General features: G+C 31.3%; 5 protein-coding genes and 2 non-coding genes across 15 annotated transcripts; 3 read left to right on the top strand and 4 right to left on the bottom strand.

Moving 5' to 3' along the window:
• The first annotated feature begins 13,095 nt into the window (after window positions 1–13,095).
• On the top strand, window positions 13,096–13,797 carry LOC137817982 (uncharacterized). The gene has a single exon (XR_016516158.1). It is a non-coding gene; the product is annotated as an uncharacterized LOC137817982 (transcript).
• A 12,674-nt stretch (window positions 13,798–26,471) lies between these two features.
• NDHS (NAD(P)H-quinone oxidoreductase subunit S) lies at window positions 26,472–27,558 on the bottom strand. The gene has a single exon (XM_068622272.2). It carries the CDS (start codon window positions 27,291–27,293, stop codon window positions 26,574–26,576), a length of 720 nt encoding a protein of 239 aa, XP_068478373.1. The 5' UTR covers window positions 27,294–27,558; the 3' UTR covers window positions 26,472–26,573.
• LOC137818703 (NAD(P)-binding Rossmann-fold superfamily protein) lies at window positions 26,472–30,945 on the bottom strand. 2 transcript variants are annotated; one of them, XM_068622271.1, is made up of 6 exons: window positions 30,631–30,945; window positions 30,007–30,166; window positions 29,497–29,684; window positions 29,014–29,137; window positions 28,561–28,691; window positions 26,472–28,294 (listed from the first exon to the last, which is right to left on the bottom strand). In XM_068622271.1, the coding sequence occupies exons 1-6, from the start codon at window positions 30,871–30,873 to the stop codon at window positions 28,163–28,165; spliced, it is 978 nt and encodes a 325-aa protein (XP_068478372.1). In that variant the 5' UTR covers window positions 30,874–30,945; the 3' UTR covers window positions 26,472–28,162. The 2 variants fall into 2 exon arrangements, 1 of the variants encoding a protein (XP_068478372.1); XR_011082125.2 differs by having other exon boundaries at window positions 27,610–28,294; window positions 29,412–29,684; window positions 30,631–30,913.
• Window positions 30,946–35,104: 4,159 nt separating this feature from the next.
• On the bottom strand, window positions 35,105–37,546 carry LOC137818151 (16 kDa phloem protein 2). Of its 2 annotated transcripts, none has more exons than XM_068621403.2 (5): window positions 37,215–37,546; window positions 36,537–36,602; window positions 36,317–36,443; window positions 35,604–35,718; window positions 35,105–35,333 (listed from the first exon to the last, which is right to left on the bottom strand). In XM_068621403.2, the coding sequence occupies exons 1-5, from the start codon at window positions 37,279–37,281 to the stop codon at window positions 35,265–35,267; spliced, it is 444 nt and encodes a 147-aa protein (XP_068477504.1). In that variant the 5' UTR covers window positions 37,282–37,546; the 3' UTR covers window positions 35,105–35,264. The 2 variants fall into 2 exon arrangements, with proteins under 2 accessions (XP_068477504.1, XP_090152398.1); XM_090296272.1 differs by having other exon boundaries at window positions 37,393–37,521.
• Window positions 37,547–41,875: 4,329 nt separating this feature from the next.
• LOC137818946 (uncharacterized) lies at window positions 41,876–44,944 on the top strand. The gene is made up of 3 exons (XM_068622611.1): window positions 41,876–42,380; window positions 43,459–43,605; window positions 44,560–44,944. Exons 1-3 carry the CDS (start codon window positions 42,138–42,140, stop codon window positions 44,701–44,703), a joined length of 534 nt encoding a protein of 177 aa, XP_068478712.1. The 5' UTR covers window positions 41,876–42,137; the 3' UTR covers window positions 44,704–44,944.
• Window positions 44,945–48,340: 3,396 nt separating this feature from the next.
• Window positions 48,341–56,681, bottom strand: CPFTSY (signal recognition particle receptor protein, chloroplast (FTSY)). Of its 7 annotated transcripts, none has more exons than XR_011082041.1 (13): window positions 56,229–56,681; window positions 55,485–55,589; window positions 54,856–54,929; window positions 54,707–54,765; window positions 54,292–54,329; window positions 52,882–53,002; window positions 52,686–52,754; window positions 52,519–52,601; window positions 51,728–51,796; window positions 50,808–50,870; window positions 50,590–50,721; window positions 50,432–50,522; window positions 48,341–48,727 (listed from the first exon to the last, which is right to left on the bottom strand). XR_011082041.1 is itself a non-coding variant. In XM_068621402.2 (12 exons), the coding sequence occupies exons 1-11, from the start codon at window positions 56,547–56,549 to the stop codon at window positions 50,608–50,610; spliced, it is 1,116 nt and encodes a 371-aa protein (XP_068477503.1). In that variant the 5' UTR covers window positions 56,550–56,653; the 3' UTR covers window positions 50,131–50,522; window positions 50,590–50,607. The 7 variants fall into 7 exon arrangements, 2 of the variants coding, with proteins under 2 accessions (XP_068477503.1, XP_090152397.1); XR_011082040.2 differs by having other exon boundaries at window positions 48,341–49,003; window positions 56,229–56,653; XR_016516203.1 differs by lacking the exon at window positions 54,292–54,329 and having other exon boundaries at window positions 56,229–56,613.
• A 1,546-nt stretch (window positions 56,682–58,227) lies between these two features.
• On the top strand, window positions 58,228–58,298 carry TRNAG-GCC (transfer RNA glycine (anticodon GCC)). Its single transcript has one exon. It is a non-coding gene; the product is annotated as a tRNA-Gly (tRNA).
• The last annotated feature ends 13,791 nt before the right edge of the window (window positions 58,299–72,089 follow it).

Raw genomic sequence — 72,089 nt, 5'->3', positions numbered from 1 at the left:
AATGTATTTTTTTAAATTTAATTTTTTTATTTCTCAAATAAGTAACAGTCAAGTTTTTGATACTTTAATATTATATATAAAAGATATAAGTAAAAAAAATGCAATGTACACCAAAATAAAATAAAATATATTAATAAAGATAAAATTAGTAAATATATATATATATTATTTTTAAAAAAATATTATCATAATAATATATTTGAAAAATGTATTTTTTTTAAAATTTAAATTTTTTGTTTCTCAAATAAGTAACGGTCAAGTTTTTGATATTTTAATATTATATATAAAAGATATAAGTGAAAAAGAATGCAATGTACACCAAAATAAAATAAAATATATTAATAAAGATAAAATTAGTAAAAACACACACACACACATATATATATATATATATATATATATATATATATATATATATGCCAAATAACAGTTACAAAATAGTTATGAGGACTTATTATATATTGTTATAAAAATATTATCATAATAGTATATCCTAAAAATATAGTATTTTTTTAAATTCAAATTTTTGGTTTCTCAAATAAGTAACTGTTAATTTTTTGATATTTTAATATTATATAAAAGATAAAAGTAGAAAAAATAATATGTACACCAAAATAAAACAAAATAATAATAAAATAAAATATAAGAATAAGAATAAAATTGGTAAAATAATGTATATACCAAAATAACACTTAGAAAACATTTATGAAAAGAATCTTAATTGTATATTAGTTATAACGACTCATTATATATTGGTATAAAAGTAATATCATAATAATATATATAAAAAAATATAATATTTTTAAAATTCAATTTTTTTGGTTTCTTTATAGTTTTTTATATTTTAATATTATATATAAAAAATAAATGTAGAAAAAAAGGTGTACACAAAATACGTACACCAAAATAAAAAAATAAAATAGTAATAATAATAATAATAATAAAATAAAATATACTAATAAGAGTGTAAAATTGGTAAAAAAATATGCATACTAAAATAACACTTACAAAACTATTATGAAGAGAATCTTCATTATACGGAAACACAAACCTCTATATGTCCACTTGTTAAAAATTCTCCACATTATAAAAATTGTTTCACATTAACAAAATTAAACAAACATTTAAAATAAAATAATAAAATAAATATTAGTATTAAGATCAAGTAGAAAATAAAATGTGAATTGTTCTTGTCGGTCGACTTTCTCGTTGGTTAACTTGAGTGGAAAGCTCCGCTCCTAACCTGTCTCCTCCTCTTTGGCCTTCGTCTTGGGCTTGTTCCTCCTGGCCGCATATGGTGCGTACTTTGAATCCGTTCTTTTTCTAGCTGAGGTCTCGTTAAACCTCAGAGGTTGGGATCAACTACCCTCCTTAGGCTTGGTCTACCTTGAATACGAGTTGTTGTGCTTCATGGACACAACATCCTCCGTGTTGATATGGGCAAACACCCGTCGTCGTATTTCGGCGAATGTCTTTGCCGGATTTCTAATCAATGAGTCGCTAAATGGTCCTGCCATGATTCCTTGTTTGAAGGCGTTGACCATTGCGACCTCATCATGGGTTTGGAGCTTCATTGTAAGTGTCCAGAATCTATTTAAGTAGTTTTTCAGAGATTCCCCTTTCCTCTGTCTCACACTGAAGAGGTCATATAAAATCAGAGGTTTGACCTGGTTGATAAAGAACTGTTCCCTGAATAGCTCGGAAAACTGGTTGAAAGAGGTGATGTGGCCATTAGGAAGCCCACTAAACCACTGCAGGGCTGTACCTGTGAATGTACCCAAGAACATCTTGCAATAGATAGCATCTGTCCCCCCAAAAATAATCATATGGGTATTGAACACCCTGAGATGATTTTCAGGGTCTTCTACTCCCGTGAAAACGATATTGGGCATGATATAGTGTGGTGGCACAAGCTCGTCCATGATCACCCGCGAGAATGGTATGGGACGAGTTCTCAGGGGCGCATTCAAACCTCGCTCCCTTGTGGAGCGTTGATCACGTTGTTGTAGACTCTTACGCAAGTCTTCGTTGGTCTTGCGCAATTCCTCACTAATTGCTCGCGAAGCATCTATCTCCGCCATCAGTTGATCTTGCATAAGCACTTTCTCAGCTTGAGCTTCTGCAATGAGCTTCTCCAGCTCGACTTTAGCTTTTGCCATTAGCTTTTGCTGCTCAGCTTTAGCTTTTTCCATTAGCTTCAACTGCTCGACTTTAGCTTTTTGTTGGATCTTTTCCTGCTCTCGCCTGTACTGCGAGTTAGCTTCCTGTAGAGCTCTTACAGTGTCCATGAGTTGTTGTAAGGTGGGGACCTCACTTCCTTCAGATCCCACAGGTCCTTGCCTAGTGTTCCTCATGTCGTTGGAAAACTTTGAACACAAACGTGGGTGGGATCAGATTTTATCGGGCCCCACGGTGGGGCCAAATGTTCTCGCCGGTTGACCCTGGTAAAAAGCTCCACTTCTGGTCTGTCTCCTCTGGAACCTGTTCAAGTCAGTGAGAGCTTACAAAAATTAAATAAGCATTTAGTCTCAGTCTTACCTTTACCGAGGGACTTAAGCCCCTTTTATAACTACTGTTGTAACAATTTTCTCTCATGAGAATCTTATCTCTACTGAAAGCATAAAATGCTAACAGAAAAACCACTTACTAACGGGGCACCACTTCAGGTGCTAACAATAGGAAAATATTCTGTTTTACATGGGCACCCTTACTTATGGTGCTTCTTTTATTTAACAACTTTATATTTTTCAACCAACAATTGTATGCATGTATTTACGTATCTTAACAACCACACACACTTATCTGTTAAGTTAAAAAAACATATTATGCTAATAACCTTATTTTAATATATATCAAAAATATTATTTTAATTAGTCTCTAACAAGCTTACCAACATAACTGGCCAAACTCGTGACCTACCCTTTGAGCCCAACAATCGAGTTGACCTACTCTCTCAAGTACATGAAAAAAAAATACTTATAAAAATGAATGCGATATATATATATGATATTATATATATATATATTACTTTTTACTTTATCTGATTTTATTTATTATAAAAATATAAGATAATTATATTTATTATGTACTTTTTTTCTAATTATATTTTGTATACTTATTTTTATTATTTTTATTTTATAAATATAAGCATAAACACGATATACGATATGTTATGTTTATATATTCACATTTTCATTATAATATAATATTTTTTTATATAGTTATTGTACAAGAATTGAATCTCTCAAAAGACAACCTTTTGTACTAAGAGGAGTTGCTTCAAAACTCTTTTTAGCCTTTAAGTTATGGTGGTGTTATCTAATAACCTGTTTGAAAATAAATTTTACTTATGTTTATGAATGTAAATAAATTTGAAATTGGTATAAACAAGTTAATTGAAAATTGATTTAGGATTTAGTTGATATGTTTGTAAAAAATATATTAACAGATTTTTGTGATAATATATGTTAATAAGGATTTAGTTAGTGCATTTTTTAAGTTTTGTTGCAATGTCTACTTAAAATGTTTAATGCTGGTGAAACGCAATAAAAGTTATTATGCTTGTGAGAAAGGAAGAATGTGATGTTGTTAATTTTTTTGATAATTTTGGAATGATTGAATAATATGATATTATAGTAAAAAATTATTTATATTTTATTTTATAGGTGTATTTTTTATGTTTTGCAAATATATTTAGTTGTAAGAGTTGCATCTTTAAGTTAGAAGAAAAAGTGAGGATGAAATTATTGAAGAAAATTCATTTTTGTATTTTAGGTCATCATTATAAGTGATAAAGTGAGTCAATTTATATGATTTTAACATTGATAATAATGTTTTTGGATGTTTGTTTAGGTTTTTGGTTCACTTTTTTCACACAAAACTTGATTCATTTTGTTTATCAATCATGTAAAATATTGTATCGAATAATGATTGTGCAGTTTGCTTATGATAATAATGCTTTGGGTCCGGTAGTCTTTGTGACACTAAGAAAAAATATATCGAATTAGTTATGTATCATCCCATGTAATGTATGGTACAAAATTCAACTATGAAAATATCAGTTAATATTAGTTCATCTAGATTGTTTCAGCATGTTTAATAACTCAGTTCTCTTTAGTTTTCCCTCATGTCAATTTTATGAAAGTGAACAATAAATCATGTAATTTATATAAATAAAAGGAAAAATATGATATTGAAAAATAAAAAAAAGGAACAATGCTATTTGGGTGAAAGAAATCACTCTTTTATTCTTCTTAATAAGTTATAGCTTTCTATCAAGGTTATATATGACTAAATATAAATATATATGGTTAAGAATGCAGTTGTGTTTATATTCATTGTTCTAAATGTATTAGAGTTTATTAAAAAAATCACTATTTTTTTTATAGAAAAATAGCCGAAATACAAGCATTACTGTGTTTATGTATTTGTATTTTTTAAATACTATCATAATAATATACACTATAAGTTTATAATAATTAATTTTTTTTAATTAATATATAGTAAATTTACAAATATTTATTGTATTACTTTGTTATATATTATACATTATAACTTTACATAATTATAACAATAATATTTTGTATTTATATGAATTACTTTTTTTCATTTTATATTTATCATTTACACATTTATTTTATTAGATAAGATTCCTAAAAAAATAAACATATATAATATTTATATTAATATTTTATACAATACACTCGTAGAACTGTTACTTGTAGAACTGTCAATTTATTATTTTTGGTTAGAGACGAGGAATAGCTAATTTGTTATAATTTTTCAATAAAATAATTTATTTTTAATAAATAATTACGTTGAAAAGTTAAAATTCCAAAAATAATAATTAAATTAACTAATTTTAGGATAATATTTTACGATATCATTAGCATCAATCATAAGAAAGAGAGAATAATAAACATTTATATTAATATTTTATACATGAAATGTAAAATCGATAATTTAAAAAAAGAAGTTAGAAATAGGAAGGAATTAAACATTTGGATTTAAAAATATTAAATAGTATAATGATGGTTTGACAATATATATCTTAATTAGAAAAAGTGTTTAAATAAATATTTACTATGAGAGAAACTATGTAAGAATAATTATTTACGTCATAAAAATATTATCTAACTATTAAATCGTCCATATTTTATTTTCTATAGTAATTTTTCAGAAACATGACAAGAGATATAACTTTTCAGTAATATTTTAGATTTAAGGTAAATAGATATTTTAGTAAAGAATGATAATAGTTTGAGGCTATATTTTTTCAATTTTTTATAACTAATAATATTATTATTTTATTTAAAATTTTGTTTATATTTATTTTTATTAGTAATATTATTTTTTCTTAAAAGGAGTTATAAAGTAAAATATCTTTATCTTAAAATAAACTAATATTAGTATTTACTATTTTAGATTCAATACAAATCAATGGAATGTTATTTCAAATTAATTTAATTCCTTAAAAGTTTAATTTTTTCAAATTTTAAAATGATTTGTATTCCACATTTTAATCCTACAGCTTAATTAGTATTATATTTAAATACAAAGTCTTAAAAAGCATTACATATTTTTAATTTATTAGGTCGCTAACTATAAAGAAATTATTAAATAATAATTAAATTTAGAGATAAAAATAATTAGTCACTGTATTAACTAAATTAGATACTAATTTAGAGACTAGAAAATTATTGATATGTATTTTGATTTTTATTATTAATAAAATATTATAAAATAATTTACAATATTTTAGATTCTAAATTAGTATCTAAAAGACTAACAAAAACTAATCTAGAACATAAGTATTTAGTAGTTAAAACCTTTGTAGCAGTTAGATACCAAATTAAAAATTACTTTATAAATTTTTATCAATAATAGAAACTATTTTAAATATAAATATGTTTTTTTAGTTTATAAAATAGTTTCTAATTTAGTAAATATAATGACTAATTATTTTAGTGTCTAAAATTAGTTTTTATTTAATGATTTTATTGTTGTGTACACTAATTTTTTTCTTTACTTTTATCTTAAATTTTGTTTCTCCAAAAAGATAAAATAACAGTAAATAAAGAATTTAATAAAAAATATTTAAATAGATATATATTTATTATAACTTTAATTTTCTTACATTTTATTTAATTTATACATTCTATTTATTTAATAAATTCAAAAGAAAAGAAAATATTTTGAAAATACTTATTTTAGAAGTATTTTCTGTTGAATAATAACTGAATTCTATTATGGGAATCCCTTAGAAAGTGATTTAAATAGATTACACATTCAGATTTAAAATATTAACTATTTAAAGATTTGGTTTGATAATATTATGTATCATAATTAGGGAAATTGTTGACATAAGTATTTAATGTGAAATTTTATAAGAACAATTAATAAATACAGAAAAAAGAAAATCTTTTGGAAATATTTATTCAATAATTATTCTCTAAATAATTTAGAGATTTATTTATTTTAATTTTTTTAAATATAAACATTAAATAATTTAGATTTTGTATTTATTTAAGATTTTAAATAATTTAAGAATACTATTTATTTTTTATTTTATTTAAAATAATATTAAATAATGAAATTGAATTTTGTAAATACCATTTTTCAACCATTTATTCTCAGCATATTGAGTATATTACTTTTAATTAAAAATTTAAAAAAGAACAATTTGAAAATCACCTTGATTTCCATGTCTTAAAAAATTACATAAAAAGGTAATAGAGAAGTCTTGCAAACCTGATGATAACTACTAAATACAATTGGATTATTACAGTAATTATATATATGTGTATGCTGATAATATATATATATATATATATATATATATATATATATATATGTAAGATTATCCACTTGTAGAAAATAGGTTTTAGATCTCATATTCAAATTTTGTAATATAAAAAAAAGTAAAGAAAGAGGTAACTTGAATTAATCAAGGTTTAAAGTGATTTTTAAATATTCAAAAGCTTTAAGCAATTTTTGTTTCTCTTTTTACATAATAAAACATTAATTATTTTTACTTTTACATAAAAGACATAATTAATCAATTAATATGGTGTCCCCGTGAAAAACAAAATTATGACAAGTTTGGCAGAAAGCTAATCTATGACAAGTTTAATAGAGAGCTAATATATGACAAGTTTATGGTTTGGTAGAACTCCTATTATTGTGCGTGAAACTCTTTCTCTGATTATTGTTGTCTTTTTTAAATGTGAAATACATTATCTTATTCGAAAAATCTAAGTTTTTTTTTATCTATATGGTTGAGACCAACCATATTAATGATAATACCTTTTAAGTCAATGACTTGACAGTGAATGAATTATATTTGAATAAATTCAACACAATATTTTTTAACATAATGTTGATTATGGTGATGCACATGTTTGTCTTGTTGCTAAAGACTTAGATATGAAAATTGCAGTTTGTAAAAAATTTATACAATTTATAAGAGTAACCCCTTATAAATGTGTTAAGGATAATTTTTGTTTTACACTTTTAATTTGTGATTAAAAATATATTAAACCATTAATAACATAATTCATTCATTAATAACATAATTCATTCTTATTGATGTAATAAATTTTAAATATTTTAAGTAGAGCATTAGGTCTGACCATCACTTAAACAAATTAAATTTATGGATATTTGTAGAATACATTTTAAATTTCTATCAATAATAATTAAAATTAACTAATTAAATTATCTTTATTAATTAAATATGTGTTTCTTATATATATATATAAAATTAAATGTAAAAATTTGCAAACATTTTATTCAATAAATAATATTTAACTAACAAATTTTGAGTATAAATATTGAGCATTTAAATTTTTTTTTATAATATATATATATATATATATATATATATATATATATATATTCTCAAATCATGATTAATCAAGTGAATATTTTATATATTTGAACTAGTTAATTAGATAATGTTTATGGTGAAATGAATGGAAAATTGTTTATTTTTTTTTATATTAAGTACTAAATATTACCATTATTAATGGACAAAAACTAGTATTAAGGGCGTTACGACGATATATTAGGAATGGAGAAAAACTCGCGATTGGTGTAGTGAGGAAGATTTTTTATTATATAGTTTAAAAAAGAGTTTATAATATTCTATGATTTTAATTAAAATTAAAAGATTTTATTATTTAAAAATCTTATTATATATTTTTATAGTTTATAACAAAATATGAAAATTAAAGTTATTAAATTTTAATTTTTATAAAATAATATTAATATTTTATACATATAATATTAAATAAAAAATATATAATGAATTGTATCATTTCACTTGTAACCTAGACTAAACAAGTTAGATAAACTAATAAACCTCATATGAAATGAGTTAGATAAACTAATAAAGTAAATATATTATTTCACCCTCACTAATTTGATGTCATCTTATACATGCATAAGATAACTACCTCTTGATTAACTTTGCGAACAAAATAACACTTAATATAAGTAAATATTCTTTATACACTACAGAAAAGAAAAAAGAAATTCACCATTATTTTAAAAGTAGCAATAAAAATCACTTTATGATTCTTTATGACAAGTTTGATAGAGACCTAATGTGTTTTTGTGGGAAACAAAATTATGACAATTGTGATAGATACCTCATTATAGTTTGGTAGAAACCTAAATTTTGTGTAATCTATGATTGAGACGATGTTAATGTTAATTTGTGCTTGCCGAAATGTCTTTTTTTTTACTTTTCAAAACTCACCCTAAACCGTGCTGATGTGGCAAGTGAGGCTGATATGGCAAAGGCTACTTTGGTAAATGTCATGAGAAATTTGAAAATTTGAGAAAGTGATATTTGAATGGGTGTTGGAGGAAAGTTGGGATTGCAGTGTGGAAGATTCAAAGATATAAAAAGACGCTATGTCATAATTTTATATTTCTGAATCTTACTGTATAATTTAAAGTAAATAGAAAAATAAAATGTATATATGAAATAAAAAAATTTACATTAATATATTATAATAATATTTAAAAGTGTGAATATAGAGACGAAATAATACTTGTGTTTCTGTTAATACTAATAGATATAATATAATTATCTTAAATAATAATTATACTAAATAAAATCTAAAACAATATATTTTTATTTAAATAGGATATTAAATAATTTAAGATTTGTATTTATTTAAAATTTTGAATAATTTAGAAATGTTTTTTATTTCAAATATTTGTAAATACGGAATTAAGTAATTTAAATTTATTTAAAATTTTAAATAATTTAATAATTTAAATTATTTCAAATTTTGATTTAAATAAAAAATTAAAAAATTTAAGATTTTGAACAATTTAATTTTTTTTATTTATTTTATATTTTCTTAAAATAAGAAATTATATATTAGACTTTTATCTATAACTATATATAAAGAAGATTATCTTCTTAACTGTCATTTTGGTGTCCACAATTTTATTTCAAATTTATCCTTATCCTTATATTTTATTATTTTTGAAATATATTAGAGGAGAGGTTTTCTCAATTTGTGATTACAAGAGCGGTTGTGAGAAGTGAAACATTTGTAAGTGTGGTGAGTGTACTGGTCGAACGTGCTCGGATCCTCAACCCAAACACTTAAGTGTAGTAACTCGGTTAGACATGTCATGTGAGAAATACCTAGCTCGGTCTGGGACAGATATGAGCCCAATGACATCATTGAAAAAGCTTTTTTTATTTTTTCAAGAGTTGTTGTAGTAACCATCATTGGGAGAGTTTTTGAAAGCATTTTTCTTTGCAAGTTGGGATTCAACCTTCATTGCAAGATGAACCAAAGATCCCAAAGATGAATACTCTTGAAGTTCAACAACATCTTGAATATCCCTTCTTAGACCACTCACAAACCTAGCTATCTTAGCTTCCTCACTATCCTCCATGTCTACTTTAAGCAAAAGCGTTTCTAACTCCTTAAAGTAAGCATCCATACTTAGTGTGCCTTGTTGAAGCCGTTGGAGCTTCAAGAATAGGTCTTTCCTAAAGTGTGGTGGCACGAATCTAAGGCGCATACACTCTTTCAAATCGTTCCAAGAGACCACGAGAGGTCTCTTGTTGTATATAATGTCCATTACAATGCTATGCCACTATTTCATGGCATAATCTAAGAATTCTAAAGAGGCTATTTTCACCTTTTGGTCATCATTGACCTCATAGGCTTGAAAAATTTGTTCACATTTAGCCTCCCAATCTAAATACACATTAGGATCACTATCACCACTAAAGCCAGGTACTTTTACAAAAGGAAATTGAGGCTTGGCTTCATGGTGATGTCTTTGTTCATGGTGATAGCTATCTCCATGAGAATGATGGTGATGTCGCCTTCTTCTACGATATTCTCCATGGTCGTGAGCATTGGAAGAACCTTTGGAAGAATGTCTAGGAGAATGGTGTCTTCCATGGATGGAATGGGAGGACTTTTCTTGCTTCAATTCAACTTTTTCTAATCTTTCTTCCAACTTTTTCATAGCTTCATCTTTTAGAGCAAGGACGCGTTTTGCCTCTTTTAATTCATTAAGAACATAAGCTCTATGAGTAGAATGTGGTTTGGAAGATTCAGCACTTGAATATGTATCCATCTAAAAAAGAAAACAGCAAACACAAAAAACAAACAATTTCAAGAAAAACAAGGTCAGAAAATGGAACAAATATAGTGCTGGAATGAAAATGAAAAGACACTCAAATCACTCCAAGAAAGAATACTTCCCTCAACCAATCTGCTCAAGAGGTCTTGGTAACTCTCAAATGAAATATGTCAAAGCAAACCACTCTTTCTTAAAGCCAATACACCACAAAACTCAAAGAACAATAAAAGACAATCAAGAAAAGGTGTAAACAAGAAAGGCTATAGCAAAAGGAAGACAAGATATATGAAAAACACAAAGAATATTGAAGAAAAGAAGAGCTAGAAAAATAAGGTACTCAATTGAAGGATGACACACAAAAGAAACCTAAAGAAAAGCACTAGAACAGATGAAGAAAAGAAAAACAGAACTACTGGAATTTTTTTTTTCAAATTGTGAGTGACTTTACAGATTTATCTGGAACTGTATAATGCAAACTGGATTATGAAATTTAAACCACAGAAAGTTCAAGATGTTATCTCAACAATGGCATTGGAATTACACAAAAATATTGCGCCAATTAATTGGGATAAATTTTGCAAAATCACTGCCAGTTTATTGTATTTTTTGTGCCAGAATTACACACTGGACATATTTTATTTATCATTTTTTTTGTACTAGGAATTTTGATGTACTTCTTTTTTTCTAATCCAGAATTTTAGAAATTTCCAGTAAGCACAAAAATTGCAATAAATCGAAACAGTCAGCACGTTTTCAAGAAAATAGAGGAAACCTAACTGGAATGAAAAACATAATTAAGAACTTCAAAAGACATAATAGAAATGATGTTTAAAGAACTTGTATAGTTCTAAAATACAAGTAAGAACTCAAATCTAAAATGAAAAAGCACCAAGGGATGAAGAAAACAAACACATAAAACTGTACTCAAAACAAAATCAAGAAACAAAAATTATCAACAAAAGGACTACATAGAATTGATAACATTTTTTGGAGAAACATGACTTTGACAAAACTTATAAGGATTCAAAAATCAAAATGACACAAACACAATGTAATAAGAACAAGAAAACAACAAGAAATACTAAAAAATAAACCTAAAATAGAAAGGTAACAACAAGAATGTAAAGTTCTTGAATTAAAAGTGCCAAAACAACTCAAACACACACAATAACAAACCTAAGACTCATGATACCACATGATATGATTCCAATACATGATAGAGATATGATATGGACATGTTATGGATTCAACAAGAGTTGGAATATGATTAGGCACTTTTTAAGAATTGGATTAATGTTCTTATCATTCAAGAACTCACCAAAACACAAGTAACCAAGCCAAACTCATATAGAAACCCATTTTTGGACATATGAACCGATTAAAACAAGAAACAACACAAATGAACCGATTAAAACTCAAGGAAACTCAATTAAAATCACAAGAACAGCAAAATAAATGAAATTACCGAATATAAACACAAGACAAACAAGTTCTACCGATTGAAATGACAAGAAACAACAAAGACATGTTTTAGAGTTTGTTTTGGAATGGAAATGGAAGAAGGAGATGAAAAGAATAAGGAAACTTATGTGGTTGGAGCTCTTGGAGATGTGCACGCCACTTGAAGGATGATTGACTTCAAGATAAGTGTAGTTGCCGCCACTTGAGAGACCAAGAATGCACTCAAGATAAGACTAGAAGAGAAGAAGACACAAGTCTCTCTCAATTCACTCACCAATTTGGGAGAGGTTCTTTACTCACAAAATCAATCTTATTATTTCAAATACCTAAGCCTTCCTTTTCTAGGGAGGAGGACCGGTCACTATTTACAAAGGAAGCTTACAAGAGAAGCTTTGCAAGGTAGTCTTCTAACTCTTCCTATTCTAGCGCCTAAATGGAGAGTGAAGAGGCACCTTCTAGATTTTTCCTAAAACTAACGCCTATAGATGCTATACAAAGGAGGTGTCTTAGGTTTCCCTCTTTAGCACCTTCCTAAACACTACTCTATGTGTTTTTAAATTTTATACAAAAGAAACTATAAAAAGAGAAAACATTTGAAGGCTACTACCTAACTCTTTAGCTTTTCTCCTTGTAATCCTTTGAGGTAAAAAGGATGATGAGCTAATATGTCTTTGAGCATCTTTAACTTCAACCTCATTCTCTTCTTCTTCTTGATCTCCATCAGATATGATCACACTTTATCCCATTTGGCATACAATCAAAACCATGTTATAATAATTTAGATGTTTTCTATCCATAACCGATTGTAACTTATCAGTAAAGAAAGAATAATATAAGTTTTATAGCTCTGATAATCAGTCCCTCATATGTACCGACATAGTACCAGTTCGCAGATACTTTTATGAAGACACTAGATAAGAAACATTTTTGGTCGCTGCGACACAAGTTGGGGGTTCGTTATCTTTACCTACAAACTTGAGTGAAGTATTACGGAAATAATAATTATCAATGGAGGAAAACTTGACAATGGAGGAAAACTTGACAGCTACAATTGAGAAAAACTTGACAACTATAATGGAGGAAAACTTGACAGCTATAATGGAGGAAAACTTGACAACTACAATGGAGGAAAACTTGACAGTTACAATGGGGAAAAACTTGACAAAAGAGAAGAAGTGGTGGAAAAAAAGGTATAGAAAAAATGGTAAATTGGATGACAATCAAGAACAAGGATGAATGGGTGACTCACATGAGAGGGAATATGAGTTTGGCTGCTACCATAATCACAACCATCACCTTTCAAAATTCTATCAATCCACTAGGTGGTGTTAGACCAGCAGTAGAGAGTAGATATGTGAAATGTCCAAAAAAATTAAATGGTAATTCATGCCCTGGTCAATCTGTCTTAGCTATAATTTACCCAAATGAATATTTCATATTCCTTATATCAAACACTATATGCTTAGTTTCATCCTTAACTGTATGTCTCTTACTTGTTAGTGACTTCCCTATGAATAATAGATTTTTCACATGGCTTTTGTCACTAGTCATGTGCATCACATTAACCACTCTCACTTCGACCTACATGATTGATATAAGTATGATCACACCTTATCCCATTTGGCATACAACCAAAACCATGTTTAACAATGTCATTTACATTTGGTTTTGTTTGCATTCCTAGGACTCGTGATACTTGGTTTTTCTTAGCATTTATGGATTTGGATTGTCACTAAATTATTTGAGAAACATAGACCTCCAACAATGTAAGTATTTTTAGGGGTGCCTTTTGTAGGTTGGTTTTCTTTCATAATAATTTGAACCCACCCTCTTATTTACGGTTTCTTTTACTTTTTATTTATATCTGTTTATGGGTTGAATTTATGTGTAATGGTATTTTTAAACTATAGACAGAGACGTTATTCGAGGTGCGTGAATGAGCTACAACCCATATCGAGGTTGAAGAGGTCATGCTCAGGAAAAATGGCAGCTCACAGTCAAAACAACTCAAGCACAAGGAAAATAACCAAGATCGTTTTGCCAGGAGCAATGAAGCACCCACCGAGAAGAGAACGAATATGAGGTATGTCCCGTATGTTGCCAAGAAGCACGAGCCTAAGAGAAAGGCTAGGGAGGAGACGACGATCAAGCCTAAATTCCGAGTACCCTGTAAAGAACTCATAGGCATGGAAGGGGTAACAGATAGTCCAAAGTTTCCAAAAAGGATAGATCGGTTCTTGGGATCGTGAAGAAATACCTGGTGCGACTTTCACAAGGCCTATAGGCATGTCATCAACTGGCTAATTTAGTCAAAGAGGTTTCTTGAAGGAATATCTCGAGGTCAACCAGGAGGAGCCAAAAAGGAGAAGCCAGGAGGTCCATGGAGCAAACACATGAAACTCCGATCCATGAGGAGTTTACAAATTTACGAATATCTCCTGATCAGTTAAGGCCTTATGATGGCTGTTTGGCCGGCTTCGTAGACGACCAGGTGGAAGTACAAGGATACGTCAAGCTGAGGACAACCTTCTCTAATAAAAGTGCAGTTAGGATGATTATTGTCAAGTACATCGTCGTCAATGCATCTTCCGCACACAACCTACTTTTAGGGCACCAAGTTGTCAGAAGTAATAATTGTCCCTAAGAACGGATATCGATCCCACAAGGAATAGTTAAATTATCAAGTACAATGTTTGCTGAATATAAACAGAACAATAAAAAGTGTGTTGAAAGTGATTGTGTTGGTAATGATCAATAAGAAAACAAACAAATAATTGGTTGCTTGAAGTTGGAAAAATAGGGATTAGGTTTCATCTTTCTCACTCTTATGTATTTTGATTAGCATGTTAATATTAAGTTCTTTGATTAAAATTGATGCCCGTAGAAAATTCATTTATATCAATGTCTCGCATATAAAATTCTTAAGAATGTTTCCTATATATCGATCTCTCGCATACTTATAAAAATAACTTAGAATCACACTCAAACATTAATGACAATTAACATTTCAAGTTTATCTTTAACACTCAAATATGTTAAGTATTGTTGTTTAGGTTAGAACCCTAAAAATACCTCTCAGTCATATTTAAGATTCAAAAAAATGTCAACTATTTAGAAGCAAAACAACAATACCAATAATCAATTAAGAACATAATATTAAATATTTAAATATCACCTCAATACATAAGAGTTCGAACAAATTACTCCCAATCTCAAAGGGTAAAATTGGCCATGCATACTTCTAGCACCTTCCATTCTCCCAATTTGTTACAATTCACTCAATGGTGTTTTCCTCTTAATCTCGCACCCTAGGGTTGAGTCTCTAGCCCCCTATTTAACCTAATTTACTAGGGTTAGGTGGCTTCCTGTGTCGTGTTGATGGGCAAAGTGACTAAACATAAAAAAGACCCAATTTGTCTGACTTGAGCGAGAAAGGCGTCAATTTTAGAAAATTGTCCTGGAGCATTCTCGCTTAAGCGAAAATATCTCGCTTAAGTGAGAATCCCTATTGCAAAATTGGCTTTTTTCGATGCTTTTATGCATTCTGAGACCGTCTAGCTTTCTCTTTTTAGCTCAAATCATTCCTCTTTAATTCAAATCTCCAATCTTCCCTAGAAACCTACAATTAACACCAAATTTAGGAATAAAAAGCTCTTTTTTCAAATAAATCTCATAAAAAAATATAAAAGTGTATAAATTCATAAATTAAGGATTATTTTATATGTAAAAGAGAAATATATCCTCACAAGTACCTATATTTTAATAAGAAATATTACTGAAATTAGACACTTATCAATAAGCATGATAAAAGCTTACCAGAACATGGCACGAAAGTGATACGAGAGTAGTTTGAAAAATCACAAGGGAACCTACGCAGTTACTATCCAACTAGGGGAGTCAGGATAGATGGCAGAGGTTGACATCAGCGATGAGAGACGACCTGGGCCTGTTGAAGAAGTTCAGGAGAGGGAGATAAATGGAAAGAAATTCAAGCTTGGCGCCTCGCTTTGCAAAGAATTAGAGGATAAAATAGTCGACGTCATCTCGGAAAATACTAATGCTTTTGCATGATCGTCAACGGATATGCCTAAAATAGATCCAGATTTTTTATGCCACCGGCTTACCATGGACAAGAAGGTTAAACCCGTGGTCCAGAGACGAAGGAAATTCAATGAAGAAAAACGCCTCGCCATTCAAAAAGAAACTCATAAACTTTTTGCTACTCGCCACATAAGGGAAATCCAATACCCTGAGTGGTTGGCGAATGTCTTAATGGTGAAAAAGGCAAATGGGAAGTGGAGGATGTGTGTTGACTTCACCGATTTAAATAAGGCTTGTCCCAAGGACTCTTATCCTTTACCGAGCATAGACTCCTTGGTAGACAACACCTCAGGGTGTCATTTGTTGAGTTTTCTAGATGCATTTTCATTGTACAATCAGATTCGTATGCACCCAAAGGATGAGAGTAAGACGAATTTTATGGTTGAGGTTGTCGGTTATTGTTACAAGGCCATGCCTTTCAGCCTGAAAAACGCTGGGACGACCTATAAAAGACTCATGGATCAGATCTTTTCAAGCATATGTGGATGACATGCTCGTCATCTCAGAGAAGGAAGACCAGCCTGTTACTAACTTGGAGGAGCTATTCTCCACGATAGCAAGGTGCAATCTCAAGCTAAACCCTGATAAATGTGTGTTTGAAGTTGAAGCAGGGAAATTCCTAGGTTTCCTGTTAACCGAGAGGGGTATAGAGACGAAAACGGATAAATGTACAACGATTATAGAAATGAGAAGTTCGGCTAATATGAAGGAAATGCAAAAATCAACCGGGCACATGGTTGCCCTATCTCATTTCTTATTAACCAGTGGAGAAAAAGGGTTTCCTTATTTCTAATGCCTTAAGAATAATAACTGTTTCACATGAACTGATGAATGTGAAAAGGCTTTTGTCAAACTATAGGAATACTTTGCTAGTCCCCCCCCCCAGTTCTCGGTAAACCGACTCCAGGTATTCCTATTCGTATGTATTTTTCAATAACATATCGAGCCATCAACTCAATTTTCCTGCAAGAACAAGAGAAGGTGCAGAAGCCAGTCTATTTCATAAGCAAGGTGCTACAAGGACTAGAGGTTCGGTACTAAGCTATCGAGAAGGCTGCTCTAGTTGTGGTGTTCACAGCTCGGCGACTTCGTCATTACTTCCAAAGTTTCACTGTAACTGTAATGACCGACCTACCTATACGTAAGGTTCTGCAAAAGCCTGACATTGCAGGTCAGATGGTTCGTAGGGCGGTTGGGTTGTTTGAATTCGACATACAATACGAACCACGATGGCCAATTAAAGGTCAGGTATACACAGACTTCATGGTAGAGCTTTCATCCAAGGACTCCCAGCCTAACCCTAATGATTTCCAATTGGTCCTCTAACCTACAAGGGAGCGAAGCTGGAGTCATTCTAGAAGGACCAAACGGGCTCTTAATCGACAACTCCTTAAGTTTGCATTCAAGGCGAGCAACAACCAAGATGAGTACGGGGCCTAGATAGCAGAAATGTTGTTGGCAAAGGAATTGGGAGCTCAACGTTTGTTGGTGAAAAGTGACTCACTGCTCGTAACCGGGCAAGTCACAGGCGAGTATCAGGCTAAGGACCTGCAACTGGCCTCGTACCTCAGGTATGTGAAGATCTTAAGAGCAACTTTTTCCGCATTCGATCTTGTTCATGTCCCAAGAGAACAAAAATCTTGAGCAGACTTGTTGTCTAAGTTGGCTAGCTCGAGAAAAAGAGGTCGACAAAGGTCGGTAATCCAGGAGACCTTGAAATCGCCTAAGACAACCGTAGAAGGACTTTCCGAGGTTGACCACCTAGAGGTCTGGCAAATCAGCCCAGAGGAGGGGAGAAAGCATTGATCGATGGTCCAAGAAACCCTGAAAGTCCCAAGAATAACTATCCATGAGCTGCCCGAAGATGAACCTTTTGAGGTTATGCAGATCAGTACCATAGATACTTGGTTAACGCCTTACAAGCGGTATCTTGCCGATGGATTACTTCCCTCTGAGCCCGCAAAAGCCAAGATTTTCCAAAGGAACGCAGGTCAATATACCCTGATAGATGGGAACCAATTTTGTTACGGTTATACTCATCCACTCCTCACCTGTGTAAGTGGATACCAATGCACCCGGATAATGCCCGAGCTTCACGAGGGCATTTGTGGCAGCCACATTGGTGAGCGAGCTCTCTCGTTGGAAATCATTCGAGCAGGGTAATATTGGACGACGATGAAGGAAGATTGTAGGAAATATGTCCAGCGATGTGAACAATGTCAGAAGCATGCCAATTGGTGTCATGCCCCAGCCGAGGAGTCACGATCGATTTACAACCCATGGTCTTTCCATATGCGGGGAATAGAAATTTTGGGCCCTTTCCCTTTGGCCATACGCCATATGAAATGCCTCATTGTCGTCATTGAGTACTTTACTAAGTAGCTTGAAGTTGAACCGGTAATACAAATAATCGCTCACAAAGTCCAACATTTCGTGTGGAAGAACATTGTCTGCCGTTTTGGGATTCCGAGACACTAGCTGGTTTTCAGTTTTACTCCATTAAGGGTAAGACCAAGCACCGACTCTAGTTGGAGTTAAGCGATTTGCTCACTCGCCAATGAGATTTCTGGGTTGAATGTGGATGCTATCATAGGGGTGCGAGTTCACTGAAGAGGTGGGTGGGCTTTGGAAGAGTATTACATTTGCATGAGAAGGCTAGGGATGTGTTTGAAGAGGGTATGTCTACTATTATCACTGTCAGGGATTTCAGTGTTATATATATTTGATTCATACTCGCAGTTTGAAAAGAGCATGGTCGCTTACAAAATGGAGTTGAGTGATGAAAAAGATGATGAGGGTGAAGATTTTACATGGGTTTTGGTTGAATGACAAGAATGAAGTACACTTGTGGTTGGCTCGGTTTGATTACCTTATGGAGAGGAGGGTAGAGTTGGCTAACAGTGTGGTTTTGCGTCAAAATCCTCATAATGTGGAACAATGCTTTTGCTAAGCTGTATAAGCTTCACAATGTTGAATTTGAGGTTCAACATGGGAATGAAGATACTTTAAATGCCTTGTGTTAAGCCAAGTGTAACTGCAATCAAAGGATAGTAAAAGACAACATATAGAAAACTTGAATAAATGGAAATGAAAAAAAATAACTACGATTAATCATGAGGAAAATTACTAAATTATTTAAAAATGAGACTTAATTTTTTTGTATTGATCTATTTCAGGTCCACATGCTAACATGCCATTATTTTATCTACTTGAAAATTAAAAAAAATACAATATATCCATAAAAAAATATGCTATATAATTATTAAAGGTAGAAAATTTAATTAATAATTAAGATAAGTATGTATAAATTTATAAAAGTAGACAAGACTTTTATATCACTATGAAATTCACATACATTATTCCTAAGTTGATCACCGTTTATTCTTTTTCATATATTTTATAAGGATTAGATGCTTACACAAAAGCTTAAGAAAAGACAAAAAAAAGAAACCTCTAGGATACTAAGTGGCACATAGATACAACACAAAATAGTTTTTGGTTCAAAATATAATATAAACTATTCTAATTAATAAATTGGTAATTGAACATCAAAATAAAACGACAACCTAATCTTGTTAAATAAAGTGGGATAAAAGTATTGTCAAACAATAGAGGAGTCTTGAAAGTAATATTAACAAAAAAAATAAAACACAACAGGTGTGGATGTAGTTCATCAAATAGTAAACATTGTTGACTAATAACACAACACTACACAAAGATTATGAATGTGATTAGTTTATCCTCACTTAATTCACAACAAATAATCATAATGACTTTCAACGTTAATATGTCACAGATACCATTGTGGAACATCTGAAATTGAGGTTGCAAATATTTCTATGCAATTAAACAATGTATAAGCCACACATATATAAAAGCAAAATAACTTTTAGCTTCACCTAAAATTTATGACAAGTTTGGTAAATAATTTAAAATTTATACTTATTTAGAAATTTTGTTTATGCAAAATATGTGTCAAGTTGTAAACATGTTCCAGATAGATACAACACAAAACTTTTGGTTCAAACGATAATATAAACTATTCTAACTGATAGATTGGTCATTGAACATCAAAATAAAATAACAACCTAGTCTTGTTAAATGAAGTGGGATAAAATTAAGATTTTTGACCATGATGGGGTTATTTTTTTTTACCAAAATGGGGTCTGTTTAAAAAAAATTACAAATTTAGGCAAGTCGTGCCAATTTGGCACGACTTCATATGCACAAATCGTTCCAATTTGACACGACTCTGTCATGTCATACTAAAGTCGTGCCAACTTGGCACGACTTCTGCCTTGTCATACTGAAGTCATGCCATGTCATATTTTTTTAAAAAAAAAATATTATTTATATATTGGGTAGTAAGTTATGTAATGTTAAAAATTAATTTGATACATAATTTTCTAAGAGTGTTAGTTTTAAGGAACCAAAAATTGGATATATAATTATTTTTAAATTATTTAATTATTTCAAAATAATTACAAATTATTTATATTATTTGACTTATTTAAAATTTATATAATTATTTTTAAATTATTTAATTATTTCAAAATAATTACAGTACTTATACCTTTTTATATTTTAATATAAATGACATTAAAAAAATAAACAGGTTTAAAAAATGTATTATTTGAATTGTGATAAAAAAAAATTATTACTTCAGAAAAACAATAAAATTGTGATACACGATTATCCAATTTATTTTCCTTAAAACTAACACTCTTAGAAAATTATGTATCAAATTAATTTTTAACATTACATAACTTACTACCCAATATATAAACAATAAAATTTTAAAAAAAAGTTATGACGTGGCAGAAGTCGTGCCAAGTTGGCACGACTTCAGTATGACATGGCAGAGTCGTGTCAAATTATATGAAGTCGTGTCAAATTGGCACTACTTGCCTAAATTTGTAATTTTTTTAAATAGACCCCATTTTAGTAAAAACAAAAAAAAACCCCATAATAGTCAAAAACCCATAAAATTATTGTCAAACAACAGAGGAGTCTCAAAAGTAATATTAACAAAACTAATAAAACACAATGGATGTAAATATAGTTCACCAAACAGTGAACATTGTTGACTAACAACACAACACAAAGATTATGAATATGATTAGTTTATACACATTTAATTCACAACAAATAATCAGATTGACTTTCAAAGTTAATTTATCACAAACATCATTGTGGAACATCTGAAGTTGAGGTTGCAAAAATTTGAATGCAATTAAACAGTGTATAAGCCACATATATAAAAAAAGCAAAATAACTTTTAGCTTCACCCCAAAATTATGACAAGTTTGGTATAGACCTAATGTATGACATGTTTGGTAGGATATTAAATAATTTAAAATTTATATTTATATAGAGTTTATACTTATTTAGAAATTTTGTTTATGCAAAATATGTGTCAAAATTTGTAAATAAGTTCCCGATAGATACAACACAAAACAACTTTTGGTTCAAAAGATAATATAAACTATTCTAACTGATAGATTGGTCATTGAACATCAAAATGAAATGACAACCTAGTGTTGTTAAATCAAATGGGATAAAAGTATTGTCAAACAATAAAGGAGTCTCGAAAGTAATATTAACAAAACTAATAAAACATAACGGGTGTAAATGTAGTTCACCAAACAGTGAACATTGTTGACTAATAGCCCAAACAGATATTAAGAATGTGATTAGTTTATCTTCACTTAATTCACAACAAATAATCATATTGACTTTCAAAGTTAATATATCACAGGCATCGTTGTGGAACCTCTTAAATTGAGGTTGCAAAAATTTCAATGCAATTAAACAGTGTATAAGCCACATATATATAAAAGAAAAATAACATTTAGCTTCTAGAAATGTGTTCACTGACATTTTACCTTCGTATCCAAGGGTATGAAGCATTTTGACACAACTGCAAGGTATATCGAGTTTCTATCTAGCACCAAAACATTCAAATCTAGTATAGAACAATAGTATTTCCTTGAATCAACTTATTGGAATTTGTCTTTGTCCATTTTACAAAGAGAGTGTGCAAATGGAAATTGCACAAGATTTGTATCCCTCAGAAGACGACCTTTTGTACGAAGATTAGTGGCTTCGAAACCCTTTTAGCCTTAAGTTATGGTTGTGTTACCTAATCGCGTGTTTGGAAATTTTACTTATGTTTATGAATGTATATAAAATTGGAATTGGTATAAACAAGTGAATTGAAAATTGGTTTAGCATATGTAGGATTTAGTTTATATGTTTGTAAAAAATATGTTAACAAGGATTTAGTTAGTGTATTTTTTTAAGTTTTGTTGCAATGGATGTGTACTTAAAATGTTTAATGTTGGTGAAACACAATAAAAGTTATTATGCTTGTGAGAAAGCAGAAATGTGATGTTGTTAATTTTTTTGACACATTTTGGAATGATTGAATGATATGATATTATGGTAAAAAAATTATTTATATTGTGTTTTATACGGTATTTTTACATTTTGCAAACTTATTTAGGTTGTAAGAGTTGCACCCTTGGGTTAGAACAAAAGTGAGGATAAAAATTATTGAAGAAAAATTATTTTTATATTTTATATTATCGTTAGGAGTGACAAAGTGAGTCAATTGATATGATTTTAACATTGATAATAATGTTGTTTGAATGTTTGTTTAGGTTTTTGACCCACTTTTTTCACACAAAACTTGATTCATTTTGTTTTGACAAAATTGTCATTGTATTCATTGTCATGAAAATCATGTAAAATATAGTATGGATGACGGTTGTAAAGTTTGCTTATGTTAATAATGTTTTGGGTGCAGTAGCCTTTGTGACACACTAAGAAAAAATATATCGAATTAGTTATGTACCATTCCATGTAGTGTGTGGTACAAGATTAAACTTTTTCTTTTTTTTATGTGCTCTTGCATATCTTTTTCTTTTTTATTTCCTTTTTCAATGATTTATTTATATGAATAGTCTAAACTGAACTACATCCTCAAGTTTGTTCTACAACCTATTTCTAGAAAATAATTCAAATTTTTTTAATCTTCCAAGACTGTCTAATAGGGTATTAAACCGTCTATAGATTATTAGACCATCTAGTATCTTAATAATTCTTTTTTATGATGACAAAAATTATAAATTCTAATAACAATACAAAAACATTAATAAGAGTATTGGAGATTATGCACAAAAAGAAGAAGAAACAAAGAAACATGTTGTATTATATGTTCATGTGTTTGTGTACATAAACAAAATCAACTAAGCACAATAAATATAACACAGAAAGAGTTCATAAAGGAACTAAAAAACAAGAACAACTAGAACAAACAAGAAGAACACAACCATTTTCTGTCAAAAGGGTTCAAGGAAGAGATAATCATGGATGTGGGTTGAAGGGTTATTGTGGTGCAAACTGTGCTCTTCATTGATTGAGGATTTTTGTAAAAGAATTTTGTATTTGAGTAGTAAAGGATGCAACAATATGTTTTGTTTGTCTTTGCATTCTCTCTTCCATCTCTATTACACGTTGTTGGATAACGTCTCGTTCAGATTTCATATCTTATTGGATCATCAACTGAATTGAGTTGAGCATAGCATTGGGAACATCTTGAACCAATCTACCAGGAAAAAAAGGTTTAGGTGAAAGCACAAACTCCAAGTGTTGAGATATCTCTTTAGGTTTTGTAGACTCTTGATCAAGAACTTGAAGATCATCTACAGATGGATGCTCTTGAACAAAAATTGGCTCAGGGGGCTCAATGGAAGCATTCCGATGTGTACCAAGAACTTCCTCTGCTCCCAATTGATAGATGTTGTTGTGTTGTCAAATTAAAATGATTTCAGCGTAGATTGTCTAACCAATGATAAACCGTCTAACGTTAGAAAGATGATAGTATAGTTGTTGTTAGATAATCCCAAATTGTTTTCCAACGAATACAATAGTGAAATCAGTAAAACATTGTTTAGAATCTATTTGCCAACAGGAAAAGTTAAAAAACAGTTTTTTAATTTGTTTACTAGTAAACATAAAATAAATTATTAAAACAATAAATAAAAAACATTCGATCCCCAAGTTCTTCCACCATTGAACTCTTTACAGGTTCTCTAAAGGCCAGTTCTTTCTCAATCTTCAAACAAAGCTAAACCAAATTCAACTTGAAGCTCACCAATAAAGTATGCATCTACTGGTTTAATCAGTACCCACTTTGTTCCATGCATATATTTCATGGGAATGCTTATCTCCTCTCTCTTGAATCATACATCAAAGAAATTAATCAAAATAATGTGAACTAAGAAACCAAAGTTTAAGACAAGGAAGACTCTAAATAATGTGTTTAAGTACAATCTCTCATAAAAACCAGTTTTCTAGGTATTAGATGGTATAGCACAACTGTAATAGAGAATTTCAAAATAAAAATTTCATTTCTCAAAAACCTCATAATTCAATAAGGAATTACAAAGGGAATAACACAAAGAAGTTTAGTCTTCCATGCGGAGACAAAACAAAAGAATCACAAAGAAAACTAAGAAAATCTTATGAAGCTTGATTCTTTCTCGTTGAGGCTTGTGTGTTTTTATAGGAAAATATTATGGTTTAGATTTTGTTAAAAGATTCTTAGTTTCCAACTTTCTAGAATTCTTGGATTATGTTTCCTTGTACTTTACAAAAGATTTGATTCCAATTTTGTTTCTGCGATTTTGCAAAAGATTTTATTTTGTTATTCTTTTCCTCAATTTTTTTTCCTGTTTTGATTCAATTAAGTAACTTAGACTTTTGCATATTTTGCTCATTCATAAAAGTAGATACTTTCTTAGACTATCTATTCTAAAATACAAAATTAACACAACTAATAGTTAAGACCCAAATAAATACAATTATATTAAAACAATGAATTTATTCATTATTACAGTCCAATAATATATGATTAAAGCTATTAATTGTAAATAAAATTAAGTTTATTACTAGTTTCACTGCGTCTAACTCAACTTTTCTTTGAGGAAAAAACTCTATAGCAACTAAATGCCATCCCAGAACAGAACTAGAGTGAACCTTTGGCACATCCTCCTCTAAACTACGTTGAACAACAACAACTTCTACATCTCTCTTCGGTAGAGACTTGATTTCTTCAAGAGAAAACGTGTATAGATCAAAATGACCTGTGACTCCATGTGGTAAATGTTGAATGAACCATTTTCCAGAAAAGGAAAAAAAAAAAACAGGTTCCTAGATAAACATCGTGGTAAATTCATCCGGTGAGTAGGTTTGTGCTGGTCGAACAAATGGTAGTTGATTTACAACAGTACTACCACATTGATCATGAGAATCTTCACTATTGTAATCATGAGATGAGGAAGCACTTAGTGAGTGCTTCATCAAGATGTAAAAACTGTGGATAATTTTCAACTTTAAATTTAATTTATGTATGATAAGAAAATCATAAACATCAAAAGAAATTAAACAAAGAAATCTTTTGAATGTGGTGCTTCTACAAGTCCCATCACATCTTTTCCCTGAAAAACACAAACCACGAAAAATAATAAACAATTTCATAGGGAAAATAATCTATATATTTTTTAGTTTCATGTTGAAAATCTAAATATCATCATAGCCATGCAACCAAGATTCTCATTTTTTTTCTGTTTATTCCAGTTTTACAAACAGAAACAATATTTAAAAAAAAAGAATTTTAAAATAAATCTTAAAAAACTACAAGCATTTTATTTTAGAAAACAAAAATTATTTAGGTGAAATTTTTTTCGTTCTTGTTCATCGTTACACATATAAGAAACATTTAATAATAATTGAGTTAAATATCATTCATTTGTTTTCCTAGTACTCATTAACTGTAATATGAAAACATAACATTTTGAATTTTTTTACAAATTTTTGGTATGATGGATATTATCAACATTTCTCTTGGTTCTCTTGGTATGTGTAGAATCTGTTTCTAATAAAACTGAGTTCTTAGTCATACAAACTCTTTCATGTGACTACTTCAAAGTTCAGTCCAATTTGCTTTTTAATTTTAAGTGTTACTTAAGAACAATATACATTGGTTTTAGCTGTCATTTGCCAATCATGTGTTAGCTAGCACTCAATAAAAAGTCATGATTAATCTTTTTCCAGATATAACAATTCTGCAGTTGATTCTTGAGTTAGGCTACACACAGAGAACACTAAAACTCACTGAAGTATACAACCTTTTTTTTTTACAGAAGTTTACACAAATATACATGTTCAGCATAAGGAAGTTCTTTCTTCTTACCATTTCAACAAAAAAAAAGAACATCTAAGAGCAATCATCAGCTGTGCTTTATTTGTCAGAAAGGCAGATACATACATATATGACACAGAAGTGAACATCATTGGCAAGTTGAAAACAAAGTGCTGAACTATGATTTCTTTTCTAGAAACGGTTCAAGAACAGCAGACTTGGGGTTCTTCATTGGAGGGCCTTTTTCTCTGCGCTCAAGTTCTTCCAATCTGAACGTGATCAACTTGTCCCAGTTCCCTCCTTCAAAGAGAACCCCTGCCTTCCCATCTGTGATTCTTTGCACAATCCCACAGTACATGTAAAAAGGGTTATTTGGGTTCTTTACAATGGCAATCATCCCTGGCAACAACAGAGGCAGTTCTGGTGGTTTTGGCTTCTCTGACAGTGCCAGTTTCACACTTTTGCTCCCTTGAACTGGTTTTGGAGGAGGGTTTTCCTGAATGAACTTTTTCAACCCCGTCTCACCCCCTGGAAACCCCCCAGTCAACCCCATCAGTTCCTTGTCAAAACCATCTTCCGCAGCAACACTTGCCAAGGCCTGTGTTGCTGAGTTCTCCTCTTGTTCCTTCTCACTTGCTGTTGATGATGGTGTCTTCTCATCAGCACCGACTTGCTTCTTTAGCTCTTGCTGAAGGCCTTCTTCTCCATTACATAGTCCTCTTCCTCCCAAGATTTGCACCAGGTCAAATTTAGCACATGGTTGTGTTGTTACTGGTTTAGTGTGAATGTTGTAAGCCTTTTTGCGAGGGTAAAGATGAGTGAGGTTATCTTGACCTAGGAACTGTGATTTAAGAAGAGAGCCATGCAGGCCATGAAGAGCAATAAAAGAAGACATCATTAACGGTTTTGCAGCATTGGTGAGAGAAGTGGAACTGATTGATGTTTGTAAGGAATAGAATCCTGGAATAATGCTAACCACAAAGGTTCTTGGATAGCCCTATCCTTTTTGTTTTTAATGAATAATGACCATCAGAAGAAGCTGCTTCCTGCCGTTTAATTCTGACCACAATTTATTTTATTAGGCCAAACTCGTGTATGCAACCGTAGAGCCAACTTCTGTGTACCTCTTTTCTTAGATTTTTTTTTATTTTTTTGAAGTCCAAACGTATGGTTTACAACTATTGAAGATCAGCATAAATTAATCAAGTCAAAAGTTTCAAGCCAAATGGATTAACACGGTGCTTTCATATAGTTGGAGTGTTTGTTTTTCCACTTCAAAACCAGTTGAACATCACAACATTTTCTTTCTTTCACCTTCATTGCATCAGAAAGTGGGATAACGAATACAAACACACCACCTGCAATCAGAAGGCAATTCCTATAGTGATGACACGAATATTTCTCCCATCACTGAACATACATAAAAATGTTCATTATGTTATTATACTGACTAATGTGTATCTTGAAAATGATTGGGAGAATGACAGGGATGGAAAGTCAAAACCAACTTGTGGGAGTCTGAGGAAATGGGTGAATGACAGTTGGTGATGGTTTTTGTGACTTGGGTTGCAACTTGCCCTTTCTCTAATCCCCTTTAGGTCCAACAAATCGGCTTCACTGGACCTTTTCAAGATTTTATCTATATTTATTTTACAACAATCCAAATATGGGAAGAGATTAATGTTTTTGAGAACACATTTCAGTCTTAATGGGAGGAAAAAAGACTCAAATGCTAACAAGGAAGCCTTGTTTAACATCTTTGTTGCCTCATTGCCTAGCTTCGGTTGCAAATGTTGATCTCACGCCATCTTTAAATGAAACAGGATGAATTTTTAGGGTTTGAACCAATCTAGAGATATCCATAGATATGTCAGCTGGGGACTTCACACCTCGATCAACCTGCAACATAAGACAAAAAGTACATGCCAATAAAACACGGTCTGGGAAAGAAGAAAATAAACTAAATCAGGCTAAGAAATTGCCATCAAAAGGTGATAAAAAACTTTGATAGCTAAGGCATGCAAGAAACAGAATCTCGAATGGTTTTTATTGAGGAGAAGCATTAGAGGTTAATTTTGTATACAGAGATAATGCAGATAAACAAAAGAAAGACAGTTACTAATTGAATATCACAAAATTGTGATAAATTGGAGCACAACACGTACCGAAGAGGCAGACACTGGTTTGATTAAGGATGTATTATACCCTCTAAATTGTGCAACAGCCTCAGCCATTTGAACACGTGAAACCCTATCAGCTCCACCAACATTAAGTAACAATTGCATTTGCTTGCCCTCTGTTACAAGAATCAGAAAGTTGAATTCATAAAAGCAAATATGGGATACTGAAGCTTAAAGTTATTCAAACAATACAAGAAAGTATCAGATGGGAACTAAAATGAAAAGGTGTGGAACAGCCAAATGAAATTATAATTAATGAACAAGAGGGGACAATTGTTATGTAAGGCCATATTTATACAAAAGGAAAATTCATACATTGTTGATATACAGTTTTAGAATAGAAACAATTTCATAGATAATTTTGCAACCTTAAAAACGAGTTAATGGAAATCAGCATACCATATATCTACATGAGCTTAGGTAGTAAAAGCCCTATACCTGAAATCCATTGGCTAGTTAAAGCTAGTATGATAGCTACAAGATCCTTAACATAAATTGGACAGCGGAATTCATCATGAAAGAACTGAACTTCTTCTCCTTTAGCAAGGGTACCATCAATCCACTGAAACAATTAGATAGTATTTTAGAAATGAGAACAGAACACACATAGATGAGGATAAATCTACTGCACTGTAATATTCTTCTGAAAATACTGGTACCAGTGGACGGACTTAATAAACAAAAAGTATTGTGAGGTTTTCACATTCAAAGAAGAGAAAATGATTTTTTTTCATACTGCAGTTTGAAAAATGGTGAGCACAGCACTACCACCATCTTATAAGAAATAAATGCCATGTCCATCATGCAATAAGAAGCAAAATTCACAAATCACCCACCTCTAGAGTTTGATCGACCTAAATGCTTGAAGCATTGATTTTCCAATGAAGTCTATGATACAATTTACATACATTACACAAGCACCTGAATAGGGAGAGATTTGGGAACTGGCGAGATTGTTTGTGGCCCATAGATGATACTGCTTCTCAAAATTGCAAAGTTTGGAAAATTTTCTGAAATGAACTGCTCTGCTGCCACTTTAGTTTTTCCATAAACATTTACTGGAACAGCAATGTCATCCTCCTTGTAAAAGGACTTCTCCCCTTCATAAACTGATGAGAAGAAACAAAAATTACAATTATGCTAAAAGTCAAAGTGTAAATAGACATGGATATGAATAATAAACACAACATATAAATGAAGAAAGAATTTTTTTTACCCCAAACATGATTCATCCCTTAGTATTGCTAAAACAGGATAAGGGATAAACAAAAAATATTCTAATTTCAACGATGATAATGTTAGATTTTAGTTAAGAATGACAAACATTAGAAAGAGGGAAGTGAGTACGGGCTCCAAAAGGTTATAAAAATATTTTCCTTTTTCATAATGCCCATTCCTTCACCTTCATTTATCAAGGTACGATTGCGTTACCTTGATCTGTGGAAAGATGAATGAGAAGAGTAGTTCTCTTTTCAAAGCTTCGCAACCATTGGACAAGAGATGATGGCACGTTAATAGCATGTGCGGTAGCAGGATCAATTTCACATGCACGAGGAACTGAGATGGCAGCACAATTGACAACCACATCAGGCTGCCATTAATAAACAAACAGAATTGTCAACAATGAAACAGATCACTATTGTTTTATTCACAAGGAAATGCTAACATGTGATCCTTTATCCTCATGTTTTCTTCTAATGATTTTCTGTTCGGATAAGGCTATACCCTTAAGATACATCAATGGATGAAAGGCTCAATTTTGTTCGACATTGGAGTAATTCAGCGAGTCGATAGAGGAAGAGAAGGACATCTCGTATGAAACTCAAACCAAACAATTTCCAGTTTGAGGCTCCACAAAATCACCAAACAACGATACCAAGTTTAACTTGAAGCAATAAACCAAAAACATATTAAAAAAAGGCGCAAACTTTAATCCAAAAAGGAAGTTCACAAAATGACCCATTAATCAAAATCATGTTTTTTCCTCACCCAATTGAAATTAAAAACAAGAACATTAACATAACCAAGTGCAAGTCAAGAGGGTGAGAACAGAACCTGGCCAAAAGTGTTGGAAATGGCTTCAAATCCAACGCCAGTTTTCAAATCTACTTGGAAATAAATGGAGGAAGGAATGGCATCCAAGAGAGGGCGAGGAGGAGGAGAGGAGTGGTGGGTGAAAGCGAGATCGAAAGCAAAAGAATTTCCATTGGCATTGGGAATGGCATGAGCATAGGCTTGTAGCAGATGCTGACCCAAGTACCCTGTTCCTCCCACCACCAAAACCTTCACCTTTTCCATCTTTTTGTGTTTCTCTGTCTCTTCACTTGCTTTGAGTTATCTGTTCTATATTGCATGGCAAAATTTCTTGGAAATTTTTTAGTTTAATTTTTACTTAATATATAAATTCCTTAATTATTTTCAATTGAAAAATGCTGACGAAGTCAATACAAATTCTCTCTTTTAAATTCTTTGATAAACATCTATACTTTTCACCCAGACTCATAATATAATAATAATTATAAAAAAGCTAAAAAATACTTTTTATGATAATAGATCGTTTAATAATATTTTCCATATCAAAATTCCTTTGAGTTCAGGATTAATCTTCCTCAATGGTTTAACTAATATTATTTTATAATAGATCATTTTAATGATAATAAATACTATAATAGACATAGAAGAAAATTTATTAAAAAAATCACTTGGTTGTTATAAACTCTTGGCGTTTAACTAATGTAGTTTTATAATAAATCCTTTTAATGATAATAAATGCTATAATAGACATAGAAGAAAATTTATAAAAACAATCACTTTATTGTTATAAATTCTTAGTTTCGAACTCTTAAACTTAGGATTATTAGATATCGTGAGACTATTGGATGTATTAAAATATTTATCATATGTGTATAGTGATTTATATTTTGTTTATTATAACTAGATTAAATGCAGCTTAAAAAAAAGAAAATAAACTATTTTTTATACTATTTCAAATAAATGTTAAAATAAAATAAAAGTCATTATGAATCTATTTTAGGTATTGTGAATTATTTAAAATCTTGTAACTTTCCAAAGGATTCAATATGCTATTATCTATCATGTGAAATATGATACTAATACCAATTTTTTATAACCATGAACAACAGACAACTTTGATCAAGTCTATCTTTTGCATCTGGCTTAATTTATTTGAAGAGTCTTTCACATGATGAACATGAAATTTTCATAATCGCATGCTTCTATTATTTAGAGATTAATAATGTATTTGGATATAAAATTTTATGAAAATAATTATTTTTATAAGAAATTTAATATAATTTTAAATTTTGATTATAGTAAGTTTCACTAAAATCAAAATATTGTATTTTGATATTGTAATTATGGTTATTTACCTTTTAATTTATTTAGGAGTGTCTATTTTTGTTGGTGTTTCAAAGTGTCGATTTCTTCAACCTTTGACTGATAAAATCAAATTGAAGCTAGCATCTTGAAAAAGAAAATCTCTTAGCATGATGGATCGGATTTAGTTGGTTAATACGGTAATTACTAGATTTCTATCTTATAGCTTTAATATGTATAAATGGTCTGTTTCCCTTAAGCAAGTTGAGCAGTGATATAGAAATTTTATTTGGACGAGTTATATTCTGAAAAAAGGTATAGTTACAGTTAATTGGGCTAAGATTTGTTTTCCTCTTGAGAATGAAGGTTTGAAGATTATTAACCTTCATCATGAAAATAACGCATATCTTCTTAAACTTGCTTGGAACTTTGCTTATAGCAACAAACCTTGGTCTTTTCTCCTGAAAGCTAAAGTTCTTAAATCAAAATATAAGCTTGGAATGATTTATAGATCCTCATTTATTTGACTTGAAATTAAGCAGTTTTATGACACTATTCTTGACCATACTTCTTGAACTATTGGTACATGCACCTTTATTAATTTCTGGAATGATAAATGATGTTCTACTACTTCTTTAGCATATATTGCAAGGTTATCTAATGGTGCTAACATTCCGGATACAGTTTCTCAATTTTGGACTGGTTGTGATTGGAATATTTCCTTGTCTTTATAGTAGATGTCTCATTTTTTTAATCATATGATGGTTAGGGAGGAACAAGATATTTCTAATTGGATTTTAGATGAGTTTGATCGTTTCACTCTTAAATCAACTAGGACTTTTTTCTTAGAACCCGGAGTTCCCTATGGTTGGGGTAAATTCATTTGGTCTTCATATATTTCGCCTTCCAAAACTTTAGTACTCTGAAAAAAATTTCATGAACAACTTCCTACATATCAGCATATTCAAAATAAAGGTTTGCATATATGTTCTATGTATACGCTTTGTGAAAAGCATGAGGAATCTATTCAACATTTTTTTTTTGAATGTTCTAATGTTTTGCATATTTGGAGTTAGGTTCGACATATTTTTCTTACTTCTCATTTCTCTAATAAGGATGATCTTCTTTCTTTTATTAAGAGTGATGGTAGTCCTTTGGTTAAATTGATCAATCTTGTTGTGATAACTTTTTCTATTTAGATAATATGGCGTATGAGAAATTATGCTAGACTTCAGGATAAGATTGATGTTTCTAGGGCTATTTTGGTAAATAAAGATTTAACTTGTCTAGTGGAAAATTCGTCTAAAGCTTCAATGAAGAATGATATCTTGGATTTGAACGTGATTAAGTTTTTTGGTATTGATACTCGTCCGGGTAAAGTTCTTCGTCATCTTCCGGTTAGATGGGAGTTCCATTCACCAGGCTGAGTTAAAATTAACACTGATGAGGCTGTTAGGGAATATCGTAGTTTTACTAATTGTGGAGGTATTTTTTGTGGGAGTATGAGAGAGTTTATTGGTGTTTTATCTGCGTTTCTTGAAGTTTAGACTGCTATGGTTGTTGAGTTTTATAGAGTTATACATGTTATGGAGGAAGCTCAAAAGATGAGGCATATTAATGTATGGCTTAAATGTAGATTCTGCATTGGATTGTGCTACATTTACTGTTAGGACTAATGTTTCGTGGATGATTCGTAATCGATGAAATATTTGTCTTAATTATTGTGAGAAACTAAGATTTAGGATTACTCATATTCTTCATGAAGAGAATGTGTGTGTTGATAAGTTAGTTAATTTAAAATTTATTCATAGAGAATTATTTCATTGGTATAATAAGTTGGTTTTCATCTAGTTTGTTCTTAGAATTCTTTATGATTAGGTATAGTCTACCTACATATCGTTTTTTGTTAACATATGAGTTTTAGTCTAATCTATATTTTTTTTGTATTTTTTTTTTGTTAATAATATTTTTTTCATGTGATTGGGAGATGATTGTTGTTACTTGATATGTCAGCCTAATTAAGATGTCAAGTTGCATAATGATGCCTAACATGAAAGTTTTTATAAAAAAAATATTGTATTGATGTCTAACATGAAAGTTTTTATAAAAAAAAAATATTGTATTTTGATGAGTTGTTTTTATTTAAATTGTCAGAAATATTTATTTTGTAATATGTTGTTTAATGTTAGTCACACTTTTCTCCGTCAATGTACTATTTTTCTAGATTTAAATTACATTTTTCAATGGTCATTTTTTTATCGTAACTTTTTTATTATTGGCACCAAATTATTATTTGTTAATAATTTTTTCAAATTTTTAACTAGAATTTGTTTATTAATGTATAAGTGACAACTTTTTTTTCTATCAAATTTAATTAAAAAGTTGAAAAAAATAACAATATTATAAAAGTAACATATTAGCTAAATAATTACAAAACATAATTGACAAAGATCTCAATTAAAAGATTGAGAGAAAATTTTCTAAGTATCAATTAAAAAAATCTTGACAAATTTTAATGAAAAATAAAATAAATCAATTGACAAAAAAATCATTAATTTTAATAATTTTGAATTATTAATAATTATTTGATTTTTATTTTTTTTGTTTTGTAGTAATTAAAATATTTTATTCAAATCTCTTAGAAAAGAAACAATTTAAAATTAAATTGATTCAAATTTTATATATTTAAATATATTAAAAATTATGAAATTCTCAAAGCAAATTTCAAGGTAATTATAATTAACTGGGTGGATTATTTTATTTCTTTCGGGTAGTGGCAGGACTTACCATACTTTGGACAAATTCTAGGATGAATTCAGATTATGCACTCACTGGCTTCTTCCAAATCTGGTTCAATGTCCTGTTCTTATTAGAAGTGTAGCAGCTTTTTAAATAATTATGTATTAATAATACAATTTATGTTTTGTTTAACATAATATTATATTTATATTAATATTATTGACGTTAAAATATAGTATAAAATATTCGTTTTGATGTTTTTTTTTCTATAATTAATTATATATTATATTAAAATTAATATAATATGTCAATAAATCAAGTTGATCTTGTCCTGTCTCATTTTTCTGAGTTTTAATGGAGTCAGATATCAGTTCAAAAAATAGATTTCATAAAAAATTCAGATTTAGTAAACGAACCCCTTAATAAATAATAATAACAATAATAATAATAACACTGCTGTTCAAATGTTATCTGCATAAAAGAAAATGTCAACCAAAATGTATTTTTGTATCCAAAGGGAGGAAACTAAGCAAATAGCAGAGCACTATTGGATCTTCACACCAGAAAACACAATAACTGAAATTTCCAAAATGTATGTAAACACTTTTTTCACTCTAGAATTCCTCATTTGATTCTTTCCATCCACCATAGTTGTCATCCTCTACACTATATTCCTCGTTTCTCTGCAACCAGAAGTCAATGCTACATTATTTACTTAGTCATGAAGACAAAATATTATGTTACAACAATCTCATCAACTAAAAAATCACCATGTATATATAAGTCTCATGACTTTTACAGTACATAATAAATATCTTTGGAGTCATTTGTAATGTTTTATATTGTCATGATTGTTAAACTGTTATTTATAATGGTATGTATTATCTGAATAGAAAGAAAGTGAGGCATCAAAGCATGAAGAAAAATAATAGGAAAAAAGATTCCAGCACTACCTCAGCAGTGAAAGTGAGAGCCACCTTAATCTCTCCACAATATTCTTCGTCCTTCACAACCTTGTGAACAGTTTCTGGAAGGCTACCAGCTTCAAACAGTGGACCTAAATCAATGCTGCAGAATGCAGATAGAAAATGAATGCATATATCAGTATGAAAAAAGTGAAAATGCTCCTACCCTTTTTCATCAGAGACAATTAGGAAGAAATTTTTTAACATTTGTTAGTCCACCAGAAATGCAGAATTTAGGCCAAAGATATGTAGCAAAACTTTGTTGGTTAAAGTTTATTAAAAATTACAAAATCATGAGTAACATATCCACTAAGTTTTGTGATCTGTAATAAATTTCAATTGATAAAAGTGCTACCTGACATTTCCCTTTACGCCATATTACATTACATACAACTATGATCAAGTTTCTAATATCTTTACCTTCTGGTTCTTCTTCTATCAAATGGTGTTATGTGAATCTTTTCTTAAATTCTATGGAAAAGTGATGATAGATAGAGCTTATCTAATACTAGAAAGAACATTTACTTGATGGTGAAAGATACAATATGTTTAGTCAAAGTTTTGTTCTATTAATATGTTTAGTCAAAGATACAATATGTTTAGTCTAATACTAGAGTCTCCATTGAATCCAGTCCTATCTCCAGTGAAGTTTCACTGGTAAGGTAAGAAAAATGTAGAAGTTAAAGGAGAATTTAACTCACGTTGCCTCGCCAAGAAAATCATCTTGAGTAAAGTTGTCTTTATCCATGATCTTTAGATTAAGTTCAGAAGTACTGTCAGAGACAGTGAAAAGAAAGTTCTCATTCCATTGAGGTTTGGATCCAGAATCTGGTATTCATAGCACACTAATCAATTCAAGCCACCAGACATAAAAGGGTACATAAATTAGCAAATGTTGAGTTAAGTTGGCCAGAGATGCACCTTTTTGCACAGTGCTCTTGTGCTCCTGTGTCCTGTATGTGAGAATCACATAAGGATCTATGCTGGCTGCTCATTGAGAACAGAATCAAGCAGTTAGAGAACGTTCTATCTTTTGACCAATATAAATTGTTAATACCCAAAAACCAGATCAAAGAAAAAGGTCAAGTGATATGATTCCCATCTTTGATTTGAATATAAGATAGACTCAATTAACACAGCTATATGAACCAAACAAGTTTGTTTCTTCTAAAGTGAATGAAAATAAAGAAATCACAAAAGTTGATGAGAAAGTCAATTGTTGACATTCAAACACATTCATACCTAATTATGCATATAGAAGTAACACTGAACATTGATTTTCTCATCAACAGCTAAAGTTACTTACTTTACCCTCTAAAGTGATTTGTTGACTTTAGAGAAGCCGGATCCAAACAGAACATATCAAGATCAAACCCTTTTTGTAGTTTAATCTCCAAATAACAGAGATTCAAAACAACAAAGATCTAAACCAAACCATCATAAAATCAGAGAATTTTGATGCAACTAAAAGTCAAAAACCAAACTTTCTGATCCCCAGTTTCATAATTCATGAAATCTATGAAGAGGAAATCATTGCCACAAACAGTGTGTGATTTTTGTTATGAGCAGCTGAGCATAGAGCTCAGAGTGTTTGCTTACAGAGAAAATCATTGTCATCGATGCCTTTGGCGCTGATCAAAATAACTTCAAGCGTTCCACGAGGCATCTTTGAAAGTGAAGTTTGGACACACACAACACTTCACAAATTCTATATGACTCAAGATGCTTCTCCTTTGAAGTCTTAATAAAGGTGAAAAAATGGTGCAAATGAGTGTACCAGAAGATGCCTGAACCAGTATATTGCCAATTGGAGATGGATTTTGGGTGGATCCAACTTTTTCCTCAACACGTTTCTCTCCTTTAACGACTTTCTTTCATTTCAAAAGGTTGACGTTAAACAAACGGTTACCCAACAAATTATTACATGATTTGGAATAAACTCTCCCCATTAATCTTAATATAAATGTCATTATTTTTTTTCTTAGAAACTAACAAAATAATAAAAGATATTCAATTTGCTCCAATAAGTTTTTTTTATTATAATCATTTTTTATTAGTTGTTAATGTAACTATTAATAATGTTATGGGAGGAATGGAATTCATCTATCACGAGTAAATATATAACCTATAACTTCTAAACTAAACCAACTTTATGACAAATTCTTCTTCCACTTTCATATTTTTTTTTTAATTTCAACAAAAATTTTATGATTTTTTTAATTTTATCAATATTCTTATGAGTACAGTAGAACATGTGGTGTTTTCTTTATTTTTAAATGGTGGTGGTAGTTGTTGTTTGTTGTGGCTGGTGATGAATCTTAGTGGTTGAAGTAAATTTTGTAGTGAAAAAAAAAAAATATATGCAAAAATTGAGTACAAAACTAAAAAACTTTGCACTGAGAAATGTAGAATACAACGAAATTTTTCGTCAATCCTTTCACACATGTTCAAATGATGGAACTCCTCTGTCCAACATTGTAGATAGACAAGAATGGAAGTGTTGTGACTAAAATGGAAGTATAGAAATGCAGGTGTAACTGAAATTATTTAAAAATGTGAAATTATGTTTCATTTAATATTATTTAAAAAATTTAAAAATGTTAAAATTGATTTTTTATAATTAATATTGCAGTGGAGGGAGAATTTCTCCTTCTTTTCTATCTTTAAACTTCGTATTCAAAAAAAGTTAAAAAGGTGACTTAAGGTGGACTAACTTTTAGAAACAAGAAAAAAAGCTACTCGCAAACCAAGCTGTTATCCAACACATCTTGTATCAGAAATTTGAGGATAAAGTTTTCTTAAAAGGTAATTTGAAATGATAAAATTTGCAAACATATGGATACTTATTTTCCAAATAAATTTGATAATATGCATTTTATTTAAAATGAAAATTTAAATATTATTTTAAACAACATTAGGATACTGTATATAAGTTTTCTATATTTTTAAAAAAATATATCTAGAAGATAAAGTTTGTGGTTTAAAGAAATTCAAAAAAAATCAACATATTTAATTAAAATATATTGATACCAAAAATTGACATATAATATTGTTCTTGTCGGTTGACTTAGATCGGACTTTGGCGGTGGACTTTGGACTGATTTTTGTTTTTTGTTGTTGCTGATTTGGGATGTTAATAATTGACACTAAGGGGAGTTCCACCTATTAACAAGACTATGACGATCAAGTCAAAGAGAACATATAACTATGATGAGTATCTGAATATACAGTATATGTATGGGTGTAGTATCACCAAATTGAAACTGACCTCTGTTAAAGGTCTTGAAACCCTTTTATAGAATTCGTGATCTCCCTTTGGGAGTTAATAAACATAAAGATATTTTGTTAATATATCCCCTTTATTTTAGGGGTGTAGGTAGAACATTATCTCTAATTGTTTATTTCATTGAATCTCAGAGTAAATATACGTGTCTTAGCTAATTCAGTTAACTGTTTATCTCAAAATAAAAACAGCTATTTAGCTAATCTAAGAGTTAACTGTTTTTATTTTAGCTATCTTATTAAAATACCTTGCTAGTTGTTTAGGTCGACCACTTAACGCGTCACTGAGTCCATCACCATTTTGGGTCGAGCTAAGCATTCAACTTTTATAAAGTACGTGGAGCAGGATGGTGCACTTAAGTGCTCGGGTCGAACCTCGAACACATCCAACCATTACAAATTTCAAAGAATTATTTCAATTAGATAATCTAACTAGTTTCCTTCCATGATAAATGTTACAATAAATGTTAAAGATCCAAAAAATATTTATCATTTAATTAAAAGGCTTTTCCATCTTCACAAATAAATATATTTTGGTCTTTAATCCTCAACAACCATTTTTTTTAAATTGTATCTACCACTAATCTCATTGTCATCTTTATGTCATTATATAATATGTTGAAAATCTTAAATTATTAAATTAAAGACATTGACCTTTATCCAGGGATGATAAAGTGAGACGAATCTGGTAGACTAGTCCACCAATCCATCTCATTTAGGTGTGTCAGATTAACCTTTTAAACCTACAAAATCGTATTGGTCTGACCTCCTAACCCGTCAACCTGACGGGCCAATAGGGCGAACTAGCCACTAATCCATCTTTCCTTATTTTTGATATTTTTAAAAAAGAATTTCATATTTTTAAAATCAAAATTGATAATAATCAGTGTTTTATATAAAACTTTATTTATAGTAATTTTAATCATAGTTTAATTTTTATGAATAATATATACTGACCTCATTCATCACATCTAATGTTGTATTGAAAACCAGTAATTTTATTTTCATCTTTCAATCAATAAATCTATGTTTATTAAAAAAAATTATACAATTTAATGGTTTTAAATTTCTCATCTAATTGTTTTGTTAAGGGAAACTCTATTTTTGGCAAAATTTACTAGAAGAAAATTAGATACTTTTTTTATTATGTAGCTGTTTAACCCTAGAAATTGAAGGTATCAATCAATAATTGCATCATTCCACCCACAATGATGCTGAAGTAATCTCTGATTGATTCATCTCATCTCTCAGCAAGATGTTTTTACTCATGGCAAAATTAGGGTTAGAGAACCTGTATATTTAGCTTGGCACCTTCAAAAATAGTAATGAATATGAAAATACTAATTGGTAATAGGGATGATAAAGTGAGACGAATCTGGTAGACTAGTCCACCAATCCATCTCATTTAGGTGTGTCAGATTAACCTTTTAAACCTACAAAACCGTATTGGTCTGACCTCCTAACCCGTCAACCTGACGGGCCAATAGGGCGAACTAGCCACTAATCCATCTTTCCTTATTTTTGATATTTTTAAAAAAGAATTTCATATTTTTAAAATCAAAATTGATAATAATCAGTGTTTTATATAAAACTTTATTTATAGTAATTTTAATCATAGTTTAATTTTTATGAATAATATATACTGACCTCATTCATCACATCTAATGTTGTATTGAAAACCAGTAATTTTATTTTCATCTTTCAATCAATAAATCTATGTTTATTAAAAAAAATTATACAATTTAATGGTTTTAAATTTCTCATCTAATTGTTTTGTTAAGGGAAACTCTATTTTTGGCAAAATTTACTAGAAGAAAATTAGATACTTTTTTTATTATGTAGCTGTTTAACCCTAGAAATTGAAGGTATCAATCAATAATTGCATCATTCCACCCACAATGATGCTGAAGTAATCTCTGATTGATTCATCTCATCTCTCAGCAAGATGTTTTTACTCATGGCAAAATTAGGGTTAGAGAACCTGTATATTTAGCTTGGCACCTTCAAAAATAGTAATGAATATGAAAATACTAATTTTGGTATAACCTACCACCAACACATAAAAAGGGATCAAATTTGGCTAACTACTAATTAATGGTGGCTAGAAGTAGTTGTTTATAAAGAAATAATTAATTTTAAAGTTCAATTTTCTTATTCCATACAACTAATTTAAATTGACAAAATAATTAAATTTTTAAAAATACATTAATAACTTTACTTAAATTTAATTTGGATATAAATTTTCTGTCAATATTAATAATATCTAGTTTATAAATAATTAATAATAACAAATATATTTTTAAAAAGTTTTAAATTTAAAGAAAATGAGAGAACCTTGAACCCAGGTTGACTTCTTGAATATAGTGGACTTTAATTAATATTGATTATTTCATTGGAATAATTATTTATATAAATAATTCTAATCAATGATTATTGTATAATTTGTGAATATTGACTTTCCTGATTGTATTATGATTTTTAGTACTTTTTAATTAATAAAAAATATGTTAAATAATATCTCTAGCTATACTCCTCCCCTTAAGTGTCTCATTCAACTGGACATTTTTATTTCAATCTAGATGATAGTCATGCCAACACTAAAATTTTGATTCATATCACTTAGGCATATAACAAGTTGGAAATAAGACACTAATTAATATAGATATAAACCATTGATTCATTCATTCAAATATAAATATGACACTTGACATTAACATTCACTTCGACTTTATTTTTTATTACACACTTAAAAAGCACTTAAAGGCAATGGATCCTAAAATATCCTATAAATTAATTACAACCAAACAAAAACTATCCAAACAAAAATTTTATTGTCCATGTATAGAGATGTTTAACATGACAACAATGCACATTGGATATTTTCTTATTTGTATTTGTTTATTTTGCAAGTCTTGAGGTTATGGTCAATTTCACCATACCCTTTGTACTTAAGAGTACCAACATGTCTTGGAATTTTTATGGACAAGTGGCTTCACTACAAAGAATTATTTAAAAGGAAAACATATTACAATAATATATCAAGTAATCAATTTTGTAGTTTTAATCAAATCTTCTTTATAAAATTTATTTAATTTTTACATTTTCATGATACAATGTGTTAAAAAATTAAGAATAAAATTAATAAATAAGCTAAGTCAAATGGTAAAACATGTAACATTTTATTATTAAAAGAAACAAAGTGAGTTGAATACAAAAAAAGTGTGAAAAAAAAATTGAGAAATGGGGAGTGAGAAAGGAGAAAGCTTGTGTGCGTCGCCATGGCTGAAAATCTCGAAGGAGGTGGACCCCGCAAGTGCTTCCGAGACCTTGCGCTTCGTTGAACGTATGGGGGCTGCCACCGCCCTTCCGCCTAAGTGGTCCGCGCGTGGCATCTACGACCCCTTCTTTCGGAACTTCATCAAAGTCAATCACATCCAACCTGGACGAATTTCCGTCTCCATTTTCGCCAAACCTCCCATTTGTGTATGTAAACCCTTATGTAAGCACACAATTTAGATTCAATATTCGATCTTGTTAGTTCTGTTCTCCAATCACAATTTCCAATTGGAGTTTTGCTTCATAATTTGTGACAGAAGATTGTATTAATATGACTGAAAAATATTTCTATGTTTTGTCTCAGAGTGTTGTGATTGGGTAGTTATTGCTACTTCCAATATTCTGATGGGAAGATGAGAAAATTGGGAAGTGGGGGTTTGAGGAGGGGGCTTGTGTTTTTTTTTTAAATTTTTTTAACTGTTTCTTTATTCAATATGGTGCAACGAACTTTCTGATGATTTTGCATGTAAAAATCTCGTTATTTGATTCTCTTGCTCTCTGGGTTCTGAAAAGGAGGAGGTTTTGTTGCATTGGATGTTCTTCTGTTTTTTATAGCCTTGAGAAGATTTATCTATCTATATATGCTTTTAATGTTTTGTTGATTGGATGATCGAATTTGTTGATGAGGTCCTTACTATTTGTATGGAAGAGTTAGTGATACATTCTCAACTATTGATAAAAATTTATTGGAAATAAGAATTTTTTGTGAGTCTCACACTCATGATTCCATAGTTTTCTATAAATTCTAATTAGCAGTATATACATATATAGAGAGAGTAATGGATGAGTGTTTATTAACTAGCACTTCTCTGGAGTTATAGTGTCTCTTTCATTTGAGGAATTGTTTTCTGTTTTCATTTTTAATTGCAAAAACACCACGTTTTTTTACTTTGTTTCTTGAACTACCAAAAGCTTGCACAAAAAAATATGTTTGACAAGGTTTCGTGAACAAACTTTTGAAAATCAGAAACAAAGTTAAAATGAGGTGACATTTGTATAATTAAAAGTGAAAACAAAATATAAAAAAACAGAAAACCCCTTTTTTATATATATATATATATTGATCAAGCATGGTTTGGGTTGTATGAAGTATTTTGGTTCGTTGCAAATTAACAGTAAAGGGCTGTTATTTGGGTTTGTTATAGTTTCATTTTCTATGATAGCAAATAGATTCACTTTTCTAGATTCAAAGTTAACATTTTTATTTTCTTTACTGGAATTGCAGAATGCCTATGGAACTCTGCATGGAGGTTCTGTTGGGACTTTGGCTCACATTCTGTCAACTGCTTGTGCTAGAACGGTAGTTGCTGAGGACAAGGAACTTTTTCTCGGGGAAATTAGCATTTCTTACATGTCTGCCACTCCAGCAAATGTCAGTATATAAACAGTGTTGATGTTTTTCATGGTTGTCTAAGCATGATCAGCATTTCTTACAATGTTTTTTCTTGACAAATGGTAGAGTGGTTTGTTGTGGTGTGCTGCATGAGGAAATGCAGTGGTATTGACTTGTATTTTGAAACAGCTGAGCAAAGCTTGAGAACCTTAGAAAAGAAAGCAAGCCACTTAAAACTTTAAGTAAATAGTTTGAGATATTTGGACTCATAATTGTAAACAGTGTTACTCAGCATCATTCAACTTCAGTTGCTCAGTTTTTTAGCATTCGCTTAGGGGATTGCTTTGGATACCTCATTGATTATACTTCAAAGATAACTATGCCTACAATAGGATAACAGAATTTTAATAAGACCAACTACAGCCATCAAAGTCTGATTGAAGATTCTGGAATTTCTTGTTATTATTGACTTTCTCTGAACTCTTGAGAACTTGCTAAAATCTACCTTAAAAGTACTGTTCCTACAATTTAGATTATTATCCCCATTCCCCAACAAGAAGCAAAAAGGCATTTTGAAGGCTAGGATTTCTGGCACATAATGAACATAGTTTCCTAGTCATTCAATGATGTTTAATGTTGGCGAGTTGCATAGACATTTTTGGTGGATGACTATTAGATTTCATATTGAGGTTTCCTGAATTGCACTTGAGTTTGAGATATAATTTTTGGATGAAGATCCTATAAAGTGTAAAACTCAAATTTAAATTTTGATTGAAATTTAAATTTATAATAAAGCCTTGGTTGTTTTCAATAGTAATTACCACCTGCACTTTACTTTTTAGTGCACTTTGCACTAACATCCAAATCCTTCAATATCTTTTACTACTTATGTTAAATGATGCCTCTCTTGCCAACTTTGTCATCTAATTCTAATGTGCCATCTCCATGCTTAAATCCTTTGGTAAATGTATTTTTCACTTTACACTTATGCAGGAAGAAGTGTTAGCCAATGCCTCTGCAGTGAAGTCTGGCAGAAATTTGACTGCAGTGGCAGTTGAGTTTAAATTGAAGAAATCTGGGAATATGGCCTATAGTGCTCGTGTTACCTTCTATAACATGCCACTTTCCAGTTTATGAATAATTTGGATTCAGTTTAAACCCAAGAAAAGTAGTATTATTTGTTATGACATTCATTGATAACCAACTGCTATTTGAGAATAATTTGCTTTTAAATGGTTGAAAAGTAGAGAAAAAAAAAGTATCATGGTCTTGAGAGAATGTATCATAATTCATAGTTCAAGTTGTTAATTTCTTCTATAACATTCCTAAATATGTTCACTTGGTAAGAGTTAATAAATAGTCTACAATTTTAAATGAATTATAATCAAAATAAGATAAACACATGCTAATTATAAAAAATATTATTAGAATTAAAAAAAAAAGTAATTCTCAGATGATTTATTTACAAATAGAAGACCAAAATTATCTTCACAAAGAAGAATATGAAAACTATAAAATTATATTTCAAAAATATGTATAAAAGAAATAAATAAAAATCTTGTATGTCATTATATTCACACTAAACACCCAAATAAAATTAATTATCCTCAAACTAAAGTATTATATTATATATTTTTGAAATTTGAAGTAAGCCAGGGATCTATGTCCCTCGCCGGATCAAAGTAGATTTTTATTATAAAAATCTTTTCATGTAAGCATCACTATGTAACTTGACGACTCAGTTAGGTTGATATCTCAAGTAACAACAATCATATGCTATCACATGAAAAAAAAAATATAAAAATATGAAGGAACTAGATCAAAACCCATATGTTAGTAAACTATACCTATTCATAAATAATTCTAAGAACATATTATATGAAAGTCTATTATACCAACGACTCTATGAATAAATCCTAAATTAGCCAACTTATCAGCACATGCATTCCCTTCACGAAAAATATGGGATCAAAGTAGATTTCGTTCTTCCTTGCATATATTTTAAATTTTAAATCTAATTAGTTATTAGATTTTAAAAATAATAATATTTTGACTTTGTTAAATAATTTCATATAACTTTTTCGTTAATATTTATTCAATAATGTTGTTTATATGCATTGAAATTAATTTTTAATATATGTTTTATAAAAAAAAAAATTACTTCTTCAATAATATTTTTAAATTTGAATACATCTAATAAGATATCTTCTTCACTTAATATTTTCAATAAAATATTTTATTCTTTAAATTACTTGAGTAGATAATATAATAAAAATATTTTAAGATATAATATTCTATTAAAATGATCTGTATAAAGAATAATATTAAAATTTAAAACATTATGACTTAAAAATTAATATGTACTTTTCAATAGAAATATTTTTTGTATAAATAATGAAAACAATTAAATATAATTTATCTGTTATATCATCTATTAGTACTAGCTACCATTTTTCTGATGTTATAAAATTTAATTATTGATTTTATAATAATGTGTGTATAAAAAAAAATATGCATATCTTTTCTTACAAAATTACAATTAAATTTTAATCATAAAAACTAGATTATTTTATGTAATATTTTAATTTTAAAAATGACCCGAGTAAAATAAATAATTTATTAAATACATTTTCATTCTAAAACAATATTAAATTATTTTTTAACATCATTATAGAAAAAATAAATTAATTATCTAACGCGTACCATAAAGAAATTTCAGTAATTATTGTAAAATTGTATTAAATTTTAAGATGATTTTGTAGTCCACAATTATCCTATCCCACATTATATTGTGTAATTTTTTTGGGATATTATCGATGGGTGTTTTTTGAAAATATTATCAACATAGGCCAGTAATATTTGTATGATACGACTTTATTATAAAAAAAAGTTGAATTTAATCAACATGATTTTACATATATGTTATGCATTATGTGGCATATACATGACTTTGATTAAGGTTAATATATATGATTTTGTGGTGTTTTTTTACTAAAGTTTGAGAGGGGGGCTTGTCTTTAGTTTAGCAAGATTTAAGCTTAAGTCATGCACCTTATGCATCACTTCAGTATGGAATGGTAAAGCAGAAGTCGTGCTTATTTTTGTTTCTATTAGGAATTTTTTTTAATTAAAACTTTTGTGTGTAAGTTATAATTCTGCATTTAAAAAGAAAAATATATAATAATTATAGAAAAAAAAATTGGTATCTTATAGGAATATGTATTTGGTAATGTTTTTGTAGAATTAGTTAGCGGTATCATTTTAAAATCTCTAGAAGATTATATGGTAATTTGGTAATATTTGGCAATATGTATAGATATAAACGTACCTTTAGGATGAAAATTAAATTGTTTAGTTGTATGCATTATTTATATATTTGTTTTTTGTTTGATTATTTTGTAGAATAGTAGAAAAAACAATTTATGATTTTGGTTGTAAAAAAATAAGAGGAAAGTTATACATTGAAATTAAAAAAAATGAACATGGAATTTATTACTTAAGGGCAAATAATTTATTTACACGAGGATGTGCCACAAGAAGGTATTCTTCTTTGTTTTTTGAGTCTTCTTTCTTAGAAGGGTATGTGAACCGATAATTGGGTATGAATAAAATGAGATTGTATGCAGATGAGGGTGAGAAAGTGGAGGCTGCTTCTTCCTGCACCTCCATACCTTCTTCCTGCACCTCCATACCTTCTTGTGCCACCCCCATAAATTTTTTTTATTCCAAAAATACCCTTTTCAATATTTCGGATTACATAATTCGGAAGTCTTTTTTTAGATTCAAAATTAGCTTCCGAATTATGTAATTCGGAAGTCTTTTGTGATTAGCTTCCGGATTACATAATCCGGAAGTCTTTTCTATACATAAGATTAGCTTCCAGATTATGTAATCTGGAAGTCTTTTTTTCAGATATATTATTAGCTTCCAGATTACATAATCCGGAAGTCTTTTCTAAATATGAAATTGACTTCCGAATCATGTAATCCAGAATTTATCCGGATTACATAATCCATAGGCTAATTATTTCGAATCCAAAGGGGTGAAAAAAAAAGGATAAAATGGTATTTTCATATTTAGTATGGGGGTGGCACAAGAAGGTATGGAGGTGTAGGAAGAAAGAGTCGAAAATGGAAGTGAAAAAGATATTTGGTGGACCAAAAAAAAATTGGTTGAGAAGGAAAAATGGACTGTTTCTTCTTGCACCTCCATATCTTTTTTCTGCCATCTCCGTACACAACATGAAAATACATTTTTGTCCTTTTTGTGTCACCTCTCATAGAGTAATTTCCAGATTATGTAATTCGGAAACTCATTTGAAAAAATACTTCTAAATTACATAATCCGAAAGTTAAATAAGACTTTCGGATTATGTAATCCAGAGAATAATCATGCATCTGAAAAATGGCTTATGGATTAGGTAATTCGATAGCTAATTACAACTTTGAAAAAGACTTCCAGATTACATAATCCGAAATATTATAAAGGGGCATTTTTGGAAATTTGAAAACTTATGGAGGTGAGAGAAGAAGGTATGGAGGTGCAGGAAGAAACAGTTGGAAAAATGTTGTATATGTTAACCATATTACCTGAGTTGGTTATTATTTATCTTCTAGCTATGCCTTTATATTTTATGTTTCTGAATCAAAATGATTTACATTTGAATTGATTAGTTTCACTCTTTTCTCTCTCCATGCCTTTGCACAAAGATTGGGAAAAGATGTGGTGATGAGGGTCCATGTATATGGACATTAGATATTGTTGAAGACGGGACTAACTGAACTGACCAAATGACTAATCATGAATTTGTTGAACATAAGAAGACCCAACATGATAATAAAAAGGTTGGTGTACTTCTGAACTAATGTAACTTATTGCATTACAACAACTTATGGAATGAAGCAACCTAAATTTCAAGCTAAGTTGTTCACTATGAGATCATAATTCCAACAAGCAATTGCCTAACTAGTACAAATATCATTACAAAAGTAGACTCAAGCCTATGATGGAGGCAATATGTATGACCATATGACAACAACAAACCCAATAGAATGTAAGAACTCTGTTTTAAAGGAACATGTTTCTTACTCATTTCAGCTTTTGTTAAGACAACATTCAAAAGATTGAAATCATGGTTTGTTGAATGAAGGTTCAAGACTAACTGCATGATACGAGTGGATCATCAGTATCCTAAAGATATTACTACTTTACTTAGAAAGAATGAACAACAATCAACCATGTGTCATGCCCAAAAATATAATCATAAAAATTCTGACTTTTATGTTAAGGAAATATTCACTCCTCAACTTGGTCGACTATACAATTAAATTAAATAACTGGTAGTGTAATTGTGGGAATTTCAAGTTCTTCATCTCCCTTATCCTCACTTTATTGTTGTTGGTTCTTGTTGTCATTATTTGTTGACTTAGTCTACAATCTACACAACATTTACAAGCCTTATGAAGTTCAATTGAGAATTATTGATCTACTTATATCATATCAAATTTCATCTCTAACCTTCAAATGCGACATAAACAAACATGGAAGACCTACTACTACTTGTATCCACAACAAAATTGATCAGTCAATGTAAAATAAGACAAAAATATGTTCTTATTGTCATAACTTAAGGAATTGACCACTTAAACAAAAATTATCATCTATTGTAATACTAATTGACTTTGATTTTTTTATAATTATGTCCTATATTTTTTACTTGAAATTAGCATGATTACATCATCAATAATAATAAAAATAAATATTAATTTATGTATATAGATTCAACTTTTATGTTGTTGTAGGGTTTAATTTCTTATTTTCTTCATTCTTAAAAAAATAATTTTAAACTAAACATTTTTAATTTATTACTTTTTTATTTTTATTTTGCAAAAACTCATTTCTTTATTCATTAATTATATTTCTAACTATTTTAAACATTAAAAATATTTATTTTTTAATGCATTCAAAATTAAAATTATCAATTTCTTTTTAAATTATTATTTTATTTGTTTATTTTTGAAATGGTGCTAGATAGGGAAATAAAAAATAAAAGGGTGATAGATAGGGAAATAAAAAATAAAAGGGTGATAGATAGGAAAATAAAAACAAAAGAGTGCTAGATATGGAAATAAAAACAAAATGGTGATAGATAGGGAAATAAAAGTGTAAATGGTGCTAGATAGAAAATTGAGATGGGCTAAGTTCATTAGATAAATATGAAATATGTAACTTATCTATAATATCTCATAATATCTAATAATATCTAACAATTCCTGTTGTGCACATTTGGTTTAACATTTGGTTATAAAAACTACCCAAAATACTGCATATTTGGTTTAACAATTGGAGTCATAGAAACTGCTCAAAATAGCTTAACTTAAATGCAGATCTCAGATTCACGTTTATTTTCTTCTATGTAAAACCAAACATGCAAGTAACTCCATGAGAAAGAACCAAGTCATCCTTGGATGAAGTTTCTCCAGGATGTACTTGTATGGACACTCGCCTAAATGTGAGATGCTAAGCACAATCAAAGAGTGACAACATTTGAAGATTTTTGAGATGTAAAACAAAATAACAAATATTTAATTCTATTAATTAGTTACGTGGTTGATGCTTGTGTTGACTGATAATGGAGGATGTATTTACTGTTTACAGTTTCCTTCAAGCATCATCTATATATGTGCACACCACAATGAAATGCTTTGGTTCATAAAAGGAGTGAATATAAACCCCATGTCCCAATTGCATTGTCAGAAACTACTTCAGCCACAGCATGCAAAAGGAAGATTATATACACTCAGCGTGCCTCAAGAGCAACAACAGCTCTGGCACTTCAAAAATCATGTCAACATATTCACAATACCTGGCCTCTTCCGAGAAGGGTTCCATAACTAAGTGCCATTTTCCTGTGATCGGGTGTTGCTATGGAAGAAGATTGTATGGGTGACATTCAACTGCAATCGAAAAGAATTCAAACTCGATTCTGAAAAGAATGAAAAGGACAAGTCATGATGTACATACCAAACCCACAATATTGGTTTACATAAAAATGGCGTTGACAAAGGCATCCGCATCAAAGGGTTGAAGATCTTCAACACCTTCCCCGACACCCACAAATTTTACAGGGATTCCAAGCTCATCAACCACGCTAACCTGCAAACATAAATTAGTACTACCAATAATGAAAAAATATTCAGTCCAAAAACTATTAAATATCCATTAAGAGAAAAAGAGAATACCACACAGCCACCTCTAGCAGAACCATCCAGTTTGGTCAAAATTAAACCAGTGACACCCACAACCTGTCTCAATGTCAAAAGGATTCAGAGTAAACAATTTGAATAACGTTAACAGCAAGTTAATACGGAACCATGAGGCAACTGTAATACTAGATGTTGAATATCTTAAAATATGCAAGGCAATGAATAATAAGACTGAGAGAGGAACTCGTAGCATCACCATACCTGAAAACCACAACATATTTGTGACTGACCATTCATTTGGCTTGTGGCACGCTTGCTAACAAAATAACCTCTAAATCTCCATTGCCTTACTGATGTTTTTTTCAAATATGTATTAAGCTTTATTTTCTAATGCATTCCTTTTATCTCCATTTCAGGGTGTGTTCTATACTTTTCTTTCCAGATTGAACTGTTCACTACATCCATTAACTCTTGAATATCAGAATTGCATGTTTAAATCATAACCATGATTTGGCATCACAGAAAGCATTGCCCAATAAGAACCAGAACGTATTGTAGTATGCATACTTCATATTCCCTAGTTTTAAGAGGAAAAGAGGATAAAAGATTGCATTTAGAAATAAATTAAGAAATTCAATTCTGTTACTGCGTAAACGTTTCCCCCATACGCATCAAATGATCCAGTCAAACTAAGGAATTTGTATATATGTTACTCTAGGTACAAAGAAAGCACAACTCATTGACTACCGGTTGCAAGATTTGATCTAGAATTATTTTACAATCTCTTCCCATTTTCTGTTTCAATTACAATATTCAAATGCAGTCTTTACTCCAAACAAACAATCTTAATATCACATGGTATTCTCATACACTGATAGGAGGGATTCAAGAAACTAAAATAACAACTTTCCTAAACTCAACAAATATACAATTTAAAAGGCAGAAATAGAACTTACATCATTGAATTCTCTTGCTTGTGGCAACATATTCAGACCAGTGGTCCCATCCAGAACCAGTAGGATCTCCTGCAAGCATTGTCAACACCCTCGTTTTATGATATACTTGTGTGTTTGTGCAGCCAGAGCGAGAAAAAGAAATGGAAAACATGTTCAAGGAAAGACGTTTTTATACACGCATATTGTTGGAGATCTCACATCGACTAGAGATTATAGTCTTTCATAGTATATAAATGGGTGCAAACCTCACCTTATTGAGCCGGTTTTATGGGGTTGAGTTAGGCTTAAAGTCTACTTCTTAACGCACATCAACAAGATTTACTAAACTAAGAAGAAAACTAAGGACAAATAAATAAGTACTACCTAAAAAGTACACAGTAATTATATTAAGAGATTTAGCAAAGGGATGCTACAGAAAGATAATGAGAATAATAATACAGAGGTGTTAGCTTGTCAGGTTTAATAATTTTTTTCAACCTTCAATTGAAGAATAAAATTTGTTAACAGTACACAAAGTAGGTGTATTAGTATAAATTCTTTGACACCATCTGAACAAAAATAGACAAAAGCAAAAGACCATCCGCATTATAATTATTCATCAACTTCCACCTCGAAGTCAAAAAGCTTATTCCGAAATATTGCCAGAAAATAAAGATAAAACTTTTTTAAGATATTAAACTAGAAGTATATACAAAAACAAGCATAGATGATCTAGTGCTCAGCAGTTCCCAAACATTTACCAGCAGCAAGATTAAGTTGGGAAGAAAAAGAGTAAAAAATCTTGGGCTTACATTGGGTGCACCAGGAATGACTTTAGCAACAGACTTTTTACAGGAAATCAACTCTTCCATTAAGCTGTAATTAGTGTGTAGACCTGAGAACATAACATGAACCCCAATGCTAATATATGTTGATAGTTCATTAAATCACAAACAGCTAGTGTAAAACTTGTACTTACGACCAGATGTATCACATAATACTACATCAAAACCGAGCTGTTTTCCCTTTTTTACAGCCTGTGAAAGCACTGCAAGTAATACAGTAGGAACAAAATTTAGTATCAAAGCCAACGCAAAATATATCCAAATAAAGATGCTAAAAATGTATAAGTGATAAACAGCAGATCCAAGAGCTAAATTTAGGTCCATTTGTACCTGATGATGCTTTTGCTTTCTCTGATTCAGCCATAACAATCTCACATCCAGTCCTTTCGGCCCATATTTCCAACTGATCACTAGCAGCAGCTCTAAATGTATCACCAGCCGCCAGCAATATCTGGAAGATTTTTAAAAGTAAGAACAGAAGACCACCATGAAATTTTATATCATAAATATGATACAACAATAGGTATTAAAGGTCACACAAGATAACAACAAAATCCTTCAATTCCTTTTAATCTTGAAACAATAAATTGATTTTAAAATTTTAAGAGGTATATAGGAACATAAACAACATGTTCTATATTTAGAAAATGTAGACCAAGTAATTTTAATGCATTCTCTTCTCTGAATAAAAAGAGGTTGATCCTTGGGGCAACAGTAAAGTTGCTGCCTAGTGGTCAGGACTCCAGGAGGTCATGGATTAATCTTGGAAGTAGCCTCTCCACTTGCAAGGGTAAGGTAGAAAACATCTACCCTACCAGACCCCATTTTGGAGAAGCCTTGTGCATTGAGTCTCGCTCTTTCTCAAAATAAAAAACTAATGTTATAAAATTATCCCTACCTTAATGTTGTGGAATTAAGTATCAAAAGGCCATACTGCATACAGTATAAATCATGCACCAACTAAGGCCAATTTCACATATTCTGAAAATATCAAAATACGCTGGAGTTGACTATATATAAGCAACTAACAATCTTCAAGGAATTCACTTGGAAATTTGGAAGTAAGATAACAGCCAAACATTATCCCATATGATAGTGTCAGTTACATTGATCAACTAATTCCATTAGTCTCTGTCAAAAACCAAATTTCAGGAAAATAATTTAGAATAGAGTATTTTTTAGATGGTTTCTACTAATATTTTCCAGGTTCTTCGTCATTCTCATGTGATCGCATTCTATTACCTTCCTTATGATTCTTTTTTCTTATTTGAGATACTCAGCATCGTTCAAGAATCCAAAGAGAAAGTTTTACTCCTGACTCCTGAATTTATATAAGAAATAGTCATTCTGGATAAGGGCAAGGTATCTACAAGCAAACAAAATATAATCGGGGAAATGGAAGGAAAGAAAATTAATATTTTGAAGGATGGGCAATCTTACTGCAAGTTAGAGCTGGAAACCTCAAAACAATAGTGAGCAGAAGACCAAAGGGAGGTGTAAAAGTTTCTAAGTCAAGTCATTATTTATGATATTTATCTGAATAGTTGAAAGGTACTCATTGGCTCCCAAATGACATCACTATACAAGCTCTTAAAATTCAGAGAAGAGCAATCCCAGCAGGTTTAAGAGTATAGATTTCTAGATGCTTCAGTTAAATGGGATTTCCTGTTGACCAACAAACTTCCAGTTGGAAATCAAAATCATGAACCAAAGCAACACTCAGATAATATATAATCTAACCTTAGCCCCTTCATTCTTCAATCTATAGGCCAGCTTTCCTGCAAATAAAAGCTGAACAAGTTGGCATGGTTTTGGATATCTAAACAGCCAAAGAGAATTTGATTGCTTATTGGAAGAGGGAAGAAGGGTTTCATCAGATGAGTTTATGAATTTATAATGTATGTATAATAATACTGATAATAGTCATGGTGATCCATAGTTTTTTCTTTTATAATTTTATATCTATTTTTTTTATCAGCATTTTAATCCAATTGACACAATATAACCTTTGTAAGCTTATTCATTAACTCTCGAGAAAATAAATCTCATGTGGAACATCAGGAAGAAAAAAAAAACTGCATGTTGTCTAATGTCTCAATTATTTATTTCAATGATCACCAAAAAATGGAATCAACACCTTAGGCCTTTTTCTTACCCAAAGATGTTGTCTTCCCTCCACCATTAACACCAACTATCATTATTACAGCCGGTTTCCTAAACACAAAAAAAAATTAACCCAATATAAAGCACAAAAGTGAAGACAAAAAAATTTAGTCTCGTAGAAGAAGTAGAAAATGCTCATACCTGAATCCAAGTTGAAGTTCAGTTTTACTTCCCTTAGAGGTTAACAATTCCAAAACATTCCTCTTCAATGCTTCCTAATGCCATTCAAATTAATGCACAACACATTCCATATCATAAAATTAGAAAGTGCCTAATATATTAACTAACCTGATAAAACAAGGGAAGGAAGGTTTCAGTAATTAGTTCTGACCATGTTAAGACTCAACCACAACACACAAAAAAGCATATCAAGCATTCTTAAACTCCGAGACAGAAATAAATAAAAATTACAAACTCATTAAATAAGGCAAAATAGAAAGAACTAAATATAAAGTAAACCATTTAGTACATTAGGAACACACACAAAATGTCCTTCCAATAATTATAAACATTTAATAAGGAATTATCCTCTAACATATTAAATGTTCATCAACCATTTCAGCCCTTTTTTAAAAAATCTAATTTATTTTTCAAAAACTTTTTTCCCTCCACAGAATCCAATCCATACAACAATGAACAAATTCCTAAGCACATGCTTAACTACAATAATATAACCTTGAGCCCTTTAAGCCATTCGAAGCACATTTGAGGCGTGTTACCCATTAATAAAATTCAAAGATTCTCTTCTATCAACTCTGTTCAAAGTATACCTTTATCTCATTCCCTGATTTAAGCTTCCCTGACAATATATCCTCACGCAAATTCTCCACTATTTTAATAGTGATTTTCGGGCCAAAATCAGACACTAAAAGAGCCTGCAATAAACAAATAAATAATTTAATTAAAATGAAAAAATTGTAACTCTGTAGTTTGTGAAATCTAAACTCAGAAAATAATTTGATTAGAATGCAATGCGTGTTTACATAAATTTTAAAACTGTTGAGTTTTACGATAGCTATTGTAAAAAATCTTATATTTAGGATAATTTTGTATTATGACATTAATCAATCTTGCATGAGAATCAATTTGGATCAAGCCAAGTAACACTACGACAAACAACAAAGTTTAAATTCTCCCTGAGAGTGATAAATGCAACTGCATAATCAGAAACTTAAACCTGAATTCGATACCATTGATTAAGCTAGTTAATTCATAACTTGGCTGAGTAATTTTCTCCATAACTACTCACAAAAAGGCGAAATAAAACAAGTTTTACTATGATCTAAAATAAACGTATGCATAAGAAGTAAAAATAAATTCATAAAAGAATTAAGTCGAGAGAACTTCTACCCATAAATTAATATTAATTTACAAAGAAATTCTTAAACAGACAAAAAAATGTTCCGGTCAGTGTTATACTAAGTATTCAGAATAACGTGAGTGTATGAAAATTAAATTCTAAATAAAATATATAAAACTAAAAAAAAATGTGTTTAGAAATTATTAAGAGGAACCTCTTCGAGTTCGTCAAGGACTCGGTCTGTGTCAGCGAGGTTCCAGTAGAGGAGAAGCTCGTCGATGACGGCGAGGTTGTTGCGGGTCTTGGAGAATCCCGAGAACACCTTCTCCACGTCACTCTTCGCCTTCTCCTTAATCAAACGGCCCAGTTTCGTGAAGAACCCGGTCTGGCCGGCTGAGCACCTGAACCGGGCCGAGCCGGTTCGGGAATTGGGGGTTCCGGTTCGAGGCGCGACGTTGAAGAGGATATACTGTGAGTTGGAGGAAGGTCGCGAGATAACGCAGAAGCGAGCTAGGGAAGCAGAAATGGTAGCCATTTCTGCTACTGCTGAGTTCTGCGCAGTTCGCTGAACCAGAAGAAGATAAAGTGAGCCAAAGTGACGCCGTTTTGAAATCTTTATAAACGCCTTGTTACAGCGTGTGTTTCTCAGGGAACACTTTTTAGTAATTTAATTATTTTTTATGTCTTCAATTTTGAAATAAATAGCCTTTTAATCTAATTTGTTTAATAAATTATTCAGTTTCTTAATTGTAAAAATATATTTTTTATTTTAAGTGGAGACTAAAAACTGGTTTGATACAAATATTTTGATTTCTTAAATTTAGTATTTAAAGATTTTTTTTAATTTAATGATTTTAACTGTTTTTTTAATTTAATAAAATCGTAAATTGATAATTTTTTATGATTTAAAATTGATACCCAAATTGATCTTTATAGGTTTTAAATCATCTCGACCTAGATCGGAGAAATATCGTACTAGCTCTAATTAGGATGTGTTTATGACCCATAACAAAATGAAATGTTCAGGGAACGAGTTATATGAAAGATTTACATTTACTCTTTAGCATAATCTCTAAAAATTAACCAAGATATTTGGGATCCTCATTAAATAATCTTTACATATTTATCACCACGTAATAATCTTAATTTGACACAAATATATTATGTCAAATTGTCTTGTGATCACTCAGTTTATATAATTCTTTGAGATTTTTTTAATTTTATTACATGATACTCTAATTTTATTACATGGTACTCTTTTTTTTTTACACGATATTATCCTTAAATTTAATTACGCCTCATGAAAGCTATGAAAAATCAATATCAATTGTCCATATTTATAAAAACATAAATAGACCACCACACTATTAAACTCAACTCATATTTTTTAAATTATATTTGTTTGCTCTCAGTAACTTGAGCGTCAAAATTTTCTGTAAGTGAAATCATCCCCTTTCCTTGTAGTCAATCCACGAAGCTTGTAAAAATACGATCCGGTAAGAATTCACTTAACCTCATTTTGGTAATAACAAATTTTTTAAAAAACAATGTACATTTAGATTCCTCAATGTTCATCTTGTCTAGGTATGATTCCTCTGTTAGACTTTCTTTAAATTGGGGTAGGTAGTTACCTTTCACCAACATTAAGTTTTCAATTATTTTAAAATTTTATTGAATGGACAATTCAAAGAAAAAAAAAACTTAGTGTAATTAAGAAAATCAATTTATGAAGAAGAATTTTGCTTTGTGGGAAACAAAATGTGAGATCGTTTTACATTTTTCTTTCTATGTGAAGGTTGGCTCAAGTGCATTTTTTATTTTTTAAAAGTGTGTATATGTTTTTGGTGAAAGTCGTTCATTTTGTGACTTAATCATACTTTTGTTTTGTGTATATATTTATTGGTGGATTGGTTGATTGTATGTTATTGGTGATAGTTGTTTTTGACTTATATTATTTATAAATTATTTGTTTACTTTGATCAAATGTCAATATATTATTATGTTCTTACTAACATTGAGACTAGTTTACTAAGTATTAAAAGTAGATATTGAGTAACATCATAATTTTTGGTTCAATTGGATGTTTGCATGTGAGGAAAACAGATAAATCATAAGAAGGGGTGCTTGTTTGGATTCAAACTCACTCATGGTCTATTGAACCTAAGGATGAAAATTTAATTTATTTAAATAAAACGTGAGATAGAACTCAAGAAGCACCAGTGGTCTAGTGGTAGAATAGTACCCTGCCACGGTACAGACCCGGGTTCGATTCCCGGCTGGTGCAAGCTTTTTGTTATTTTTTTTGTGTTTGATTTAAAATATCTAAAAAGACAGAAAAATCAATAATTAATTTGTGTTAATGGAATGTTATTGGCTGTGTGGAAGAACATAAAAAAGTAAACAATATTTTTCTTCAGTGGTTGATAGGAAACAAAAGAAGAAGATTCTGAGTTTCTTTTTCTGAAATAATATATTTTTAAATTACTCAACTATTATGTAATAAATGTTTTGGTATTTCCAAAATTGATTCATACTAAAATTGTTGCCTTAAATTTTGTTCAGCATATTTATATTTAGCATTTAATAAATATAAAATCAGTGTTGTCGATCATTTGTAGTACGGAAGTAATCATGTTAATGTATATTTATATTATGAATTGAGGTATTTTAGTTTTGTGACAAAACTCAAGTGAGTCATAACAAAATCTATTAATTATTATAACAAAAATTATTTATTATTATTGTTGTTTATCTTGTTCTATTTTATGTTTTATTTTGTTATTACAATAAATACTTTATCTTATATGTCTTTTTTATAAAAAATTTGCTATTTTGTATGTTTTATTTTGCTATTACAGTAAATACCTTATCTTATATGTCTTTCTTATAAAGTTGAGTTAGACTTAAAGTTAACTTTTTAACAAAATATAAGATTCATTTATCATCTATTTTAACAAGAGTTTGTTGGATTTATCACGTCACCCATTATCAGACCGTTATCGGACCATTCATAAATATATAGTTTCATGCACAAGTTCACAGACTCGGTGTAAGAGAGTGTTTTGGAGATAACACATCCACTAGATATAAGAACATTTCATAGTATATAATTGGGTGCAAATTTTATTTTATGATCCAATTTTATAAATTTGAATTAGATTTAAAGTCTATTTCTTAACAAATGTGTTGTTCGGTTAGGTCAGTCGATTGACCAACCTATTATCAAATAAAAATAATTATTTAACTCGGAACAAAGACCGAATTATGTCATGCTAAGGTGTCCAGATAAGTCGGTATAATCCCTAAAGAGAGGGGCTTTTAGGAAAAGAGTGTAGTGATCCTAGTAGTAGGATAAAGGAGGACTAGGTAAGCAATACGGGAGTGAAGTGAGAGAAATAAGGAGAAATGGTTTTCCTGAAGGTAGGATAAAAAGGGAAAGGTACCAAAGAGAAAAACGGAGGCAAATGAGCTAATGCTCCGAACCCGTCTCTTTTTCTTGGATAAAAAAATAAAAAAACATACTTTCTATTTGCCTATGACTACTGCATTTCTAAGACACTGTGTTGTATGGGTTTTGATTGATATGACTCAATATAATCTTAGTGAGCGCTTTGTACTTTGCTTTCTTCAAAATATGTGACTTCATACATTTTAGCTCTTGAGCTTCAAATGACAATTATATTTGGATTGAATTGGATTGTGCTGCATTGTCCACTCCACCACTCGTCGAATCCAATGATCGGACCGAGCTGGTTATTGGACATTTCTATGGAAACATCACTCATCGAACCCTAAGATCAATTCGAGTTGGCAGTTTGACGTTCTCTACATATTAAAAAATCACTCGCTGAACCCTATGACCGATCCGAGTTGGCAGTTTGATGTTACCTACGAATTAAAAAAACCACTCTATGAACCCTATGATCGGTCCGAAATAGCAATTCGACGTTCTTTATGGATTAAAAAACCACTCGCTAAACCCAATGATCGAGCCGAACTAGTTATTCGACATTTCTATGGAAACACCACTCATCAAGCCCTATGATCGGTTCGAGTTGGAAGTTTGACGCTATCTATGGATTAAAAAATCACTGGTCGAACCCATTGATCGGGCCGAGTTGGTTATTCGACATTTTAACGAAAACGTTGTTAGAATGTATGGCTTTAAACTAGAGGGGGTGAATGGTTTAAAGAGGGTTTTCGCAAACTTTTAAGTCTAGAATGAAATTACTTCGAGAAAACTTGATTCAGAATTCAGTTTGCCAAAAACACAAAGCAATTTAGCACAGCACCAGAAAAACAATCGGTTGTTTCGCAAAAATAATCGGTTGTTTATACCAGTTCACAAATATAAACTGAAATTAAAGAGTTCAAGAGATAGAGAGATTGCACACACAGGTTTCTACTAGTTCACTCTTAAACCAAAAGCTACATCCAGTCTTCCTAAAAACCATTGGGGAATCCACTAAGCAATCAACCCTAGATTACTTACAACACCACCAAAGAAGTGACCTTGATCCCCTCAAGACACACACTTCCTTTGGCTCAACACAAACACCACCAAGAATGTTGATCTTGACAACCTCAAGAGCACACAACACTTCTCAGCTTCACACACAGAGTTTTCTCAAAGTACAAAAGGATTACACTTGTTACAGAAAGATCTGAAATTAATACAAGATGAAAATCCTATTCCACACTCTCTTGATCAAAGCAATCTCAAAGCAATCTTCAACTCTTCAAAAGAAAAATCAGTGAAAAACTCAAATATGTTTTTCTTTGATTAAATCTCAATTCTTGTTTGTTATATAATCTGAACAAACTATTTATTGCTTTCAAAGACTAGTCAAAACATTTAAAACTGGAGTGTATTCAGTTATAAAATCATTTAAAACTCAGTCAAAGCACAAAACAGTTTTCTGTTATGGTCCCAAAACAAACAATCGGTTGAATGCTCGAATCAATTGGTTCTTTTGGTTTGACAGCAAGTCAACCATCAAAAACAGTTTTCAACCTTTCCAAAAACACCTAAGTATAAAACAATCGGTTGTTTTGACAAAACAACAGGTTGTTTTTCACTTAGTTTGAAAAACACTTTCAATTAAAAGGTTTGAGAATGCTTAAGCTTTGGATTCAATCAAGAGTGGATTAACACAGATAATCTACCCCATATCCTATTCTAAAACACCTTAGCAACAACAAGCACATCCAGTCTTCCATCAAACTTCAAAGGATTTGGATTCTTCAAAGCTTGAACACACTTGATTTAACAAACGTCACTCGCCCAAACCCTACGATCGGACCGAGTTTGGTTAGAGCAAAAACAAAAACAGTATATCAGCAGCATTAAAACCAGCAGAAATAAGGCTTACTTAAACACTCATACACAACATAGAGTTTGCATAAATAATAAAAGATAATGAAAGACAACACAACATAAAATCTCCCCCTATTTGTCTTCACAAATATACAAAAAGAAGAGATAAAAAGATAATTGTTCCAGATTATACAGAATTATAAAACAGAAGCAGTTAAACTTATACAAGGCCAAAAACAATCGGTTGTTTCGTGAATTCAACCGGTTGTTTTTCCTTTAATCATCCTTGCCATACTGGAGTTCAAAAATCTGATTCTGAACAGCTTCTATTTGTTCATCCAAGGTCAAAAACCGTGTATCCATGTTGTTGAATCTGTTGTCTATACTCTGAAAGTTGCTCACACACAAATCATGAAGATTTCTTTGATTCTCGGCAAAGCCATCAAGCCTATTCACCATGTATCTTTCAAAAGAAGACATGGATGGCATTTCATCTCCTTGATTCGTTGCACTGGTTCCAACACCTAGATTGGTTTCAGGTTGTTCTTCATGGTGAAAATCCATGTCAGGAGCTTGATTTTCTTCATCAAAAACAACAGTTGCAGCACTTGATGAAGCACCATGATCACCATCTTTGCTCACCCATTTCCCACTCATTTTGGTGAATCCCATCTTGCTAAGAGAGCCATTGTTCATCTCTTGTGTTGACTTAACCAACTCAGATGTCTCATCTTCAAGATTCACTTCAAAATAGAGCAAGAATTTAGAGATTAAAACAGCATAGGGATAGTGATAATCACTTAACCTCATGGCTTTTTGCCTGTGTTCTTTAATGATGTTGATCCAGTTGATCTTGATCTTCTTCATGATGCAGTAGATGTATACAAGGTCTTCTTCTGTTAGGACAAAATGGTTGCTCCCCCTTGGAGTAAGAATCCAAGTTACAATAAGAGCAAACACCCTTTCATCTAGCTTTAAGCCTCCAACCGAACAAGTTCTCACTTGGGCATTTTGATTCTTCAAGCAACTCTTGTAGTATTGGACTTTGTTAAAATCCTCCACTACTCCAAGATTTCCCTTGTTGATTCTTAGACCAACATATTTCAGACCAACAACAACAGTCCATGTTGGGTCTATTAGTGTCTAAGTTCAAGAGGGGAGGGGTGAATTGAGCTTATAAAATTTTCGCAAGAACACACAATTTTCAGTATATCAGAGGCAAAAAGAACAGATTGTTTTTACATGAAACAGATTGATTCTTCAGAGCAGTCTAGCACAATTTGAATTTGTTCAATATAAAATTGTGATCAACAGAGGATTATAACAGAATCAGATCAGCTGGATATTATGAGGATGAAGGATACAGCTATGCTTAGAAATCAAACAAATTCACTCAACACAAGGTTTTAAGGAGAATGACTCTTTCTCAGATTTTAATGAATAGACTGTTTGTTCACAGATCACTTAAAACATCATATACAACAGCCTTGTTTGTGATTAGAGAGCTTTAACAAATCAGGAAGAACAGTTTTTACTTAAACCCAGAATTAACAGATTCAATTTCAAAAGAACAGATTTAGTTCTTGACAGAATTAATCAAAACCAGAAATGAGTGCAGGGATGAGAAGAAAAGGCACGCAAGTTTTTATATTGGTTCACTCATACAAAGCTACGTCCAGTCTCACCTTACCCCAAGGTGGAATCCACTAAAAACAGTACCAATCACTTACAAACACAGCAGTTCTTGAACACTACAAGAACAATACAACCAATGCTGAAAAACCCTATTTCAGCACACCTTGCACTCCAAGAAACCCTATCAAGGAGTGACTAACACTAACACCTTTACAAACCAGAATAAAGGAAAGATTACACCTGAAAAGAAGATGCAAGAACTCAAAACCAGGAGTTCAATTTGCTGCAGAACTGCACCAGCACCTTCACCAAGATCAAAGGTTTCCTAGAACAAGCACACTTGAAAATTCCTTTGGAAAACCTTTCAATCCTTCTTCTCACATAGAAAATGTTTGATCTCTGTCAAAAATGTAATTGCTCAGCATTCTTTCATGTGAGAGAGACTTTTCTTTATATAGAAAACAGTTTCTAACTTCTTTTCAAAAAACAGTTGAAAAGCAGTTATGACAACAACAGATTCATTTTTGAACTTAACAGATTTATTTTGTGAAAACTGCCAACTCAGCTAACTGAAATAACTGTCTGAGTTGTACCTTTGGTGCCCTAACTAACTTGTGAAACAACTTTCAACTGACCAAAGAATAAACCTGCTTTTTCACACAGAAAAAGATTAAAAGATAACAAACAGGCCAGCTCAGCTTAACTGAAATAACGAACTAAGCTTTTCCTATGGTGCCCTAACAGAATTTTAGAAAAGCCTTTTAACAGAGAAGAAATAAACCGATTCTTTCTCCATAAAACAGATTTATTTTTGTACTAATTTAAATCTTTTAAGAGCACTTTTGAAAGCTTTTCAAAAACCATTTAACCACATCATGTGCTTGATCTAGGCTTGGTTAGGCATCTAGGATAGATCATGTAGCAAAAGGCAACCTTACACAAATACAAGCCTACATACAAGATCATCTAAACCTATTACAAACTTTACAACAAACTAGCTATTTTCTACATCAAACACACATAACACTAGGTAGAGAAGAGGCTTCATCCATCTTCAACAGTCCACACATCATGAGTGATCTCCATGTCAACTCCCTTCACATGAGAAACAAGATTGTTTCTCTCAAACTTGAGATTGGTGTAGAACACACGAATCAAACCAGGGTATATATTCCCCTTTATCTCTAAGAACCTTCTTAGTGATTGGTCCTTGAGCAGCTTCCTCACATTGGCTAGCTTTTGGCTTTTCAGCCAATCAAAGGAAACAACTTTGGGGTTGTTGATCACCTTTGTGCTAGTTTCAAAGGGATACCTTTCAATGAGCTCATTGTCTCCAGAAAACCAGCCCTCTAATCTCCCTCCAGACCTCACAGCTCTGGTTTTGATCCTCTTTGATGTGGGAGGAGTGGATTCCATGACAACATAAAAAGAGGCATAGAAGACTCACACAAGGAGAGCAAGAGATGTTGCAAGAGATGGCTCAATTGATTGTTCTTGTGAGAGAGAACAGTTGCAACATAATTTAAAGAAACACATAACCAAACTGCATTCAATTGATGTGAGTGGGTTTCAGTCTTCAGAGAGAAAGGACTTGACCAAGACCTGCACAGAAAACGTCAGAAAAAGCAGAAAATCACATGGTCATCACATGTGATCTTTGACTAGTCATAAAGGCTCTTAAATTTTCAAGATTTTGGAATATATTCCTTTATGACATGTTGTAACTTCCTCCAGAACGTGATCAACTTTCAACATTGCTTTATTGACTAAGGATTCTTTCATAATTGAGATCTGCAACCTACAGAATTCAAAAAAGAAGTTAAATCCATTCTTTCACAGTGCTGTCAGAGAGGAAACAATCGGTTGTTTCGAGGAAACAATCGGTTGTTTTTCTACAACAGCAAAACAGATTTTGAATTTTTAAGAATGAGCAGATAAGATTCAATGTAGATGAAATTGAGCATTTTACAAGAGATATTAAGCATGAATATGAATTTAAAAAGAATTAAAGATAGAGATAAGGAAGGTCTTATCCTTTATGATGTTTCTTCAATGAGTCATATGTCTTTGATCAAGAAGCCTCTTTTGACTATTGAGAACCTTGGACTGATACATAACATTGATTCAGCTTCAATGTTAATCTTTTCCTTCCAAGAACCTGATCAGATGACTCAGTGCCTCATATTCTTCTAGATTCCCTGCATAAACATGAATGCAAGCAACAAGGTTTGGTCCCCTTACAAATGTGGGTCCATTTGGTTTATTTTTATTATTTGAAACCTCACAATCTTTGGGAATCCATTTCATAAAGCCTCTGGTGATGGAAGAGGGCCCAAGCTCACCACACTATGAAAGCCAAAAGACTAAGACTAGCTTCACAAAGGAGCGTCTAGCCTCTCAAAGGAGCGTCTAGTCTTCCAAATGGAGCGTCTAGCTTCACAAGGGAGCGTCTAGCCATGGCTACATAAGGAGCATCTATGAAGAGTCCTAGACCGTCTAGCTTCACACACACATGAGCCAAGCTACGGTTTAGGAAAAGAAGGCTTTGTTGCATAAAGGCCCATTAGGGGTACTTAGTAGATAGGATAGTGTAGAAAGCACTTTGTGAAGGAAACATTCTAGAAACTAGGTTAGTGTGGCCGGTCATTGCACATGGCACATGGCTTAGGTTTTACATTTAATTTTTGTTTTCTTTTCATTAGAAAGTAGCTTACCTTTTACGTCCAAGATGGCCTATAAATAGGAAGGCTATCTCATTGTATTTTTCAAGTTTAATTGAGTATTGTTATGCTGCCAATTTTGTGCACTAGCTTTACTTCTCCTAGAAATCTAGGCTATAAACTTCAATCCTTTCACCTTTCTCCCTTGAGCTGGCCGAACCTCTCAAACCCATACTCATCATGCACCTTCAAAGCCAACACAACTCCTAGGAGGGCTTTGTTTCACTCACCCATTGCTTCCGCATCACTTTCACTACTTTGATTCAAGAAGAACACATGAAATGCCATCATTTGGTATCATGAGCTTTTGGTTCTTCAAGATGAGTAGCTTGGTCTTTTAATTTCAGTTCTTCTTTATTTCATCTTTGTCATTTCAATTCCTTACTTGTCTTGCTGTTTTTATATTTTAAATTGTTCTTGGTGTGCTTATGGAAGATCCAACCAAAGCACAATTGTTCAATTGATCTTGAACAAATTCTGTGCAGCTTGTGATAGGATTCCTTACACCATTGTGTGGCTGTTTTTCTTTTAGGAAATTGAGTCCTTATTGCTTTCTTATAATTGCTTCATTTTATGCTTTGAGTCTTTATTTTCTGAATCTATAAATGTTGTGTCAAGTCATGTGAATCCATATTTGTCAACAATTCTTAGTAGTCCTATTATTGGCTTGATTGTTTCTTGCTTTTGGGTCTCTTTATATTGCTTTAATCTGCTGTTATTTTGATCCTTTGGTGCTTTTTATTTTTAGTTTGAGTTCATAATTGTGTCTTAGTTCTTACACAATTTCCATTCTTACATTTCCATTGTGTTAATTTTGGTTATCTTGCTGTTTTCTTCCAGTTTTCCAGATTTCCCCTGTATCATCTCTCTGTTCTGGGCTGTTTTGTTTAAAAAAATATTTCCACCCATAGGAAAATACTGATTTTCTGGAAAATGCAAGTTTAAAGTGTTATAGAAAAGACAAAAAAAGAATGAGGTCAAAAGAAGCAACAGAAAAAAAATGATAAATCTTACAAAATCAGAGTGCAAATCTTGAGCGCTCCAGCTGGCCTAACTGCACACCAAATTTGCAAAAATTATTAAAAAAAAATGGTGCATGCGTTTTAGGTGATTCCAAAGCCAAAATTTAGATAAGATCCTGAATTTTCTTGCATCCAAATTTCAGAAACAAATTTTACAATTACAGCTCAGCATAAATCGGGGAACAAACACGTTTTCTGGCCCACAACATTTTTCCAGTGGTGCTGTTTTTTTTATTTGGTCATCTAATCTAGTGCTTTTCTTTAGGAATTCCTTTTGTGTGCCAACTTTTATTGAGTACCTTTAATTGTTTGCTTTAATTTCTTGAATCTCTTTCTAAGTTGTCATATTATAAATCCTTTTGGTGCTACTGTTTTCTTTCAATTAAATTTGTTTCTTGCTTTTGTTTCTTGACCTCTCATTTTGGGTGCTGGAATTTAATTCTCTCTTGGTGCTTATGTGCATGGAAATTGACTTGGTTTAAGGTTAAGCCCTTGTGAATAGGTGCTGGAAATTGGAGAATTAAAGCCAACTTTCTAAGGAGGAGTCAAAGCTAAGGCGAAACAAGCTTTCTTGAAACAAACACTACAAACACCTAGAAGATCAACAATCAAGACAACAAAGAAAGTGCACTAACCAAAAAGAGGAACAACAAAGGGGGTTTTCTTATCTCCTTTACAACTTGGTTTATTGTTAATTACCTCTTTTAAATTACGTTTTAGACGGTGAGTGTGTCTTCAAGGGCTCAAAGTGTCCAAGAAGCCTCACCTAGGGCCGAATAGCATAGTAATTTTGCTTAGTAATTTGTTGCTTGTTTGAACTTGTTTTTCTTTTGTTTCGGTAGAAACGTTTTGCATGCTTAGTATTGTTTAATTTTGTGCTATACCGACTAGCTTTGATTGCATAGTTAGCTTGCATTGTTTTCTTGCATTTATTTCTCAACTTATTTGTGTTCTAAGTGTTTCACTAAGAGAAAGTCTTGTGTGAAGATATTGGGGGATAGTTTTTGGCAAGGAAAAGGCTTGGTATTTAAGTAGTCCTTTGTGACTCACCTCCCTTACCTGGAAAACTACCTTCTCTAACTTTCCTAAACTTTCTCCAAGTAAAACACCTATATACACAAAGTTTTAGCCATGTCTTCTTCTTCTCACTCTCCAAAGTCTATAGAAAGTGAAGTAAAATCTTTGAAAACTCTTTTAAAAGAAGTATCCCAAGCGGTACAATTGATATCTTTTAGACAATGGAGAATGAGAACAAAATCAATGAGTTGGCTAAAGCTCAAGAAGAGAAATCCCAAAAATCTCAAAAATAAAAAAAAACAAATACTCATGCATCACAAAGTATTGCAACTCTAGGGGAGGGAAGCCTTAGAATTAATGATTACTATCAACCACCCCCTAGAAGAACTAGACAAAGGGAGCAAGAGAGCCCAAAGGAAGTAAGGGTAGACCTACCCCATTTCTATGGTAAGGAAGATGTAGAGGCCTACCTAGATTGGGAGATGAAAGTAGAGCAACTCTTTGCTTGCCATAGGGTAAGTGAAGAAAGGAAGGTACCCTTAGCAACCCTTAGTTTCCAAAGCAATGCCATGTATTGGTGGACCTCTTTAGAGAGAGACCGACGTCTTCATAGGGAGCCTTCCATAGAATATTGGAATGACCTTAGGGGAGCCCTAAGACGTCGCCACATACCTTCCTACTACCATAGGGAGTTGATGGACAAGCTCCAAAGACTCCAACAAAAGAACTTAAGTGTGGAAGAGTATAGGCAGAAAATGGAGCTCTACATGATGAGAGCATCCATTAGAGAGGAAGAAACCACCACCATATCTAGGTTTCTAAGTGGGCTCAACCTTGAGATAAGGGATAGAGTAGAACTATTACCCTACCAAGACTTGAATGATTTGGTTCAACTTTGCATTAAAGTCGAACAACAAAATTTGCGCAAAACTTCAAGTCAAAGGGTAGGTTCTTACTCCAACTCTTATCCCAAGAAAGACTTTAAAAGGGAGGGTAGTACACCTAGAGACGAACCCAAAGAGACTACCAAACCCTTAGTGAAAGATGCCTCCACCCCATACATCCGTGCTAGGGACACCAAATGTTTTAAATGTTTTGGAAGAGGGCATGTGCAAGCACAATGTCCAAACCAAAGAATTTTGTTTTTAAAAGGAAAAGATGAATACACAAGTGGTGAAGATGAACCTAGTACCCAAGAAAAAGGGGAAGGAGAAAGGATAAATCCTTTGGAGGGGGACTTATTGATGATTCAAAGAATCCTCCACAATCAACCTAGTGCACCCATTGAGACACAACGAGAGAACATTTTTCATACTAGATGCAATGTTTTAGAAAAAATATGCTCTCTTATTGTGGATGGTGGGTCATGCTGCAATTGTTGTAGCACTAGATTGATTGAAAAATTACAACTACAAGTAGTTCCTCATCCACAACCTTACAATTTACAATGGATCAATGAGGATGGAGAACTACGTGTAGACAAACAAGTGGAAATCGAGTTTTCTATAGGCAACTACAAAGACAATGTTTTATGTGATGTAGTACCTATGGAAGCTTGCCACATCTTATTAGGTAGACCATGGCAATTTGATAAGAAAACCTCACATAATGGTCTAACTAACGAGATTTCTTTTATCCACAAGCATAAAAGGTTTGTACTTAGCCCTTTACCACATTCCCAAGTGGTAAAAGACCAAATACAAATGAAACACAAAAGGGATGAAGAAAAAATAAAAAAAGAAAAAAATTTTGGGAAACAAAAGGCGTGGGAGAATAGTGTTCCTTCCCGCAAGGTCATTCAACAAGTCAAGCCTATTGAAAATACCTTTACAAACATGCTTCTTGTTGAACAACCTAGCCTTTCCTTTTGTAAAGGAACACTTGCAAGCATGAGCACAAAAGAAAAGTCCTTACAAGAAGCTTGCATAGATCAAGAAGGAGAACTCATGGGACAAAAGAAAGTTGATCAAACGCTAGAGCTTTTAAGAGGAAAACTTTTGTCACCCATGAGAAAAGAGGTTCAAAGACATTACTTTAAGTACAACTCATGTTTTCAAACTACACCTAAAGTAAAGTCTCATGAACTCTATACTCCTTCACCTTTTGCAAATGATCCTTGGGAAGATACAAATTTCATTTTAAAACTCCCTAGGACAACAAAAGGTTTTAATTCAATCTTCATGGTTATGGATAAACTCTTCTCTAGAGAAGTGATACATCTTCATGGTTTATTTTCAAGCATAGTATTGAATAGAGCTTCAACTTTCGCAAACCATGATTTGAGGATTTCCTTTGGAAAACTTGCAACTAAGTTGCACACTTTAAATGCTTATCATCCTCAAACGCATGGTCAAAATATTTTTGAAAATATCGCTCTTTCTATTATGCCTAGAATAATCATGAAGTGCACACACAATTTTAGAGATGAGCAAACATACCATCAAGTAGTTCACAAAACTACTTCTACTTTTAAAGTTATGTGTGTGCTCAATCATCTTTCTTCTTTTAAGTTGTTACCATCTCCTATAGGATTTATGCCTCAAGAGAAGGTAACCACAAATGACCATTTTAAAATACAAAAGATGATTAGAGGCCACACACAACCCTTAAAAGAGAAATCTTGTCCAAGGTTGCCAACACCAAAAGACAAACAACAATGGCAACCTAGTAAAATTAATTTGCAAACTAACACCTATGCTTTATTTGATTATTTCTATAGGTGGACGTTTGATCCAGGAGGACAAGCTTTGAAGAAACAAGATGCTGCTATCCGAGATCAAGCCTGAAGGTCTGAGGATAGATCTTCTCAAAAGAAGGAGGAGATGATGGACACCATCCAGCCACAACCATTCCCCTAAGCAAAAGCATTGGATTTGAGGACAAATCCTTTTCAAGAGGGAGGGGATGATGGAAGAGGGCCCAAGCTCACCACACTATGAAAGCCAAAAGACTAAGACTAGCTTCACAAAGGAGCGTCTAGCCTCTCAAAGGAGCGTCTAGTCTTCCAAATGGAGCGTCTAGCTTCACAAGGGAGCGTCTAGCCATGGCTACATAAGGAGCATCTATGAAGAGTCCTAGACCGTCTAGCTTCACACACACATGAGCCAAGCTACGGTTTAGGAAAAGAAGGCTTTGTTGCATAAAGGCCCATTAGGGGTACTTAGTAGATAGGATAGTGTAGAAAGCACTTTGTGAAGGAAACATTCTAGAAACTAGGTTAGTGTGGCCGGTCATTGCACATGGCACATGGCTTAGGTTTTACATTTAATTTTTGTTTTCTTTTCATTAGAAAGTAGCTTACCTTTTACGTCCAAGATGGCCTATAAATAGGAAGGCTATCTCATTGTATTTTTCAAGTTTAATTGAGTATTGTTATGCTGCCAATTTTGTGCACTAGCTTTACTTCTCCTAGAAATCTAGGCTATAAACTTCAATCCTTTCACCTTTCTCCCTTGAGCTGGCCGAACCTCTCAAACCCATACTCATCATGCACCTTCAAAGCCAACACAACTCCTAGGAGGGCTTTGTTTCACTCACCCATTGCTTTCGCATCACTTTCACTACTTTGATTCAAGAAGAACACATGAAATGCCATCATCTGGGAACAAAAAATTTCCTTATTTTGCAGAATCTAACAGAATGGCCTTTCTTCATGCAATAAAAGCATGTAACAACCGGTTGTTTCGACTTAACAATCGATTGTTTTACTAGCTGTTTTGAAAAATTCTTTGAAAACTTATCTTGCTTGTTTTGTGGATTAAAACCTAATCCAGCTCTTCCAAAAACACAGTTTTGAGATGCCAAGACATTCTCAAAGTTGGATTTTCCTTTTGAAAGCTTATCCACAGTACTCACAAGATAATGCACTTTCTTTTCAAGATTTTCACAATTTTTACAAATGAGAGTGTCACACTTTCAAGAGGAGTTTTTATAATGAGTTTTCAGATTTTCAAAATCACTTTTTTATTTTTCCAGCTCTTCTTCAAGTGCCTTAACTCTCTTTTCAAGCCAGCTGTTAAGCTCTTTCAATCGGTTGTTTGAAAGAACCAATCGATTAGCTTCATCATGTGTTTCTTGAAAAGCTTCAAGCAATTCACTATAATTTTCAGCATTTAGAGAAACACATGAACTTACATCACTTGAGCTACATGACTCATCATCTCCTTCAGCAGTCTTTCATATGTTTGCATTTTCTTCTTCACTTGATGATGAGCTTGATGAGGAGACTTCATTCTCATCCCAAGCTATGTAGGCCCTTTTTGACTTTCTCTTCTTTTCTTTGTAGCTTGACTTCTTCTCCTTGCTTTCTTTATTTGGGGAATCTGCCTTTATGTGCCCTTGCTCACCACAACCAAAATAAGTAT

The sequence above is a fragment of the Phaseolus vulgaris genome, chromosome 10 (assembly GCF_051622355.1).
Source record: "Phaseolus vulgaris cultivar YP4 chromosome 10, ASM5162235v1, whole genome shotgun sequence".
In the NCBI taxonomy this organism is placed as follows: domain Eukaryota; kingdom Viridiplantae; phylum Streptophyta; class Magnoliopsida; order Fabales; family Fabaceae; genus Phaseolus; species Phaseolus vulgaris.
The sequence above is the reverse complement of the archived record's forward strand: the minus strand, read 5'-3'. Positions and strand labels throughout refer to the sequence as shown.

Excerpts from the sequence above, each read along its gene's own strand:
- NDHS (XM_068622272.2), bottom strand. The coding sequence starts at position 27,293 with ATGATGTCTTCTTTTATTGCTCTTCATGGCCTGCATGGCTCTCTTCTT.
- LOC137818703 (XM_068622271.1), bottom strand. The coding sequence starts at position 30,873 with ATGGAAAAGGTGAAGGTTTTGGTGGTGGGAGGAACAGGGTACTTGGGT. Across the intron at positions 30,167-30,630 it reads TTTCCAACACTTTTGGCCAG|CCTGATGTGGTTGTCAATTG; the intron begins GTTCTGTTCTCA and ends TATTAATGGCAG. Across the intron at positions 29,138-29,496 it reads CCAAATCTCTCCCTATTCAG|TGGATTGATGGTACCCTTGC; the intron begins GTGCTTGTGTAA and ends TAATTGTTTCAG.
- LOC137818151 (XM_068621403.2), bottom strand. The coding sequence starts at position 37,281 with ATGCCTCGTGGAACGCTTGAAGTTATTTTGATCAGCGCCAAAGGCATC. Across the intron at positions 35,719-36,316 it reads GATTTTCTTGGCGAGGCAAC|CATTGATTTAGGTCCACTGT; the intron begins GTGAGTTAAATT and ends TGCATTCTGCAG. Across the intron at positions 35,334-35,603 it reads CTCTCACTTTCACTGCTGAG|AGAAACGAGGAATATAGTGT; the intron begins GTAGTGCTGGAA and ends TTCTGGTTGCAG.
- LOC137818946 (XM_068622611.1), top strand. The coding sequence starts at position 42,138 with ATGGGGAGTGAGAAAGGAGAAAGCTTGTGTGCGTCGCCATGGCTGAAA. Across the intron at positions 42,381-43,458 it reads TCGCCAAACCTCCCATTTGT|AATGCCTATGGAACTCTGCA; the intron begins GTATGTAAACCC and ends CTGGAATTGCAG. Across the intron at positions 43,606-44,559 it reads TGTCTGCCACTCCAGCAAAT|GAAGAAGTGTTAGCCAATGC; the intron begins GTCAGTATATAA and ends ACACTTATGCAG.
- CPFTSY (XM_068621402.2), bottom strand. The coding sequence starts at position 56,549 with ATGGCTACCATTTCTGCTTCCCTAGCTCGCTTCTGCGTTATCTCGCGA. Across the intron at positions 52,755-52,881 it reads GAAAGCAAAAGCATCATCAG|TGCTTTCACAGGCTGTAAAA; the intron begins GTACAAATGGAC and ends TATTACTTGCAG. Across the intron at positions 51,797-52,518 it reads TCATTCCTGGTGCACCCAAT|GAGATCCTACTGGTTCTGGA; the intron begins GTAAGCCCAAGA and ends CAATGCTTGCAG.